The sequence below is a fragment of the Oreochromis aureus genome, linkage group 19, assembly GCF_013358895.1.
Source record: "Oreochromis aureus strain Israel breed Guangdong linkage group 19, ZZ_aureus, whole genome shotgun sequence".
NCBI lineage: Eukaryota > Metazoa > Chordata > Actinopteri > Cichliformes > Cichlidae > Oreochromis > Oreochromis aureus.
This window is the reverse complement of record NC_052960.1, coordinates 21,108,702-21,178,881: the sequence shown is the minus strand read 5'-3', so window position 1 is coordinate 21,178,881 and position 70,180 is coordinate 21,108,702. Positions and strand designations below refer to the sequence as shown.

At 40.0% G+C, this 70,180-nt stretch overlaps 4 protein-coding genes and 1 long non-coding RNA gene across 11 annotated transcripts in view; 2 read left to right on the top strand and 3 right to left on the bottom strand.

The window, feature by feature from the left end:
- The window catches only part of arel1 (apoptosis resistant E3 ubiquitin protein ligase 1), a 12,472-nt gene extending 798 nt beyond the window's left edge, over window positions 1-11,674 (bottom strand). The window contains exons 1-22 of one of the 2 annotated variants that reach the window (XM_031742409.2): window positions 11,616-11,674; window positions 10,687-10,915; window positions 10,093-10,261; window positions 8,283-8,503; window positions 7,608-7,679; window positions 7,105-7,331; window positions 6,744-6,981; window positions 6,483-6,652; window positions 6,135-6,315; window positions 5,806-6,050; window positions 5,451-5,528; window positions 5,196-5,337; window positions 4,974-5,095; window positions 4,200-4,275; window positions 3,981-4,090; window positions 3,716-3,895; window positions 3,257-3,382; window positions 2,605-2,734; window positions 2,424-2,482; window positions 2,256-2,345; window positions 1,987-2,162; window positions 1-1,435 (exon numbers count right to left, since the gene is read on the bottom strand). The exon at window positions 1-1,435 is cut by the window's left edge and continues 798 nt beyond it. In XM_031742409.2, the coding sequence (XP_031598269.1) occupies window positions 1,333-1,435; window positions 1,987-2,162; window positions 2,256-2,345; window positions 2,424-2,482; window positions 2,605-2,734; window positions 3,257-3,382; window positions 3,716-3,895; window positions 3,981-4,090; window positions 4,200-4,275; window positions 4,974-5,095; window positions 5,196-5,337; window positions 5,451-5,528; window positions 5,806-6,050; window positions 6,135-6,315; window positions 6,483-6,652; window positions 6,744-6,981; window positions 7,105-7,331; window positions 7,608-7,679; window positions 8,283-8,503; window positions 10,093-10,261; window positions 10,687-10,834 (3,063 nt within the window). In that variant the 5' untranslated portion in view covers window positions 10,835-10,915; window positions 11,616-11,674 and the 3' untranslated portion in view covers window positions 1-1,332. Of the gene's footprint in view, window positions 1,436-1,986; window positions 2,163-2,255; window positions 2,346-2,423; window positions 2,483-2,604; window positions 2,735-3,256; window positions 3,383-3,715; window positions 3,896-3,980; window positions 4,091-4,199; window positions 4,276-4,973; window positions 5,096-5,195; window positions 5,338-5,450; window positions 5,529-5,805; window positions 6,051-6,134; window positions 6,316-6,482; window positions 6,653-6,743; window positions 6,982-7,104; window positions 7,332-7,607; window positions 7,680-8,282; window positions 8,504-10,092; window positions 10,262-10,686; window positions 10,916-11,387; window positions 11,591-11,615 lie in introns of those variants that run through there. The other variant, XM_039603243.1, reaches the window with a different exon arrangement.
- Window positions 11,644-15,081, top strand: fcf1 (FCF1 rRNA-processing protein). Of its 2 annotated transcripts, none has more exons than XM_031742407.2 (8): window positions 11,644-11,758; window positions 12,097-12,161; window positions 12,273-12,344; window positions 12,437-12,585; window positions 12,715-12,787; window positions 12,884-12,971; window positions 14,349-14,443; window positions 14,584-15,081. In XM_031742407.2, exons 1-8 carry the CDS (start codon window positions 11,756-11,758, stop codon window positions 14,630-14,632), a joined length of 594 nt encoding a protein of 197 aa, XP_031598267.1. In that variant the 5' UTR covers window positions 11,644-11,755; the 3' UTR covers window positions 14,633-15,081. The 2 variants fall into 2 exon arrangements, with proteins under 2 accessions (XP_031598267.1, XP_031598268.1); XM_031742408.2 differs by lacking the exon at window positions 11,644-11,758 and adding an exon at window positions 11,809-11,933.
- A 313-nt stretch (window positions 15,082-15,394) lies between these two features.
- Window positions 15,395-19,854, top strand: vash1 (vasohibin 1). Its single transcript, XM_031742343.2, has 7 exons — window positions 15,395-16,252; window positions 16,483-16,571; window positions 16,946-17,002; window positions 17,367-17,441; window positions 18,082-18,463; window positions 19,004-19,113; window positions 19,276-19,854. Exons 1-7 carry the CDS (start codon window positions 16,031-16,033, stop codon window positions 19,346-19,348), a joined length of 1,008 nt encoding a protein of 335 aa, XP_031598203.1. The 5' UTR covers window positions 15,395-16,030; the 3' UTR covers window positions 19,349-19,854.
- An 8,698-nt stretch (window positions 19,855-28,552) lies between these two features.
- Window positions 28,553-36,048, bottom strand: angel1 (angel homolog 1 (Drosophila)). Of its 4 annotated transcripts, XR_005609360.1 has the most exons (11): window positions 35,942-36,048; window positions 34,559-35,434; window positions 34,220-34,449; window positions 34,072-34,141; window positions 33,540-33,979; window positions 33,311-33,446; window positions 33,076-33,186; window positions 32,931-32,964; window positions 32,361-32,408; window positions 32,154-32,259; window positions 29,288-29,422 (listed from the first exon to the last, which is right to left on the bottom strand). XR_005609360.1 is itself a non-coding variant. In XM_031742363.2 (10 exons), exons 1-10 carry the CDS (start codon window positions 36,006-36,008, stop codon window positions 28,998-29,000), a joined length of 2,286 nt encoding a protein of 761 aa, XP_031598223.2. In that variant the 5' UTR covers window positions 36,009-36,048; the 3' UTR covers window positions 28,553-28,997. The 4 variants fall into 4 exon arrangements, 3 of the variants coding, with proteins under 3 accessions (XP_031598223.2, XP_039459116.1, XP_031598224.1); XM_031742363.2 differs by lacking the exons at window positions 32,154-32,259; window positions 32,361-32,408 and adding an exon at window positions 28,553-29,158 and having other exon boundaries at window positions 29,262-29,422; XM_039603182.1 differs by lacking the exons at window positions 32,154-32,259; window positions 32,361-32,408 and adding an exon at window positions 28,553-29,158 and having other exon boundaries at window positions 29,262-29,422; window positions 35,859-35,989.
- An 8,506-nt stretch (window positions 36,049-44,554) lies between these two features.
- Window positions 44,555-47,187, bottom strand: LOC120434801. 2 transcript variants are annotated; one of them, XR_005609363.1, is made up of 4 exons: window positions 46,937-47,187; window positions 45,382-45,982; window positions 45,134-45,239; window positions 44,555-44,596 (listed from the first exon to the last, which is right to left on the bottom strand). It is a non-coding gene; the product is annotated as an uncharacterized LOC120434801 (long non-coding RNA). The 2 variants fall into 2 exon arrangements; XR_005609362.1 differs by lacking the exon at window positions 44,555-44,596 and having other exon boundaries at window positions 44,727-45,239; window positions 46,937-47,186.
- Between the last annotated feature and the right edge of the window lie 22,993 nt (window positions 47,188-70,180).

Here is a 70,180-nt window from a genome sequence, read left to right as displayed (position 1 = left end):
AAACAAACAAATAAACAAGGAAACACTTCTGTTGGCTCAGGATATCGACAAAACTAACAGCAATAAAAATAAATAGTTTTACAACAATATAACAAAGAAACAGGGTTTATTGTTCAAAGATGCTTTGCTTAGCTTACAGGATGATGGAGCATATGGCTAAAGGTTGTACAGTCAGGGCTGGAAGGAGGCAACTATGAACAAACCGTATGCACATGTTTGCCATGCATGTGCATGAAAACATACACACCTGTGTCAGAGGATGCATAGGTGGCAAAGGAGATTCTGAGGTAAACCCATGAAAGGCTGTGAATGAGTCAGTCAAAAACATTATATAACAAAATGTTTGTTATACAAGAGCTCACCCCTCCAACACCCAAACAGCTTTCACATCCACAGTAACCTCTGCATGTAATAAGAGAAAAATCATAACATGACTATTACCTACTATTGTTGAGCATGTTTCTCTCACCTACGCACCTCTCGGGATACAATCAGAGGCAAAGGGCATGAATAAGGCAGGTTTATAAAACATAAAAAACCAAAGATTAAGGGACAACAGAAACTTTACTTTCAAGACACAATAAGTTAAAATGTATATAGAAACAATATCACTTGGCTCCTTTTAAAACCCACTTCTGCTCAGACAAAAAAAAAAAAAAAAAAAACTTGTAGAAATTATATTAAATCTCAACCCATCAAACGTGCAACAGTAAAGAAAATCCCTTCTCCTTAAATATTAAATCAAAAAGTAACAAGATGAAAACATTTGTATACGCGCTAGTATGTACAAATTAAAGAGTGATATTATAATATTTACATACACACATCAGTCCCTGATCGATTAAGGCCAAAGTGCTGTAGATGCACGTGTCACCCACGTCACATGTAGGCTGCTGTTGCACTTAAGTGTTCCTCAGTTTGCAAAATGCCAAAGAAGCAGTTATACAGTTATACTCAAGGCCTTTGCTCTAGTATTATTCGTCTCTCAAGCATATAAAACTAAGCAAACTTTAGCATCAGGAAATAAAAATTGTCCAAACACCCTTTTTCAGCAGTTGGAATTTTGTCATTTTTGTCTGTTTGTTTTTCCTTTTTTCTTTATACAAAAGTGGAATATTTTATATACAGTAGCACTAGAGTTCATACGAGATTCACCACAGACTCCTGGGACTTCCTGAAACGCTCGCTCATCTTGAGAGAGGGTATTTATTAGAGGGGGTGAGAGTGCCAACAAGTCCACCTGTTAAATGTGAACAAATGCAGGAAACCAGGGCAGTGGAGCAGTGCTGGTCTCTTGTATGTGTGAAACCACAGTGCCAGTTGATGGAAGAGTCAGAGCATGCCAAAACCCTCACTGCCCTCGCTGATGGCCAGCTTCAGCATCTTGTGCAGCTCCTCGTAGGAGTCGTAGGTAGGGAGGCACAGCTGGTTAAAACTAGACAGACACAGAGAGTCAGCATGTGGTTGAACGATTTGTTGATTTGAAAAGGAGAACAGGCTGATATTACATTATTTCTTATGTATGAAGAAAAAAAATCCAATTAAAAGACCAAAAACGGAAATGATTTTAAGCATTTCCAGACATGATATAGCAAAACACACCATCACAGAGCTCTATTGTTTCCAACAACTATTAAAAACATATCAGTGAGCCATGGTGTTGCAGTGGGGGATTTTTTTTTTCACTCTCACACAGTTTATTTTGACTCAGTCCCATGTATGCCATCCTGTTGCTGCCATAAAAAACTCATTAGTATGTATAAATAAGCCACTGAAACTATTCCACAGAAATGTGCTATTTTCTCCCGTTTGAATAACATTTTTTTGTACAATTAAAACTACTGTACGTGTGATCTGGTCTTAAAGATTTATATCATCAGGGAAAAGACTGTTGGTTTTAGACATGATGCAGGATTTGTCAGGAGTCAGAAAACACAGCAGCACTGTTGAGGCATGTTTTTTCTCAGTATGTGTGCTTCTACTCACCAGGTGTGTGCAGTGGGCAAAGTGCTATGTGTGGGGGCAGCGATGATCTGGAACGAGGGGCAAAGAGTGTTGAACCCGCCGTGGGGAAGCTGAGAGGAGCCGGTGGTGAACTGCAGAAGACGTGCCAGTTCTTCCTGCGTGAAGCTAGACACCACCGCCCAGAACCACTTCATCACCTGAGGGAAGGAAAAAAGAAAAGCAAACAAGATCAGACATCTCCATCAGCTGCTAGGGAAGAAGGCAAGATGAGAAAAGCGTCCGTGACGTACCTTCTCTCGGAAGTGCCACGATCCGCCAACAATCACAGCGTGGGCCTTGAAGTCCTGTACGTTTATGTCACCAGTGCCACACATCAGCAGCTAGAAGCACAAAACCCCGTAAGTATCCGGTGTTGATTAAAATGTCAGCAGGACTTAATTACAAAACATCGCACATACCTCCAATTCGTTCTCATCAAATATGGCTAGCAGGTTTTCTGGAACCAGTTCATTCAAACCTGCAATTGATCAGGAAAAATGCACCATTTATGTGCACATTACCAGAGATCTCAAATGAGAGGAACTGGCAAGAAAAATACAAATGCAAAAATGCAGCTGTGTGCTAGCTTCATTTCCTTACCTTTGAGGAAATGTTCCACCTCATCTCTTACCTGACTGGCCAGTCTGTACTGGGCCAGCAGGTTAAGATAATGCATCTTGTTTTCATTGGTCACAGCAATTTGAGCTCCACCAGATATAAGCTCCACCACCTGGAAGAGAGGACGGAGTGAAAATGATAGAAAATGACATTTAAGGTATGTTGAAAACTGGCAAGTAACAGCAGGAACCAGAGGAAAGAATTAGTACATATAAGACCAGAAACCCTCTTGAAAATGTCACATTACTTCTCAGCTAATTTATAAATATTTGGGCAATTCATTTTAATGTTAAAGAAACAATTTGATGAAGTAACGTCGTTATTTAATTAAAAATCTGCGAGTCTGAGCTCTGTTTCATCACAGATTTACGCAGCCAGCTATTTGGGTGATATTTTACAAGTGAACAACAAAGTTTATAAAGGATGCCAAACTCTACTCGTCCATCCTTTTATATAAACTCACCACTCTTCCTCTTTTAAGAAAAATTGAGGCTCTCGCCAAACAAGCAATATGGTTTCTTTTGTTTGGTTTACTGCTTCGATCTCCTGGGATCTCCTACATGAGTACTAAAAAAAAAAAGAAAAAAGAAAGAAAGAAAATAAGGGGAGGTTCCTTTCCAAAGCGTTGCCTCACCTTCTCCAGCTGTCCCGACTTGCTATACTTCTCCTCGGCAAACACCAGGTCCATTTCACTCACGTCATTGTTTAGGATGAAGCACACTTTAGTTTTGTAGAACTCCTGGTCATCCGTCTCAAAGTACTGCATGTGGAAAATCAAACGAAAACACGGGAAAAAATTACGTTTTTAAATAAACACGGTACTTCATCTTCTAGCAGGGAACGATAAAAAGATGACTGGGTGGACTGGAGTTCTCAACTTTGAAAGCTAAGTAATTTGGATAAACAGCCAAACACATTGGGTAGTTTTCTGTTAAATAAATAATGCCAAGAAAGAAATGAGGTTTCTTGGCTTCGTCAGGAATGTTTAAGTGATGAGATAGAACAGCTGACGCTAGAGGATAAACAATAGAGACGTGACCTTCCAACTTCCGAGCAAAGTGTCTCTTTAATTGGAATGCACTGCGTTCCATACCTTGTAGTTCATTCTCAGGCCAATGATTTGGGCCAAGAAGGAACGTGTAAAGCGAGCTCGAACCAGCTGTTTGTAGGCTCCACCCAGAGCAGACTCATACAGACATTTCCCTACAACGCGACCCGCAAACTCGTACATCTTTAGGCGCAAGTGGGGTGGCCTCTCGGGATTTGGGTGTACCTGGAAAATGAAGACGAATACTCTCTCTGAGTTTCAAAACTAAGGTGTATATAGAATATACAAAGGGTTGAAAACAGTAACTCACAAGGCCCTGGTTGTTGTCACTGAAGCGGGTGAACAATTGATTCGATGTGTCAAAGAGGGTCTTGCAAATCAGTTCAAACCACTCCCTGCGCGGACCGCCCCAGTCCAGAGCTGCAGAGGAAAGATTTTAATGCACCTTAAATCCTTTTCTGATTTTAAGTGAAGCGCTTGAGGCAAAATGTCAGTACTCCATTAGGCCTCATGTTGATTGCGTGTTTACCTTCCTCGTCCTGAAACACGACCTCAAAGTTTTTACTCCAGTCAGACACTGAGAAGTTCCTTGTGGCCTTCAATGACTGAACAAAGAACAAAAATGACAAATGAAACAGTCTATATGATCATAATGGTCACGTCACTGTTATGATTACACCTGTGGTCATAAAACATAGCTTATTAAAAAAAATAAAAATAAAATCTGATCAGAGTAAATATAACATCCAAAATGTAAAGCAAAAACATTTGGAATACCGAAATCTCAGAGGACTGATGTGTGTGTGTGTGTGTGTGTGTGTGTGTGTGTGTGTGTGTGTGTGTGTGTGTGTGTGTGTGTGTGTGTGTGTGTGTGTCTAGCGCATACTCAGATGGTGAAATCATGCCTCAGTTTAACACGCGCCATTTGGTTAATGCAAAATCCTCCTGCCAAGTTCAACTCTTATACAGGAATATATCAGACATGCATACTACACACACAGAGACAAAAGGGAGCACTGTTTCACCGTGTTTGGTATTGTAGAAAAAACATTTTGGAAAAAGGTCAGAGTGACATGTGAGACGATAATTTAAAAAGGCTTTCATTGATTTTTTTTTTTTTGTTAAATCAGAAAACATTGGTAATAAATGTTTTTGGTAATAAACCTCAGATTTTAATGCTAAAAGTCATTCTGGTGCACTGTTTTGGAGAAATAATTACATACCACATGTTACACACTGGATTACACAAATTAGATCTATTCTTCTGCTTTTCCACTAGAAAGAATAACATACGCCGACTTACTGAATCCAGAATGGCGTGTCGGCTGACTTTTAGGCAGGTCTTGGTGCGAGGTCTCTTGGAATGGATGTGCCTGAGTTCACGCTGAAAGAAATTCACCTTGTCTTGGAACGTTTCAGAGCCGCCTAAAAACAACATTATTAAATTACTACTACAGTTTTCCAAAGAGACGGTATTTGCTAAGTGCAGATTGTGCAAAAGTAACTGCGTTCCACTCAAACAAACCAATATTCTTGTGCAGGAAGCGAATGAAGGTGGCAGCCATGATGTTCCTATCTTTGCAGCTTAGCTCCACAGGAGGCTGTATCCCATCATCCACTACTAGAGTTAGGTACTTGTGAACTGGGTCAGGACCATAATAGGTAAACTAAAGAAAATAATTCAATTAAACATTAATCACGTATAAAACAAAGTAATCTTAAAAAAAAAAAAAAAAAAAATACTGATTCTCCAGGATTTTCTAACATTAGTTCTGCTTACCTTTGTTCCTGGACATACTCGAAAGGTGAAAAGGCGCCATGGAATAATTTTCAGGTAGAATTCCTTCACGGATAATTGCTGTTTGAAAAAACTCAGGTTCAATGCCCTCATATTTTCATACCGACAGTTTTAAAATCTCTGAATTTAAAACAAATAAATAAATTGGAAGAGACAATAAGTATACAAGAACAACTGAAGTGTTTCAATTATTACTTCATCAGATATAATCCAGGTATTAAAGCTGTTGTGTAAATGGGTCTGTATGTGTGAATATGGGCACTGATCGAGAGGATGAGGACAATAAAGGTGATTCTGGTTCCAGTACCTAACCATTATATTGCCACCGGTCACTTACCTTTGGCGATATGTAACAGTAGACCTTTTTTGGTTTCTTGACCTTCTCAGGTTGTCCCTCCACAGGAGAGTCATGTTCATCCTCCTCTTCTCCCATGGAGGGCCTCCTCTGGGGAGCCAACAAAGAGGAGGCTGGTAACTGCCACGATGAACTGCTGTAGTTCCCACTACTGTAAAGGTATGCCTCAAAGTAGATGCTTATGCCAGGAGTGGATACATTCTTCTCCACGCAGGCCTTTTCATTCTCTGCAACGTGCAATGCAAAGAGGAGCATTAGGCTATGAAAACAGTAGCTAATACATTTCTCTTCAGCATGTACAAGCTGCTCACCACTGAGAACAATTATGTCAAATTCCCCATTGCTGAGCGGCTGATCCTTGTAGGAGATGCGAGCCCTGAAACAGCCAGTCTTCTTCAGGGTCAGTCTCAACAGAACCTGGCACTGCTGCTTGTTGACTGAAACAGATTTGCTGTAGAGGCCCTCCAGACTGTCATCATCTGCTGTGCCTAGCTGAAAGAGCAGAAAGACTAAAAATGAATCCAAGCTTAGTTCTAAAGCTAATGGTTGTGCAATTGTGCAACTTAAGAATAAAAACTAATGCTAGGTTTTATACTCGTCATCATCAAGAAAATAATCTCAGTTTAATGGGTAAAAGAAAAGGGGTTTCACTCGCTTACAGAGTGCACATGGACACTGTAGTTTGCTTCATCTGTCAGAGATGTGGAGTTATTAGTAGGGTTTCCATACTCGTCTCTGGGCTCAATTTGTAAAGTGTGCCGCTGTCCATTTGTTAGCACCAGGGTGGAGAAATGGTAGGCTATCTTGGTTTTGGATGGAACAACTGTACCTGAAGTGAAAAAGAGAACAGAAATATAGTCATCCAAAATAAAGATTTTGTTTTGACATGTAAACTGCATGAAAACATTTTACGCATCTACCTGGCTGGAATATCTTGTAATAAGGGCTATAGGCGACATTCAGTCCACCCAGCTTGACCGCAACCTCATAACGTCCAGCCTTGCGCACTGTAAAAGCCACTTTGACTACGTTCGACTCTGGTTCTTGCAGGACTTCCTGTGTGGCAGGGATGTCCAGGGCCAGTTCAATGTGGGTAATGTTGACCCTCAGCCCCACAGGCCGATGTGCTGGGAAAGGCTGACCATTCTTGTAGAACAGCTGAAAAGACGAAAATACAAATAGAAAGTGTCATTTAATACTGAATAGATTTTTATTATCATCTCTTTTTCCTTTCTCAACATTTATATTCACTGATCACAGACATTTGGAATCTAGTGTCACCTGGACTCTGAAACTCATAGTCTGTCCCACTTCCTGTGGTTCCTTCCAGTCCCATGACACTTTGCAGGAGCGTGGGTCCAGGTAGTTTCCCCGGACATAGTCGTAGATGCTACGATCACCGCGTCGCCCTGGATCCTCATTCTGTAGGAAGCTGACCACCCTTGCCGCAAGCTCACAGAGGAACTTGATGGTAAAGACAAACGCTATGATGGAAACAGTAATTCCACCTGCCACAAGAAGGAAAGAAGCACAAGAGTTGGAACTTATGTTTGCAATCAAAATGTTCTTTTGCCCTTAAAAAAACATTTCAGTATTAAAATAACTAAAGTTTAACCAACGTTTCATCACCAACTATTTAAAAAAAATAAACAAAAAAAACAAACAAAAAAAAACAGCAGCACCAACTAAAGCCAAAGTGTGAGCAGGAGTAAAAATCAGTCACATAAGTAAACACCAACCGTATCAGCCCAGCCTTTTATACTACTAGATAATGTTGTACTCACCAATCACGTAAAACATGAGGTCCCTTATCAAGAAGCACAGTGCCACACTACAGCCAAATATGAGAGCTCCCGCTGAGAAGACAGTAGCACAATGCACTATTGATTACTTCAATTGTAGAAACTGCTCACTTCCTCTTCCTTGTCTGCAGAGTCAGTGTCAATAATTGCACTTTCCTTTGTCTGAAGCACATAGTTTTCTTATTATGCAAATTCGGGTAGGTCTTCCATACCACTAAATTTATTTTTAAATCAAATGCAAAGAAAGGGTGTGACAAAAATGGCCAGCTTTGTCCTTTAGTATGAGAAACCACACCCTGTTAAACAATAGGAAAGCCAGTAAGGTAGAGACAACATTCATGTGTTTTATTTGACAGAGATTTTTCCACAGTAGGTGTAAAGAGACTGTTTTCACACCAGGGAACAGAGAAAAACAAAGAGTTGTTTTGTTGTCAAACAGATGAAGTAACACATAACTTCGCCATTAGAGAATTTGAGCTACATTCAAATGACTTATGCTTCTTTGAGTAACATTTGTGAAAACCCTTGAAAACACTTAGCAAACAGTACTTCGGTTTATATCTTGTATCTGAATGCCTGTTGATACTTTGCAGCTGGTAACGCAACCACAACTAACATTCTTTAAAGACAACAATAAAAACGTGATCAGGGTCTCACCAAATGACCACTTCTCATTCAGACGTCTCTCAGCGAGGCTGTGCACCAGCCGGATCTCGTAGTCCTGGTCACGACTCCCCCTGGAGGTCTGGAGGATCTTGATGCCTGTAGACAACTTTATGTAATCTTCGTAGTAGTAGCCCCAGGCAGCTAAAGAAAGCTGCAGCTGACTGTCAAACTGAGAGAGATCATCCAAATTCATACAACCCAAGGTCTTCAGTCTGCAGCGTAAAACAAAAAGTGAAAGTATGTCAAGCAGGAATCCTAGCATTAAGCAACCACCTTTCTTTTAGACTTCGGGACTGAAACCTAATATTAACTCAAGGTCTGTTAAACAAGAATGCAGCTCCAACCACACACAACAACCTGTCCGGCATGCTTAACAAAATCTGGTTTAAGTACAATTCAGGCCAGGAGCCTCAATCTTATCTCCTAAACGACTCCAGTATTACAAAAGTTAGATGGCATGACATGTTCCAACAAGCCTTTTCCAAATAAATAAAATAAAATGAAGGGGAAAAAATCTAATTCCTGTGGTGTACAAGAAGGAGGAAAATACTGGATGAGCCCAGGCAGACACAGCAAAAGATTATTAGAATTATAATAACTCTACTGTCCAGATTAATGGAAAATCATCTTTGGTTCACCAAGTCACAAATCAATAATAAATAAATAAATATACTGATAATTATCAGCGCACATGAATAAATATACAAACAGAAAACTTCAGAAAAAAAAAAAAAAAAAAAAATCACAGCATCACTAATTGCATTTGGCACAAATGATCCCTCATACACCTTTTTACTAGCTAGAGGCATCCTATAAAATCTTCCTGACGACATTAGCTCAAAATCAGATCAGCAACAATGGACTGGATAAATACAGTCTATTAATAAATACAAAGAAGACCTTTAATTCTCTAAAATAAATGTTCATACTGTCTCTGTATCAGCTGACACTGAGATCATGCAGCAATTATGCTTTCACAGCATGATCTTTATGGGCAAAAACAGAGATTAGTATAAAATATTATCCAAATAACTGAAATCAATTCAACTGTAAGACTGCCTTTCCTATCCTTTGTTAATGAGCATGCACGATGCTGTCCCAGTTTAATATGTACATACTGACAATAATGGTACAACTAAAACTAAAAGCAACTTTAAATCCCCACTTACACTATATTTTGGTCAAATAAATATGTAATAATTAACTTTGGCTTTTCCAGTTCTTCACTGAATCAAAAGCACAGAAAACAATGATGTGAGCAATGAAGGCTTACATAAAAGCCAACAGCAGTGCAGCTATAGAGTTGCAGCCATGACCTTCAGAAATATGACACTGTATCCCACTAAAGATGTCAGGAATCTTCCTAACAAACATGATTTTCCATGTTTCTGAAACAAAGCTGACCTTTAGAAACATAACAGTTTACTCAAAAAAGAAGCACAGCACACATGTCATTGTTTTGATAGCGCAATAACTAATACTAATCATAGCTGGTTCTGTTTGGATCAGAATAAAGCACCCAACACATATACAGAAACATCTGCATTACTGCAGGGTCTCACAAATGCAGTCTCTAAAGAATGCTTTTTACTGCAGTGACCCTCCGAAACACTGCAGCCTACACAGCTCAGTGTCAGCAGACTCAGCTAACCGTGAATGGAGAGGGTGCCCTCAAGTGGACATACATAAACCTGTAATAATCTAAATTTATGACAAGCCAAAAAGTAATTAATTACATCAAAGGGTTGCTGCTCATACCAGATTAGTAGAAATGTTCAAGTTAAGACTTTTCATTGCTTACGTATGGTAATAGTGCTCCAGGTTCTGGGAGCAAAGCCACTCCTGGAAGGCAAAGTCTCGGAGCAGCTGGATGTGAGCCTCTGCAATCTCCCTCCAGCGCTGCTGTTCCTTCACCACCTCTTCCAAACGACTAAGAACACTCAGACTCAATTCCTCGAGTGTGTGTACATCTGGATGGCACATGAACAGCATACAAAATCTCCAATACTCATACTTGCCAATAAATCCACAACAGTATAATGACCCGAAAGGTCTAGATCCTCATTAAAACCTACTATAATGAAAGCTTAAGCCTGTGCTGATTGTATGTGCATGCCACTGGAATCAATTTAATCTGAATGTTCACTGTTTAAAACAAAAGTATCACCAGAGTCAAACCTAGAGGTAATGCAATCTCTCTGAAATAAACCCATAGTAAATCCAGTTGAAAGTGATACTTTTGCCTGTGTTATTTCTACAAAAACTCAGAAAGTCTTCTCACGCATATCACTAACATCAGCTTGCTTTAAAAAAAAAAGAAAAAAGAAAAGAAAAAGTAAAGGAAATCAGCTAAATGTCTGTATTGTTTTGGTATAGCCAACGGTGATCCACTGACCTTCAAATAAGTTTCTGTATTGAGAGAGGTTATGTCCTTTGAGCCATTCCTCGATCTGACTCTCTTTTCCTTTCTTCCAGCGCACTTCCCAGAAGAAGATCCACGACAGTGAGCAGAAGAGGAAGGTCAGGAAGAAACGGCGGTCCATCAGACCATCTTTCAGCCTTCACTCAGACTTCTCCGTGCTATAACGTACAGTTGCCAAACACCACCGAGTTATTCCAATCTCCTACAACAGAAGAAAAACAAGTTTAGCCAGACGGGATTTTTAAGAAAAAGTTGCTCAAGTAAGCAGTAGATGGAAACACCGAGGAGCCCGGGGCTGTAGACTACTCTGTCAACAAAGCATGAATATTTAAATGTCCAGAATAAAACCAATCCGTGGCATTGAAATATGTATGAAACGAGGCTCTGACAAACCTCCTTTTAGTAAGGACAAACAGGGTCAAAGATATGCAAGTCAAATCCAGTGAGCGACCCACAGTGCAGCTACTGGTTATGACAGATATTGATAACCATTCTGGTCTCGCTAGCTCAGCTGTCAGCACGTTTTCACACCATCTGCTAGCTAAAGAAATAACATATTCAAACAGAAAGCTTAACTTAAAACTATTGGAAAGGTCAAAAGCCTCAGAAATTAAACAGGTTAACTACAACATCACCAATTCTCTCTGGTCTGTTGACACAGTGGGAAGGCTAACCTTAAACACTGCTACAGTAGCACTCCGACAAGACAAGACAACGCTAACAGCTAGCAGAGTTAGCCCAGAATGTTAGCGTCCTTTCAGAAATCTCGTCGCCTGCCCCAAAATGGTTATTGAGGTGCATGTCGTCACAGGTGCCTTTTGCAAAACCCCGACTACACAAAGCAAAACTCAGCAAATGCAATATTGTAATATAGCCAAACTATTATTAAACACTGCAGCTACCTTCGTCTGCGAGGCGCTAGCGTAGCCACCGGAAAATGCGCAGACGGGCGTCGATTTTTGATTACGTCAGCGCATTGCTAACACGAGGGTAGCAAGTCGTATTTGTAGCCGGTCTGAGGGTTCAGTCACTGAAATTTGAAATGGTACGTAGTTTCTCACTGTATCAGAGTAACATCACCGACTTAACAATTTTTATCGGATAAAGTTTTGTTTTTTTAACTTGAAGGTTAGAGAGTTTTGGCAGAGTTACCGTTAAGCTAACATGCTAATGCTAATGCAACGTTTCCACATCAGATCTTTAGTCGCAACGTTTTAAAGGTTAGACAGTGAACAATATTTTTAAAACGAGCGTTAACGTTTCAAAAGGTTTTGAGTCGATTTTGTCATGCTATTTAGAAACATTAGAAATTAACACGGTTGCAGTTTCTGCTGTTATGTGTTGGTTGTGATCTATTTTGGGGTTTTAACTTCATCAATGCAGGGGAAGCAGAAAACGAAGAGGTATGCAGCGATGAAAAGAATGATCAGTCTCAAGGACCAAAGAATGTGAGTTTCGGCAGTGCTTTCTGCGTCTCTGCTTTATTTAGAGCCATGTGATTCATTGCTTCACCCAATTCCCACGTAAAAAGTTGCCGTAACTCATTGTTTGTTTTGTAGAAAAGAGACAGACAGAGCCAAAGCAAAAGAGAAAAAGAAGAAAGACCCTTCGCAGCTGAAGGAGAGAGAAGTGTAAGTTCGCCACACAACACAAATACACATTGGCTCTTTAAAGAGTGGTTGATGTTCCTTAATTTGCTTTAATTTCTTTGATTTTTGTGCAGGACTAAGTACCCATCGTGCCTCTTTTTTCAATACAACACTCAGCTTGGCCCACCATACCACATTCTGGTTGACACAAATTTTATAAACTTCTCCATCAAGGCCAAACTGGACATTGTTCAGTCTATGATGGACTGCCTTTATGCCAAATGTAAGTATTAGTGCTCAGTGGGAATTTTTAACGAAAATAATAAAGTTGCTTTATGTCACTTGTTACATATCAGCATCCAATAAACACAAAGTTTATATTAATTTTTAAAATAAATTCTATCCCATCCAGGTATACCATATATTACAGACTGTGTAATGGCTGAGATTGAAAAGCTTGGAATGAAATACAGAGTCGCGCTCAGGTAAAGGCTGCTTCATGTGAATAAGCATTTCAGACTTGGATGCATTTAAAGTTATTTTTTTATTGAAACAGTCTTCACCTGGTTTGTTTTTTGTAGGATAGCAAAAGATCCAAGATTTGAGCGTCTGCCTTGCACACACAAGGGAACTTACGCTGATGACTGCTTAGTCCAACGAGTGACACAGGTAATATATGCAATTAAATCTCAGTGTTAATTTATTTTGCACCCACTGTTTGCTTGTCAGCAGGCACAACAGCTGAACAGTAAGCTAACACAATCAGGTAGCCTTAAAAATTGACCACAGAAAATAAAGGAACTACATAACCAACTCCAAAACTCTTTAGAGTGGAGTCTTTGGAGCTATTCCCTAAACAAAGGAATTAGGTAAAGAATGTAAACAAAAGGTCTGCTGCCTGCTGCAGTCTGCTGTTTACCTCAGCTGGTGTCCATGTGCATTTACTGTGGAGAATGCTATAAAATATTGTGAAAGGAATCTGATCTGAGTATGTGAGCTCACTTCTGTCTGATGACAGCGACACTGAGGTTTTAATTGCTGCTGTTTTTGCTGCTGTTACTGGCTTTAGTGAGTGAATAACTGAATAACTTTTCATAAAATGTGAGAATGTAATGAAACTGTTAAACAGAGGGAAAATTTGAATTTTGGGGACACTTGAGCCTAACAGTAGCTGGAATAATGTTAGCTTATAATCAGCTGCTGTTATAGTTTTGCCAGCTCATTGTCAGCTGTCAGGAAATGGCAATGTCAGATATCTAATCTTTATCTTTCTGATCTGCTGATAGTAAGAAACTGTGACAATATTGGGAATAAATGAGTATGATTATGCTTGATTTGATGTGGAAGAGGATGAGGTTTTATTCAATTGACAGATGTCCAGGTCGTGTTGTCTCTTTTTTTCACGTTTTCATTTCGTTGGGGAAGACGACCCCTGCTCAGATGATAAAACATAGGTATGATCCTGCATCTCTTAAGTCTGACTTTGCAGACACCGATTGCAGATTTGATGAGGCGAGTGGTTACCCTGTACCCGGGCTGAAATTAAACAGAGTACTTCCAATAGTGAGAACCCAGCTGAAGCAATTTGTGTCCTGCTGTGTGCTACATGTGAGAAAGGACACTTTCAGACAAAGTTAAAACCTGATTTTTCTCAAGATCGTCCAGGTCTCATGTGCAAAAATGACCTCAGAGCTGATTGTAGTTAGATCAGTTAATTCTGTGTTATCACTCTGAGTTCAGGTTGTGATATGTTGCAAGTATATTATATTAGTGATATGTGGTATTTAAACAATTTTTTGAATTTTCCTTTATGGATACATTGATATCGAAGCACATATATTCAGAATCTTTGTCATTATACAAAAGTAAAAGTGCAACTAAATTATATGCGCAGAAGGCAATCTTATTAAACATTTTCTGAGGTACAAAACATAAAAACTACAATTTTTGGTAAATAAACATGATAAAATATATATGTATGTGCGTGTGTCTAACGCTGGCTATGTTGTAAGGGGAGATGTAAATTATGTAAAAATATTTCTGCAGCACAAGTGTTACATCCTGGCCACTGTTGACCGAGATCTGAAGAGAAGAGTCAGGAAGATCCCTGGAGTGCCCATCATGTACATCTCAAACCACAGGTAGCAGGGTTCTGCATTTTAATTAAAATATATGTCAGCTTTGATTGTAGGTAATTAATTTTTAAGTGTTTTTGAAATATAAAATTAAAATAATGTTATTGCTAACCTTGAAATCAATTTGTTCTTATTCTAAAAAACAGGTATAACATTGAACGGATGCCTGATGACTACGGTGCTCCAAGATTTTAATGTATCTACAGCTGACCAAGAACTGTAAATAGACTGAAGTTTCCTGTTGATTATTCCTTTCATTTGTATTAAAAATATTGAGGATTGAAGCTAATTTTGTTTTCTCTGGATACTCCTGCTTTCTTGTACAGTCCAGAGACACATACATGTTAGGTTAATATAACAAACACATTAACTGGGGATTCTGGTTTGACAGTACGGGTGAGTTTGAGTGTGAATGATTGTGATGATGACCCCTGTGATAAGCTGGTGACCTGTCTGGCGTGTATCCTTCCTCTCGCCCAGTGTCAGCAGGATTGGATAAACCTTGAATGGATGGAAGTTTAATTTTGTGAGGATGGGGTGTATTTGGTCACATTTCAAACTGCAAAATAATTTAATTGAATTATTTGTTCTTGAAACATATTGTTACAATTTTTTTGATTGAATAAAGGTGTTATTGAAATATCTTCTGTCTTCCATTTTTCCATGTTAAATGTGTAAAGTGATGTTTACTCCGAGCTAATTTAACATTTAACAGTAATGTGACATTTTATAATCAAGGAGTACATTTCCTTCTTTTCTACTTGTATACTGTTAAATTGGAAAATTGAAATATAAGCTAAAGCAGACCTCAGGTTGACAGCTTACGAGGAGCACCTAAATGCATCATCGTACCCCTGCTGAGATCATCCGCTAAGTGGGGAGCATGCGCAGGAGAAGAGATTTGGGGAGTGTCTGAGCAGCTCGTTGGATGTGAATAACCGCAGACGCTGAAGCCAAGAAGAGCATCTGCATGAACAATGAACCGGCGGACTTGGACGGAAATCGTTTGGTGAAACGGACATAAAGTGGACGTGTGAGCAGCGCTGGGGAGATGGAAATGCAGGAAAGCGGCGATTTGCTGGATGTCTGTGGCGTGAATGACCTCTAACGAAACAGGGAATTAGGAATTTATACTTTGTTGTCTGCAAAGTCAATCCTCGCATCGAGTGTTAATGTTGGCTGGCCTGTGTTTGGTTGTTGATGAACATTATAACCAAGGCCAAGCATTTTATACCTTAAGTAGCCTTATTGTCTCGATTTATTTATTTCAATTTCTGGTCATTGAATGGCCTTTAGTCTACTATTGTTTATTTCAAAGTGTCGAATAGTTATTGCAGTACGATTTTAATACACGTTATTAAACCACTGCCTCATATTTACGTGCTCTGACCACAGGCGAATATTAATTATAGCAGATCAGCCTTTCTTTTATGAAATACTGATGCCATAATCCACTCGGTGTCATGAGTTGGCCATCTGTCGCGGACACCTACTTAAACCTGCAAGCAGATTAATCAAGGTGTAAGGATTTAAAGGCATCAGTCAGGACGTTTCTGTGGCAGAACTCTGCTGGGCTTCCTGGTAAAGGAGGGGATGCTCTTGGCCACAGTTGGCTCATTGGAGGAGAGAGACGAGGAGCAGGAGGATGAAGGCGACGAAGAGTTGAGGGATGGAGGGGTGCCTTTCTATGTGAACAGAAGTGGCTTCCCGGTGGATGAGGAGACTTGGGAGAGGATGTGGCGCCATGTGGCTCGAATCCATCCCAGCGGTGAAGCATTGGCGAAGGAGATAAGAGGTGCTACTGACCTGCCCAAGGTAAAGCCCAAAGGGAGGAGGAAGGAAATGCAGCTGCTCACACAGCACTGAATATATAATGCGTGTTTTGTGCAAACTTCCCAGCACAGGAAAATTCTATTTTGCTACTTTTGCCATTAGTTATACAAAACAGAAGAGCACAGAGGTCAAACAATGCTACATTCACCAGCTGCAATGAATATCGGGATTGTGTTATGGTAATGCAGATGTTTGGATGCTCTGTCCCACAGATTCCAATACCAAGTGTGCCTACATACCAGCCTACCACCACTATCCCACAGCGCCTGGAAGCCATACAGAAGTACATCAGGGAATTGCAGTATCCTTTGAGCAAGCCGGTTAGAACTAAATCAGTGATAACAGGGTGCATTTAAAATGATTTTGAGACTATATAGATTGTTTATAGATTTTACACACCGATCATAGTCAATGTGGATGTTAAAGTGCAGAATCCCACTGACCCACTGTTTTTTTCACAGTTTAAAATATGGGCCAGACAGCTGAAATATAATGTAGGCCACCATAGATGCTATATTAGGTGAAAGCTTGATTTCCAGCCAGAGAAGGATTTCATCCATTATTAACCAACAGCCTATGACTCCCACAGAGCACTTTAAGGAGCTGCCTTTTCCTTTCTCTTAAAACATTTGTCATGTTGCCTTCTCGCACTATGACCTTAACTGTGCTTTACAGGTACAATCACACAGGAACGCAGTTTTTTGAAATAAAGAAAAGCCGCCCTCTTACTGCGTAAGGAATTCTTCAGTCACAGACTTTACAGCAGCAATCACAGGATGTCTGGGATGAGGGTCTTTGATTTCTTAATATTTACCCAGTGTTGCTGAGGGTGCATGCATATGGATCTCTCTGGTTTACTCCAGGCCTTTGTGTTTAGGAGTATCTGTCAATCAGCACAGGGCTGGAATACACTTTCCCTGACCTCACTTTATTAGATTTAGTAGTGCCAATATTATTTCCCTGGCTCAATGACAGTGCTTTTGTTTTCATGAAATCAATAACAATGTGTTCCTGTAACTGGTAGTGCAGTAGGCTGCTGTCTCCTAACTCAGAATGACATTAAATGGCACTCTCGTTTTTCTTTTGTTTTGCGCAGGTTAATGGACATTGCTAAGGAGATGACGCGGGAGGCTCTGCCAATCAAATGTCTGGAGGCAGTGATCTTGGGAATGTATCTTTATGACCACAGAGGACGTGGTGCAGGTCTTAATTTATTGTTTTGTTGGCAGCACTTTACAATACAGCCTGAGACTAAGGGTGTAATTACCCTGTAATTAAATTAAATTTCAATTAATTTTATTTAAAATTACAATGTAATTATATTTCTACACAAATACTTAAGGGTAGGTACACAAGAAATAATTATACTGTATGTAAATTTAAGTACTGCATATTTCCTGGTAGTTTAGTGAAAAAAACAGTCATTTTAAAACATTAATGGATACATGAATACATATGCATAAAATTCAATGAAATTCCATTTAATTGCTATGGAATTGCAGCCTTAGTCACAGCCGTATTATAAAGTGTTACTGTTTTGTTTTCTGCTTCACTCCAGTGGAGCCTGACAGAATGGGTTGACAAATGGATTCATAAATTTGTTTTTTGGCAGACCTACCGTATGTTTTCTCATCAAATTTTGGCTTCAGATATGATCTAATATAGCGGAACAAAACAGATGGATTTTCTACATAATAAGAAGCAGCAGGCTTCACCAGATATGCCCGGTCTTAGATCAATTTGTACAGATGTTTTTTTAGACTTAGGATTTGAAGGTCAGTTGTACGTTTCCTTGACTCAGCTTGATGCAGTTACCTCACCAACAATATGCCTGCCGTGGAGCGCTTCCCCCTCAGCTTTAAATCTCAGTTCTCAGGGAACCACTTCCACCACATTGTGCTGGGAGTCCACAGCGGGGGACGCTTCGGAGCGCTGGGCATGAGCCGAAGAGAGGACCTCATGTTTAAGCCCCTGGAATTTCGAACACTACTGGACTTGGTCCAGGAGTTTGAAGGAGCATACAGGGGCTACTGGCACACCTTACGAAAAGTCAAGATTGGCCAGTACGTTTCCCACGATCCTCACAGCGTGGAGCAGATAGAGTGGAAACATTCGATACTTGATGTGGACAAGCTCACCAAGGAGGAGCTACGGAAGGAGCTGGAGAGACATACTCGAGACATGAGGCTAAAGGTAGAGTGGCGTGGCAGCTGGGACAAGTATAGAGTGCTGCATATTGGTAGCTTTGCTCTTAAATGTCTTACTTGTTGTTAATAGTTGCTTTTCTCCTGTTGGAGCTCTTAGAGGACTTAAGTCAATGATGAGAAATGTCATTTGTCATCAGCAGATGGACTGCCCTTTCTGCTTATCAAATTCCCTTTGACGTGCTCTCTCTTCATGCGTGGTGACACTGATTTGAACCGCTGTTTGAAGAGCAATCTCTCTCAAACGCCCTTCTCTCATCACCTCTCATGCTCATATAATGAAGGCAGCCTGGATGCTGAGCTCTGTGTATAATAAAACTAATGACTTGACGCTGCTCTGCAGTGCTTTACTCAAGGGTGGCTCAGTCCATCAGTAGCTGATCTTGTGCACTCAGTGCATTGCACAATCACATTAAAGACAGAGACATACTTCAGCCACTGACACTCAGAGTAATGGTGAAAGCACTGGTAGCTCACTCATGATGTTTTCAAGTGAATGAAGCTCTTATGTTCTTTTGTGGTTTTGCAGATAGGAAAGCCTGCACCTCCATCTCCCACCAAAGATAGGAGGAACAGCATGGGTTCACCCCTCAGAGGACCAGGCAGCCCCATACGGAGGATCAGCCGTGTTGAGAGGCGGTATGATTAATCACATGCTCTACATAGTTCTCAGTATTTGCGCTGGAGATGTCTTATGATCGAAGGCAAAAAGAAGGAGCTTCTAAATTAGTCACAGTTTGCTTCTTATATGAATAAACCTCGTTGTTGTTTTTAACATTTATTTTTTTATTTTTCTTGCAGCCCCTCTGGAGACAAGAAGGTTTTGGAACAAAAATCCTCCACAGATATGAACGGATACCAGATTCGAGTCTGAGGAAGATTTCTTTTTTTAGATAACTAGCAGATTTCAAAGCACCACACAGGGTGTTAGATTTTGCCATAGAATACGAGCGTAACAGAACACGTTCATTAGAAAATTATATTATTTCCACACGTGCACATATTAACTGCCACCCACTCACAAGTCCTCATGCACAAATTCAATGACCAGGATGCAGCTGCAAGCTGGACACAAAAAACACAGGGAGAGGCAAAGAATGGGACATGTGTCTGAGAGAGTTTCTGCTTGGTGCTGGAGGACACATGCGCTCTCACAGGTTAATGCTATGGCACAGCTAAAGCTGTGAAATGACATCATCTTTCAAATGTGTTTTGTTTAAAAGAAAAAGCACTAAAATGCAGCACACAAACAGTCAGTATTCAAAGGAGTTTGCAAAGAAAAAGCGTCTGGACTTCTTTAAGTTGCTTGAAGACGTTTCACCTCTCATCCGAGAAGCTTCTTCAGTTCTAAGGTCAAATGGCCGAGAGTCCCAGATTTGAACCCAGTGGGAGTATCCCCCCAAGGAGGGACAAAGGACCCCCTGGTGATCCTCTAATCACATGCGCCAAGGTGTGAAAGCGGGTGTGGGACCTAATCAGCCAGGGTTTCGGGTGAGCTCATTGTAAAACCTGGCCCCACCTTGTCATGTGAATTCCTGAGGTCAGATGGCCCAGGATGTGAGTGGGCATTAAGGCGTCTGGGGAGGGAACTCAAAACTGGATTATAGATGGCAGACAGTTGGTGTCGTAACCACCGCCTCTGTTCAAAGATGGTCGCTTACAGTGGACATAGATGGCCTCTTTCACTCCTCTTTCAAACCATCTGTCCTCTCTGTCCAATATGTGAACATTGGTATCCTCGAAAGAGTGTCCTTTATCCTTAAGATGCAGATGGACTGCTGAGTCTTGTCCTGTGGAGGTGGCTCTTCTATGTTGTGCCATGCGCTTGTGAAGTGGCTGTTTGGTCTCTCCAATGTAGAGGTCTGGGCATTCCTCGCTGCACTGTACAGCATACACCATGTTGTTTAGTCTGTGTTTTGGAGTTTTGTCTTTCGGGTGAACCAGTTTGTGTCTGAGTGTGTTGCTGGGTCTGAAGTACACTGGGATGTCGTGCTTGGAGAAAACTCTCCTGAGTTTCTCTGATACACCGGCTACATAGGGGATGACAACGTTGTTGCGTCTGTCTTTCTTATCCTCCCTCGCTGGTGTCTGATCTCCTTTTCTGTGCCTCTTTGCTGACTTTATGAATGCCCAGTTAGGATAACCACATGTTTTCAGTGCTTCCTTTACATGTGTGTGTTCCTTCTTTTTTCCCTCAGGCTTAGAGGGAACATGTTCTGCCCGGTGGTGTAGGGTCCTAATTACTCCAAGTTTGTGTTCCAGAGGGTGATGGGAGTCAAAGAGGAGGTACTGGTCCGTGTGTGTGGGCTTCTGGTAAACTTCAATGTTGAGGTTGCCATTCTCTTCAATGTGCACAGCGCAGTCCAGGAAAGGCAAACAGTTATCCTTTGTGTCTTCCCTGGTGAACTTGATGTTTTTATCCACAGCGTTAATGTGCGCAGTGAAGGATTCCACTTCTTGTGTCTTGATTTTGACCCAGGTGTCATCTACATATCTGTACCAGTGGCTGGGTACTCTCCCTTTAAAAGAGCCAAGAGCCTTCCTTTCCACTTCCTCCATGTAAAGATTGGCTACAATAGGTGACACAGGGGAGCCCATGGCACAGCCGTGTTTTTGTCTGTAGAAGCCTTCGTTGTATTTGAAGTATGTTGTGGAAGACAGGACCAACTTCACACCCGATCAGATCTGCACACTGTTAGACCTCTGCCTTACCACAACATACTTCAAATACAACGAAGGCTTCTACAGACAAAAACACGGCTGTGCCATGGGCTCCCCTGTGTCACCTATTGTAGCCAATCTTTACATGGAGGAAGTGGAAAGAAAGGCTCTTGGCTCTTTTAAAGGGAGAGTACCCAGCCACTGGTACAGATATGTAGATGACCTGGATGACTGAGAATCTTCACAGACAAACAGTCAGTATGCTGCATAATGGTACAACAACATAAAAAATGCAATATCAATTTTTTTTTTTTTTTAAAAAGTCTGATTACAGCAGTGAAATATGGATGCTCTATGGGTGCAACCACAGCTCAGTGTAAAAAGAGGAATGCCTGCTCTAATGCCTGCTCGTCTACTAAATTAGAAATTCAGTGATCCAATCAGGAACGAAGGGCAGACCGTGTGAGTTTAGCGCTTTGCTGCAAAACAGTTATACCCACTGTGTAGCCTTACCTATTCAGGCTTAAAAACAGGTAAGGAATGCTATTTATTTGGATAGGCTAAAGAAAATCTTACAAATGCACTTTTTCCCCTGCCATTTTTACAATGTTTATTTTACAATAAATATGACCTAGACTTAAGGTCAAACATTTTAGCATCTTGTTTAAGAAAAGTCTTTAATGTTACTTGACAAAAATGTTTTTACTTGAATTTGTTATGTGGACCCTTAATTTGGAGTCTCCATTAACTCCACCGCCTCTGGACTTCCTGTAACATTAACTGTCAGTCACAGTACAAGAATCTCCATGTGGGTGTGACTGTGTTTAAAGTCACCAATCACAGTAGGGCTGAGAGATTTCTAATCCTCGAATCAGGTCCTCAGAGAAGCAGAAGCAGAATTTATTCTTTTTTTAAGCAGAGTTGACTTGTGAGTGTGTAAATTTCCCTCATGCTTGGGGCTGATCTGAGCTTTGTACACACAGGTACCCTTCTATGCCTCCCTACCCTTTTGTTTTGTTGCCAATGCTGCTCATTGAATTTGTGCCCACAGATTTAGATTTAGATCATGGAAGTGGTGGTTAATGTGTTACATGTCATATGACATGAATCTGATATTTTCCAGGGGCCAGTGATTTAACCTAAGGTTTATTTTTTTGTACACACTGGCCCATTCACAGGATTCAGTGTTGAATAGATTACCAGCAACTCCTCGCAAACAAACGCCTCACTCAGCTTCCCTGTGTTGTTACAGTATTTTTCTGTAGCAGTTACTGTGCATAGAAATTGGTGCTGGCAGTGCTCCCAACATAAAACAGAGCCGGGGCACAAGTGCAGTAATATGTAAACATTTTAAATGACTGAAAAAGTTTTGTTAAAACAAAGCGATGAAGCTGAAGCTGGACAAAAAGTACCGGCTCAGCTGCTGGACATATCACAGGTCCCTGTGCTGTCTACAGAAGCTCTCGAGGCTCGTCTGCAATCTGTCTAGTTGTACTGTAAGTGTGAAAATACATGTCATGTAGTATATATCCACTTAGACTCTGCTGGGCAACGATTACTTGTGTAGTGACTAGTTTGCAAACCACTTCCCTCGTGCCTTGTGTGATAATTCAGAGAGGAGGATAAACACTTTTTTTTAAAACATCTAACCCATTTTTCTTATTGCCCGACTAAACACAAAGCAGCTCTGTTCGTCTGAATCACTATGACATAAACACACGTGTCATCAGTTATTCTAACTGCTAAATATAACATCTTTCACATGAGTTAAGGCCGATGAGTAATGCAGCTGCATTTATTGTAAAGTAACAACAAGGCGAGTTTGTGTGAACTGTACTTTTATTTGTAGCAACTTTATCAAATGTTTCACTTGCCTTAAGTGGTAACCTAAGTAACTGACTTCCATCTAAACAAAAGTGTATAGCAGTTTGTTTACAGCACTTTTACCTGCATTTTGTATTTTTTTATTGGAAATGCCGTCATTTTATACCCTCGTTGTTGGCGATCATCCGTAAATACTTATTGTTTATCACACTGTTTCGAATGTTGCTGCAGCCAACGTTTTTATCTCTACGGTAGGTGTTGTCCATTCTCATGTCTTATAACATGGTTGTTTTGTATCAAAAACTGTTGATTTGCAGAATCACAATAAAGAGTCACGTTGATTATGGCAACACATCTTTATGGGTTTTTTTTATTACCTCCTACAAGAAAGTTAAGGCAGTGGTTTAGTGCGTTTGTATATCTGTTTTTTAGTGATAACTGCAAGTTATGGACAGTTTTATGACACCAGATGTGTCTCTTGGGCCCTGTGTAAGGTCTTTGTTGAATTTGTCCAATTTTTTAAAGGAATTTTAGATGGTGCTCATCTGCTGTAGATACGGTTTTAGGCCTGACACGTCTTTGGTCTTCTACTTGTCCAGGTTCCTCAGATTTTTTAAGAACACACTGTACGCTATACTGAGATATCCCAAGTTTTTGTTGTTCTCCTTGATTTAACCGAAGAAGTGGAAACAAATTTGCTTTTGTGACAGGCTTCTAGTAACAAGGTTTCTAAATATAGAATTTAAAATTGGTTCTTTGCTCAGCTTTCTATAATGTGTAAACACAAGACAGGTTCATTGCTTGAATTACGTGCCTTTTTTATGCTTTGAATGAGTCATAGGTCAGTGTTATGTGGTTTAGGAAACAGGTCAGGTACAAGGACTGGACTGAAAATTTGTGAAAAGCAGCAAATGACCAAAGAAAAAACTTTGAATGCCTGGAGATTACTCAACACCTTGCTTAAAAAATGTTAAAAAGTCTGCTAATCCTTAACAAGATCATAAACTCTATACTTAACTAGAAAAATTTGCATTTCCTGCGAAAATGCTGTGTGGATGCCTTAACGCTGAAGCTGTCTGCTGAAAAGCTGAAAAAGCTGAAAAGTTGCAAAAAGTTCTATGGTGGTGAAAAAAAAAATGTTGCCTTGAGCAGGATTCGAACCTGGCCCTCTTAGTCTCAAGGTGGCTACTCATCTCACTAAGCCAAAGCCACTCTCAAATACTCAAACTCATTCTCACAAAGAAGAGATGGAGAGACTGACAATTTTGCTGAAATGAGCAGAAGCTGCTGAGAATTGTGCTGGTAAGAGGAGAAAAGGCTGAAAATTTTGCAGAAAAGAGGTGAATCAGCAGAATTTCTGCTGAAAAGAGGTAAAGAAGCAAAAACTTGCGCTGAAAAGAGATGAATCAGCAGAATTTCTGCTCAAAAGAGTTTAAGAAGCAGAAAGTTGCGCTGAAAAGAGATGAATCAGCAGAATTTCTGCTTAAAAGAGTTTTTCCTGAAAACAGCTGAGATTTGTGCTAATAAGAGGTGAAAAGGCTGAAAATTTTGCAGAAGAGGTGAACAAGCAGAATTTGGGCTGAAAAGAGGTGAAAATTCTGCTGAAAACAGTTCAATCAGCAGAATTTCTGCTGAAAAGTGTTCTGCAGAACTCTTTTCAGAATTCTGCTGAAAAGATGTTTTTGCTGAAAATAGCTGAAAAAGCTGGGAAACTGAAAATTTTGCTGAAAAGGGGTGAAAAAGCTGAAATTGAGTTAAAAAGTTTCTCTCGTAAAACAGGTTTCTGCTTAAAACAGCTAAAAGTTGAGATTTGTGCTGAAAACAGGTGTTCAAATCCCATGACCAGGATTTGAACCTGGCCCTTCTGGTCTCAAGGAAGCTACTCATCTCACTGAACTAAACTTGTTCCGACAAACACAAGAGATGGAGAAACTGACAATTTTGGTAAATGAGCAGAAGCTGCTGAGTTTTGTGCTGAGAAGATGTGAAAAGCTGAAAAATTTGCAGAAAAGAGGTGAATCAGCAGAATTTCTGCAGAAAAGATGGAAAGAAGAACATTGCGCTGAAAAGAGGTAAATCAGCAGAATTTCTGCTGAAAAGACGGAAAGAAGCAATCACAGTAGCTGCTCTTCTCACTGAGCCAAAGCAGTTCTTGTCCCACCAAGAGATATGATGAGAGAAAAAATATGCAGGGGGGGCCGAAGAAGCTGAATTGTTGTGAAAAGAGGTGAAAAAGCTGAAATTCTTCTGAAAGAGCAGAACAGGCTGAAAATTTTCAGCTACTCATTGAGCCAAACTGGTTCTCACATAACTGAAAAAAGGTGAAAAAGCTGAAAATTCTGATAAAAACATCAGAAGTGGCTGACATTTGTGCTGATAAGAGGTGAAAACGCAAACTTTCTGCTGAAAAGAAGCAGAACAACCTGGTTCTGCTCAATTTCACCAATCAGAGGTACTGCTTCTGTCTGCTTCATCAGGCTGTGTACTTGTATGTATTTCTGCCATGCAGCGTTAACAAGAATCTGAGGTCCACATTAGAAAAGCTGCTAAAATCATAAAACTTTGCAGAATTGTAATAAATTAGCAATATAAATTACAGGTCTGTGATAGTGTATAAATTTGAAGTGAAAAAAAAAAAAATATTGACCAAGGTGGATTTGAACCCACGACCTTTGGGCTGCAGACCCGTGTCATTACCAATTGCGCCACCTGGAAAGGGGGTGGGTGCCTGAAAACCAGATTGATAACCAGTCAGAAATAGATCACGGTGAGAGGTGAAGAACGCCGTTTTTTGGAGTTACAAAACGTCGTGTAACTCAAAACAGACAGATTTCCACCCCTCAAACAAACGTATTTCATTGCTCAACGGTAAGATAATTGTAAAAACTGCTTCCACTGTGAGTGTCAGCAGTGTCTGAAGATATATTGGCACAAGCCTCATGTCCTAACTTTGCTTTGTTAAAGAGATATGACGATTTGAAAATGCTTCTCATTAGAGAGTCCCAGCGCTGATTTTGAACAGACTCTCCATTGACTTTCTATGGAGAGTTTTCAGACTTTGTGTTGCTCTGAGGCGATTTGATAAAAATCTGTAACTTCCACAACAGTGATAGTGACATTTTCTGAAAGCCAGCAAAAATACCTACGTTTTGATGTATAATTTGTGGGGGTTGAGTGGAAATTGAGCGAGTAGCAAGAAGTTGTTCAGACATGAAGAGAAAATTCAGAACAGACCTGCGCTCACTCTGAGTTAATTGCATAGCAACCATAGCAACGCATGTATTTTCTGAAAAATCACAATTTTGCAACTGAAAACTTAAAGAGAGATAAGATTAAAACGGTAGAAGATCTGAAAAAGCTGAATCAGGCAGGAATAGCCCAATAATTTGAGAACATTTTAAAGTTTGAATGGAGTTTCTAGGTGAAAGTATGAGGAAGTAGTCAAGTTTCAAAAACAAGCAAGTTTTAGCAGAATTGTGGAAGTTTTCCATTAATTTCAATGGGACAAATTAAAGGAAAAAAGTGTAATATTTTAAAAAGTATAATAGTAATAAACACCAAAAGTCATAGCAGTCATTAGCAGAAAGAGCCGAACAGTTTAGAGTTTGAACGGTGAAAATCGGCTGAAAACTGAAGCAGTAGTTAAACGGCGAAATACGGAGCAACTAGAAGAATAAAGATAAAGAATAAAGAGAAACAGGAACTCAATAGTGTGGAAGCCCTTTGAGGGCATCCACACAACAAGGAGCCACACTGTAATTTGGCGTCTTTGTGCCAGGCAGGGAATTTTTTGGTTTTCTATCTATCAGCAGTTCATAATGAGCACTGCAGATCCTTCCAGAACAAAGGCACATGATAACTAGAAAAAATTTGCATTTCCTGCGAAAATGCTGTGTGGATGCCTTAATGCTGAAGCTGTCTGCTGAAAAGCTGAAAAAAATGAAAAGTTGCAAAAAGTTGTATGGTGGTGAAAAAAAAAAATGTCTCCCTGAGCAGGATTCGAACCTGGCCCTTTTAGTCTCAAGGCAGCTACTCATCTTACTAAGCCAAAGTCACTCTCAATGAGTCAAACTCATTCTCACAAAAAAGATGGAGAGACGGACAATTCTGCTGAAATGAGCAGAAGCTGCTGAGAATTGTGCTGGTAAGAGGAGAAAAGGCTGAAAATTTTGCAGAAAAGAGGTGAATCAGCAGAATTTCTGCTGAAAAGAGGTAAAGAAGCAGAAAGTTGCGCTGAAAAGAGATGAATCAGCAGAATTTCTGCTCAAAAGAGTTTTTCCTGAAAACAGCTGAGATTTGTGCTAATAAGAGGTGAAAATTCTGCTGAAAAGAGTTCATTCAGCAGAAATTCTGCTGAAAAGAGTTTTGCAGAACTCTTTTCAGAATTCTGCTGAAAAGATGTTTTTGCTGAAAATAGCTGAAAAAGCTGGGATTTGTGCTGAAAAATGGTGAAAAAAAAATGTTGCCGTGAGAAAGGAGGGGTTTTTTTTCTGAAAACAGCAGAAAAAACTGAAAATTTTGCTGAAAGGGGGTGAAGATGCTCAAATTTGTGTTGAAAACAGTTAAAAAAAAGTGTAACTGAACTGAAAAAATTGTTGCCATAAGTGGGATTTGAACCCGGGCCTCCCAGTCTTAGAACGGCTGCTCATCTCACCGAACTAAAACACAGCTCAGCCCAGCGAGCAGAAATAAGTGACCACATTGATAATGTGTTCCAGTCATTTCAATGGGCAAAAATATTGCAAAAAATATTCAATATCTCAAAAAAGTATAGAAGTTATGAGCACCAAAAGTCATAGCAGTCGTTAGCAGAAAGAGCAGAATTTTCTAGAGTTTGAACGGAGAAAATCGGCTGAAAACTGAGGGAGTAGTTAAGTGCCAAAAAACGGAGCAACTAGAAGAATAAAGATAAAGAATAAAGAGAAACAGGAACTCAATAGTGTGGAAGCCCTTTAGGGCATCCACACAACAAGAGCACACTGAGCTCTCTAAACACTATCACTGTCAGGACTACTATACAAAGCAAACAGTTCTATACTGCGATGGCAGAGTTCAACATACTGGACTTTTAGATTTCAGAATACCTTCAAATTGGAAAAAATGCTGAAAAAGTAAGACCATGCCCAAACTGAATAATCTATTTATAGTTTTACTCCAAGTAGAAATAATAGTCATGGTGTGCTCACACAGGACAAGCAGCTAGCAGGGCAAGGGAATGTCCTAACTTAGGGAGAAACAAAGTATGTTATCTTAAAATGGCTCGTCTCAAACTGGGTTAATCGAGGGGGCTGCACTAGTATATGATGAACTGAACTTTAACTGCAATTCACACAAAGTAAACAAAATCATACCAGCAAAATATCCCATAGAACATCAGAGCCACCAGATTCCTTAGTGAGGAGGTAAGGGGTTCATGGTTTTCCTTCATCACAAACCTATATATCGAAACAGCATACTGACAGGGATGATGACACACTCTACAGCCTACATTTAACCCTTTCACACTAAGATTCATCATGCATTAACACTCAACACCACACAAATATTAATTCATGTCATCCAGACATCACCAGACAGTAAACACAGGGAGATGCACACATTTAAGGAATATATTTATTCAGCATTATTAACAATCTGAAAAAATATCCATAGTTTCAAAATTACTTTTAAAAGAAAAAACAAACAAACAAACAAAACAACATTCACCAACAGCAACATGAACAGGTCCATGTAGTTTCCACACCAGTAACAAAGCAATCAATGGCGGCATTTTTAAAAGAAACTGTTAAAGCATCATTAAAGAATTGTCACATTTCAGTATTTATCTACTGAAAAGCACAAAAAAGTAGACTGAATAATGGTGTCCATTATTTACGTTGCTATTTGGGAAAAAAAAAAAAAATTAAGGTCTATTCAGTTGCAAAACTATGCTTTTGTTGCCAGAAGTGAAGCAGAAAAAATGTATTTATAACAAAAACATGTATAAATGAACAGTTGGAAAGAAAATATGTTTCAACACTCAATCACAGTTCTCTCTGTCAAGCACTACTGAGATCCAGCTGAAATTTGGCAAGAAGACTGAGATGGTCCGAGGGGAATATGTGATTGGGAAGGCCATTCATTGACCACAAGACATCCTCAGACAGAAGAGAAAGAGACCCGATGAGTTTCAGGCCATCGTTCAGAAAGCTAGCACAAGCTAGGGAAAAGAAACAATAAACAACACAATATATTTAATGTCACAAATAATTCATTTAGAGCTTGAACATCTCAAATATTCTTTGTGTCAGACATCCTCATACCTTGTCGACCAGTAAGAACACGTTTTGGAGAATAGAAGATGTAGTCGACTGTATGTCCGACCTCCGAATGCAGGGTTGTCACTTCTGGATTTCCAGAACCTGGGAGAATGTGCTTATAAACAGACTCTAGGTTTAACCGATGGCAGACTGTGTGTCTGAACCTGCGAAACCATAGAATTAATGATTAATAGATCTTATTTATAGTTCCAGTGGACATATTTTGCTTTTAAGAAAGAAGAAAGAAAGAAAGTGTACTTTATTGATCCCCGTGGGGAAATTCCTCTCTGCATTTAACCCATTCACTCAGTGAAGCAGTGGTCAGCCTTTGGGCGCCCGGGGAGCAGTAGGGACGGTACCTTGCTCAGGGGTACCTCAGGGTAGCTGTTCAGGGGAATCGAACCCCCGACCTTCCGATCATGGGGCCACCACTCTACCTACTGAGCTATCCCTTTTACTTATCATCTTTCATGTGTCTATCCTGTTACAGTGGTGGATGCTCATTAGTTTTGGCCAAAGATGCAATTAGGTCAACATATGTACTGTTCTGTGCAAAAGTCTTGAACCACCCCCTCCTTTCTGGATATTTTGCTTCAAATGACACTTTCGTGTTTTTAAAGTGTTCTTGAGCAATAGTTCTCCAAGCTTTCTGAAGGTCTTTCAAAGTTATACTTGCACTCCCAACATGAAACCACCTGGTTAGATACCAAACAAGTACTTGGTAAAGGTATACATTTGTCAGACCTACCGCTTATCACCCAGCCTCTTAAAAAACATAAATGCTTCCAAAGTATAATAATAGCGTCAACTCTGACAGCCTGGTGGGATGCATATCATATCACACACTCTGGAGTTAGACCATCCATTCAGTCACTAATCTTCAATAACCCAGACTTTGTATTCAATTATAGCTTGTTCAATTCAACTATTTGGAAAGAAAAAAAAGAATTACTCATCTCACTCATGGCAACATCTTTGCCATTATTTAACCCAGAAGTTCAGTATCAGAAATTCACAATTTTTGGAGTACTTACAAATAAAATCAATTTTACGTTCTAAACTTAAAATGACTCCTATTAAATGTAATTGTTCGATTCCGAAAAAAACATCTCTTAAAACTCATCTCCAATATATAAAGAATCTTGAATGAAACGACAATATCACTCCCTATATTAAAATGGGAACAAGATCTCTCACTTAGTACTGATACTTGCTTCTGGATTCAAATCCGGATTCAAATCTGTAATAATATTTTCAGCATTCAGCATTAAAAAAAAATACCAATTTGAAACTTGTAGAATACAAAATTCAGCAAAAATGATATAAAATTGGATTTAGCGACACCGGTACTTGCATACAATGCTCTCAGAACACGCCGAGATGCAATCAGGCTCTGCACCTAAATGAAGCCCTTTTGGACCCAGATCACTGCACATCTGTCTTACTTGCTGGGCTGCCACATCCCACCATCTTTCACCTGATCACTGACAGATTCTGGTTAAAGACACTTCTCACATTGAGGTTCCTTGCACATTATACATTCTACACTCGCTCCTATATCCCCCGTGTTTCAATTATTGTATCATCCGTGTTTTTAAGCCATCTATGTCCTTGTCCTGGATCACTCTCTTCTAAGTTGCTGTCTCGTTTTGTTCAGAATAAAGTAATAACAAAAAACAAAAACAAAAAAGTTCTTAGTTGGATATTGGCTGCTTTTTACTCATTTTAGTCCAGTCCTTGAAACAGATCATTTTCAGAAGAATATTTTTTTGTCTTTATTAAGCCACTTCACACTGACCCATGGATCACTGAAGCATAAAAACTCAAGGGATGTTTCTTTAGGCACCTTGTTGCTTGCAGTCTGTCACAAAAAACATAATTAGGTGTATTTTCTTTAGCTGAATCTACAAAAAGTGCCAGTGATAACAAGTCTGACAGGCATAGTACTGTATTTTTGCAAAATTTCAAAAAGCTATTAGCCTAAAACTTGGCAGAGTGTGCAGTGTGTCGTTAAAAAGAAAATAGGATAACGGCACAAGTGCAGAAAAAAAGATGCAATAACAAGTCAAAAAGAAACTATCAACAGAAAATGGACAGTATCTGAAAATTATTTCGGTAAGAAATAGGAAAAAAAAAAAAATTCTAGATGGCCCTTCAGTTGATCCTTATTGCTAAAGCCTCATCAGAAACAATTAGTGGAAGGGTAGCTACCATACCAAAAGGATGCAGAATGACAAATTACACAAGAACTGGACTGAAAGTCAGTGGTAGCAAGTCTTGTGGGATGGGAATCCATCCATCCATTCTCTTCCGCTTATCTTTGTCTATCCCAGCTGTCTTAGGGTATACCCAGTGTGTCACAGGGCTAACAGATAGAGACAGACAACCATTCGCACTCACTATGGTAACTCTATAGTTAATTGCCCAATTAACCTAACCTAACTAACTACATTGTCTTTGAACTGTGGGAGGAAGCTGGAGTACACACAGAAAGACCCCGGCCTGATGGTGAAATTGAACTCAGGACCTTCTTGCTGTGAGGCAACAGTGCTAGCCACCATGCCGCTGTGGGATGAGAATCCAAATTTGAAATTTCTCATCCCAACCATTATTAATATGCATATTAATATGAGGAGGGGAGAGGTACAAACGGCCTCTAAAGCAGTCTGTAAAATACAGGAAGGCTCTGTCGTGGTATTTCAGCCAGTGGTGTTGGGGGATCTTGTCAAAACAATGGAATTATGCATGTATAAAAATACTGTGAAGTTTTCATCCACCATGCCTCACTTATCTGAAGGCAACTGATTGGCAAAAGCTAGAATTTTCTGCAAGACAGCAATGCCAAACCTAGTACCAATGGTATCTATGGTATCTAACCAGTACCAATAAGCATACCTGGATATGGAGAAAAACACTGAAGCACTGTGGGATCATCTTGACAGAGAATGAGATAAAAGGCAGCCAACATCCAAAGAAGAGCTTTCAATGTCCTTCAAAACACCTGAAGATCCATTTATAAAGACCAGTTACAATAAAGTTGCCTAATAGAGTGCTGAAGAATACCAACTATTCACTTTAAAAGCTCATTAGAATTGAACAAACCTTGTATCTTTGTATGCATTTCAATAAATCTCTGCATTTCCCAAGTTCCTGGTGAAATATAAAGAAATGTAAAGAGGCTTACACAGTACTGAATATGTGATCCGTGTGACCCAAAAGCTTAGGCTCAGTGTGGGCATCCTTAATATTGTCATACCAGGTAAACAGCAGCACCATACATCTGCTACATAATGTTTTGTTTACAAAGGGCAGCAAACAGAACAAATGGCAGCAAACAGAACAAATGGCAGCAAACAGAACAAATGGCTTAAAGGTAAGGTGGTCTTAAAGTGACAGGAGCTAAAACTACTTTTTTCAGACAGCGGATGATGCAGAGCTCTCCACTGAGGTTCACTTCAACATAAATAAGGGCTTTTTAAATCATGTAAAGCTACCATAGGAGAGTGTAAAACTAAAAACATGGAGCTAAAAATCAGCGTAAGCTTGATAATATTGTACATCACACATTAGCTCCATGTGTGATATGTAACTTTCTAAATGGTAGAAAGAATTCAGTTACAGTAACTTTAATATTATGTTGTTTATTGTCTGTTGCTTCTGTGGTAAACTGACCTTTTATCATCAAGATGATTTGCCCTTGAAGCATCTGTGCACAATAAGAAAAAAACATGAACAGAGAATCGACATATCATGTAAGGAAATCAGGAGCTTTAAATCAAAATGCGAGTGCAGTTTCTGTATTGTATTTTTGTACTACCTGGTGTGATGTCAGTCACCCCTGGAATCTCTTCCAGGCCCTGAGGACGGACACAAGCAGCTGGACAGTAGCGCAGCTGCAGCATGAAGTCGTGGCTGTACTGACATTTCCCTACGCAAGAAGAAGAAATCATCAAGCATCAATAGAAATTATGGAGAAAAGATACCACTGAAGAATGAGACATGCGCTATGGATCAATATTACTATAGTAACAGTGCACCTGACTTCACCTGACCTGATTTCTGTCTCTCAAATATCTCATTGGCAGTAGTGTACTGGCAGCTGCCAGTGATTCCCAGAGAGCTGGGCCAAAGTGGAGCCAACAGTCTGTGGCAATTGGCCTTATATGACAGATCTTCTTGACCTGATACCTGTCAGACACAGTAAATACAGAGACTCTTACTGAGGCATGAATAAATAAAAATCGAGACAGGGTGTTACTTAATTAGTTTATATTTTCTTACCATCCATGCTGGCAGGTTTTGGTAGTGGAGTTGGCTGGTAGTGATCAGCTGGTACAGAGGCATGTGTGGGACAGAGTTAAAGTCTCCACACATTATTACGTTACAGTGTTCACCTTTAGCCTTACAGGACTTGATCATGCTGTCAATTTCAGCCAGCAATATTGCTAACTGAGCCAACTTCACGTCCCCCCTCCTGGGGTTGAAAAGCAGGTGGGTGTTGGCTACACAGAGCGGCGGGCCCACCACCTTCACTTGTGAACCCCAGGTGACCAGTGGCCGAAGAAGCAAAACAATGCCCACATTGTGCCGGTCTAACAGCTCCGTCTCAGGCTTGAAGAACTCCAGGTGAGTGGCAGCCACTTGAGAGAAGCTGCTACGAAAGCAAGTAGCACATCCATCTGTCTTTGTTCCTGTACGCCTCTTGTACACACAAGTGTAGCCTGGATCAACAACATGAACAGAATATGTGTAACGTCTTTGTCAAAACATCCCCCAACATGACTCTTCCACTGTTTTGTCTCAGCTGACCTACCCATCTGAGACAGGGCAGGATGCAGCTGTTCATGGTAGTGGTTCTCCTGAACCTCTTGAAGACACAAAATCTACACACAGAGTATTAGCGGACACCTAACATTAGATATAAGGTTAAATTTCAGAAACATGAATTTGACATGACTCACATCTGGTAGCCATTGTTCTATTTCCTTTAAAAGCAGGTTACATCGGTAATGCCAATCCAGCACCTCCAGGGGGCAGTGTGTGTACAGTTGTTGGTTGGCTTCTAGTAAGTCCTGAGCAAGAATGTTGTAGGACATTACAGTGAAGTCCATAGTTGCATTTGTGAAGGGTATGAGTGCAGGCTCTGCTGAAGCAGCACTCTCATCCATCTCTACCCAGACTCTCCACATCACTGGAAGAAGGACAGATATACATGGAGCGGGTTACTGAACTGTAAATGAGTTTTTTTTAAAAAAAGTAAAAATATTAAATTAAAAACAAAATATAGCCTTCATCCTCACCTTCCAAGGGAAGTGCTGGCTCTACAGGAGGGTAATAGCTCATAGAAGGAAAAGTTATAAGTGGGCACTGCACCTCTTCTGTGAGACCAGGTCCTGCAGGGAAGTGCCAGCTGGTTTGTGCATGGTGCTGCTCGCTGAGCTTAAAGTGGGCCTGAGGATGAGAGAGAAGGGAAGGAAACACCGTCTCGGAAACACTGACTCCATCATGTGGCTCATCTGCAGCTGGGACTATGTATTCATCCCAGCACTCTTCAAAAGTAGTCTCTAACTTTTCCATGTATGGTATTTGGATTTGGTCTTCTGCTGAGCTGGTCATTTCCGGTGTGCTCTTCTTAGCTGGAGATCCAGACTCTCCAATGGCTTGTTTCTGTACTTGAGATGTAGTATCTTTTATGGTGTCCTCTGTCTGCAGACACTGTAACTGTTCCTCGAGTGCTTGGTCTGGCATCATCTCCTCTGCTGGTGAGATTCCCCCATTCTCTGCATCCATATGCAGCACCTTATGGGGGGTAATTATTTCTCCATCCTCCTGTTTTGAATCTTGAAGGTTCTCATGACTTGCTCCATGTCTCTTTCCAGTTTCTCTCTCGTTTACTTCAGATGGTACTTCTGAAGTAATGTTTGAGTTTCCGTCACTCATTGTATCTTTATCCGGGACAGCCGTCAGAGGTTCTTTGTCCATGTTGCTCCTTGTAGTTTTTTCCTCTTCCGGGCTTGGATCTTTTACCCTTTCTTTCGTTTCTCCCTTCGAACCACCGGTTGGGTGGAGCCGCTGCTCCAGCTGCTCTGTCTGCAAATCGGTGAACCTCCGGTTTTTGGCATCCCACGCAGCTTTGTCATTAACCACGGCAGGAGGGAGGCCCTTTTCTGAGGCCTCTGTAAGCCAAGAATACAGTAAGAAAGCAGGTATGCTAAAAGGTACTAAACCTTTTACTTTAACAGGTCAACGACAACCCATGAAAACACAGACGTGATTACGGAACATAAACAACACCATAAAAGTCATGTGATAGCGTCTTTGCGTCACAAGGGGGCGTCAAGACCTCAAGAACAGGTGCAAGCTAACTCATGTAGCACTTCATAAAGTTAGCTACACTGCAACAGCTAAATATGTTCTCCGTTACCGTTTTCACAAAGAGGAAACTTTTGGCAAATTGGGGACACCACAACGTGTGTCACACTGAGCTTATAACGGGAAACATTACCAAAAGCCTCGTGCCGGTGAAGCAGACAGCAAGAAAAGTGCTAACTAAACTTTAGCACTATTAGCTCCAGGCAGCGTGTCTGGGGAAATACATACGTAGTTTTTTTTTTTTCAGTCCGTATTTGCTCAGCCGACAATCATAAGTTCAGACACGTTTGCAAATCCACTTTTAGATTTACCTGAGGGTCGAACGGTGAGGTACCGTGATAAATAGTAGAGCACATAAAACATCAGACTGCCAATCATGTTGCGGTACAAAAATCAACGCATGCGCACTCCGAATTTGGTGATAGCTGTGGGAGGGTAGGGGCCTGAAGGCAAAAGTCACGTTTTTTGTGTTTTGCTTTTCCAGTGTGTTACTTTCAGTTGTTACTTTGCGATAATCTGGTATGGAAAAAAACGGGAAAATATATATGTATATTTTTAAAATGCTCCACTCATTGCAATGAGTGGGGCAAACAGACATTTTCTAAAGGCATTGATTCAAACACACACCTGACATGTCTACTTGATCTGAAACCTGCCTTTATCTCATTAAGTCTCGATATAAAGTCAAACTTGACTAATAAATGTAAACACTATTTTAATTTTAAAAGTATTTTTGCCTTCTCTGCCTGATTTCCAGTTGGCCAAGTCCTGTGTTGAAGTCCCTAAATCTGGGACATAGAAAATGAATTAATTCATTTTCTCTTTCTCTGGTGAATACTTGAGCGGGCATATTGTGAATTTTATCTTTTAATTACATTAAATTCAGAAGCTGTACATATTTTTAACCTCTTTATCCCAATTATGTAAGTCATCAATATGTTTGTTACCACAAAATCTAAATTTTATGATAAGGAAAGACCAGTGATGGGAATAACGGCATTACAAGTAACGGCGTTACTTTTTTCAGTAACGAGTAATCTAATTACTATTCTTATCGTTACAACGCCGTAACAGTTACAAGAAAATGCAGTCCGTTACTATTTTTCAACAAACAGACGGTTGAAGCTGTGTTCAGCTTACCGCATCATATATCAGTTGCACAGAAGTTGCTGATTTATCAAATAATTAACTGTTGAGTTCTAACAAAAAAAGAAAGAAAACCAAAGATACATTTTCAGAAATCTGCATGAACACCGCTCCACAGAAATACTAACAAACCTCTTCATCTTGGCTGTCTATGATTATAAGATCTCCTCCCTACAGCTGACAGAAATCTCTGGATTCCTTCCATGTTTTGAATTCATTTGATTTCAAGGGGAAGTAGTAACATACAGAGTTCATTAAAATCCATCCTGCAGGACAGTGTTTGCAGCCATCGCCTGTTTCCAAAAAATAATACCACCATTATAGAAAATTATGAAACAAATCATTGTGCTTTTACAATTTTATCATATACATAAATAATGAAACCGGTCTTACTAAACATTGATAAGCGTGTTCTCATGGTTTCAATTTCCTTTGTAACTTTTTCAATCTGACTTTTATAGTCATTGCTTCGTTTTGTCTGGTGTTCAAGCTCCCAGTTGGTTTGTGTCTGACGGCTCATCTCGCTGTCCAGCTCCTTCCTGGCATCCTTCATGGTTTCCACTGCAGTCTTGTAAGTATCCTGGAGGTCGACCAGCTCTTTGCTGATGCGTTCGGTATCATCGAGCGTGAGGTGAGAATCTGTGAGTTTGTTGTCTGCAAGTGTTGAAGACTGTTACTTTTCTTATTCTTTAGTAACACTATTATAAATCAGTTGATCTGACAACATTGTACATCATCAGTTTTATTTAGAAATGTTACTGTAAATTTCCAAGATTTGTACAAATCATTGTAGCATCAGTACAATGAATCAATAAGCAGGCTGACAGTAAATTACTCGCCTCAGTACATTTAATCATTATGTCCATGTTGTAGCACATAGAAATGTTTAGTCACAGACAGACACATTTTCCCTGTAACTGTGCCTTCGCTCTAACTTTTGTTGAAAATGTGATTTATGTAATGCTTTTGCTTAATAGTAAACAGAAATATTTGTCTTTTTCAACATCCTTAGAAATGCTGTTCAACAGCTGTCACCAAATGGAGCACTCCAAACTCTGCACTGGAAAAATATCCCTTACTTCACCTGTGATCACACACTTTGGTTTTCCAGTGCAAACGAAGCTGGCAGAGGAATGGCCAAGAAAGGAAAGACCTCACTGAGCGACAAAGATGAGGACAAAAGCTGGTGATGATTCAGTGCAGCTGGTCTCAGGGGATGAAGCAAAAGCCTGATCACCAAAAACAAGGTGAGTTTAATGTTATGATTTATTTTACTTTTTCAAGATATGTTCAAGGTATGTTACTTTAATTATATAATGCTCAAGTCATTTTCCAACTCAATTTTCTCAATATTAAACCTTGTAGCTTTATTCATTTTATTTTTGGCTTAAAAGTAAACAAGAGCTACAAAAAAACCCCTAACTTTTTAAAAATTCTTTCTGTTCCTCTTTTTTCCTCTGAACACATCCTGACCAGGCTGAATGAGACGGGGGAAGTAAACAGCGATACATTCACCCAGACTGCTGATGTTCCTGTATGAACTGAGAAACTTTGAACATCCAAGAAAAAGCTGAGGTTATTTTCTTTACAGCTCATATGGATCTTGAATGACTGAACATTCAGACTTTATTCAGGACTTTGCTACGGAGAGAGGTACCAACATGTGTGAGCACATGTGTACACACCTACACAGCATCTCACTTCATGCTTGCCCTTCCCCTAGACTCTTGTGTCACTCAGCAGTTTGTCGTATTATTGTCTTATTTGTTGAAATTTAGGGTCCATGAGCACAAGCAGGGATTTTTGCTTGATCTCATTCTCAGAGGCCTCGCTAATATTTAATGGTCGTGAAATATGTCAAACTTTTCTCCATCCCTAAAGTTAAACAGCTGAGAGCATCTTTAGCACAGCAGAGAAAAAGATGTGCACCATCAACCGGAGTTTAAGTGATCCATTTAAGTGATCCTTATGCCTTTGCTGCTGATGAAAAGTTTGCATCAGAACAAGCACTTCTAATTGTACACTGTAAAAAAATATTGTAGAATTTACGGTGAATTACTGGCAGCTGTGGTTGCCAGAATTTCACCGTGGAAAATATAGTGATAATGCAGAATACATAACGGTATACTTGTTGATAAATGTAAAATTCACAGTGAACTTTGGTTTTTGTACAATTATTACACTGAAATAAAAAACTATTATAAAGTAAACCAGTTAAAATACATTTTAATAAGCTTGTTTACCATCTCCTATTGACAAAGCACAGAAGAGCTGTATAATACAAGACATGCCTTTTTATTCAAAAGTTCATATTTACATGAAAATATTGGCAGCTGTTGCAGCCAGAATGTCGTCTAAAAAGATTAAGGTCCAACAAATGAGGTAATAAACATAATAGGGCTAATAGAAAAATTAGAATAGAATAAAATTGTTTTAAAATTTGTCATAATTTGCTAGAAACATTAATAAAAACCAGTAGAGACAATGATTAAATTAAACAGTTAATATCCATCCGCTTCCACTTATCCTTTTTCAGGGTCGCGCTGGAGCCTATCCCAGCTTTCATGGGGCGAGAGGCGGGGTACACCCTGGACAGGTCACCAGTCTGTCACAGGGCTAACACACAGGGACAGACAACCATTCGCACTCACATTTACACCTATGCAATTTGGATTAATCAATTAACCATGCAAACTCCACAAAGAAAGACCCCGGCCTGATGGTGGAATTGAACTCAGGACCTTCTTGCTGTGCAGCAACAGTGCTAACCACCGTGCCACCGTGCTGCCCTAAACAGTTAATATTTAATAATCAAATTAATGACTAAAAAGGCACTGATCTAATTATTATCAAACTTAATACAACCAACCAACAAAATTTAAAACACTTGATACTTGCAGTGGTTGGCAAAGTTTCTTTTTATCCAGATTGATAGTAGAGGGCTTTCAAAACAGTCTCTGATGGTGTCTGAGGAACTGGAACAGGTTTTGGATCCAATGTGTTTGAGCACTTGCATGTTGTTCTTCAGATGCTCGGTGTACATTAGCGTTCTTTCCTTGCAGTCTGAAAGCAAATACAAAGCACAATAAAGCAAACTGCCCATTTCAAAAGCAAATATACAATCTTACATCTAATAGAGCTGACACAATTAATCGTATAATGATTTACAATTGTGATGCATTGCAATGCGGACATAAAGCATTCTTAATCCATTCAGAAGAAACTAATCGATTATTAAATACGGTCCCGATCAAAAGTTTAAGACCACTTGAAAAATGGCAAAAATCATCTTTTGCATGGTTGGATCTTAACAAGGTTCCAACAACATGCAACAAGCAGAAATGGGAATGAGACAAAACATTTAACTTACATTTCACAAACTTAAACTGGGACAGGCTGTTTTACAGCTGATCAAATGTTTAGGACCACATGCCTTTAAAAGGCCAAATCTGTGCAAAACTGTGGATTCATTGTCATTTTCTGTCAGGTAGTCAGACTGTCAGGATGTTCTGATGGCAAAAGCAAAAAAAAATTTCCTTTTTGAACATGGTCGGCTTGTTGAACTGCATAAGTAGGGTCGCTCACAGCGCGCCATCCCTGCTGAGGTGGGATGCAGTTAAGACGGTCATTTCCTAAATAATCCTGGGGGTTATGGAACAAAAACATGAAGTGGAAGACCTAAAAAATCCTCAACCCAAATTAAGGCCATTAGTGGTGAAGAGCTTCAAAAAAAAAAATCTCTGATGAGAAAAAAATATAACCTTTTTTTTTCTCCTGTAAAAAATGCAACCTTGATGGTCCTGATGGCTTCCAACCTTACTGGCATGACAAGCAGATCCCACCTGAGATGTTTTCTACGCCCTACAGACGAGGGGGCGCCACAATGGTTGGGGAGATGCTTTTTCCTTCAGTGGAACAATGGAGCTTCAGGAGGTGCAGGAGTGTCAAAAGGCTGCTGGCTATGTCCAGATGATGCAGAGAGCATTCCTCATGACTGAGGGCCCTCATCTGTGTGGTAACGACTGGGTTTTTCAACAGGACAACGCTACAGTACACAATGCCCGTAGGACAAGGGACTTCTTCCAGGAGAATAACATCACTCTTTTGGACCATCCTGCGTCTTTCCCTGATCTAAATCCAACTGAGAATGGACAACAGTTCCAGACAGTAGACACCCTTCGTGTGGCCCTCTTCACCACTTGGAGAAATGTTCCCACTCACCTCATGGAAACGCTTGCATGAAGTGATCAACAAGAACAGCGGACCAATTAATTATTGAGTTCAAGTTTGGAACTTTCTGTTTTGGGGGTTTACCCATGTTTCTGGAGGTGTGGTCCTAAACTTTTGATCAGCTGTAAAACAGCCTGTTTCAGTTTAAGCGTTGTCTTTAATAAATTGCATGCTCAAAAAATGTTTTGCTTCACTCCTATTTCTTCTTGTTGCATGTTGAAGCTCTACTTGGAACCTTGTTAAGATCCAACCATGCAAAATATGATTTTTTGCCATTTTTCAAATGGTCTAAAACTTTTGATCAGGACTGCTGTTATTTTTAGGTTGTACAATTTGTTTTCGTCAGCCACATACATCACAGTGGACCAACATGTGCAGCCTGTGTTCAGAGAAGTTTTGAGCAATAAAAAAATGTAGCTTATATGTGACCTCCTTTATTTGTTGATGAAAAGAAAAAAAACTGAAATGAAGTTATCAAGATGCATTGGGAAAAAAATAATATTTTTTGGTGCAAAATGTCTGTAGTTTTCTAATAAAATCTCTGTTACTGAGCCTCACAGGTTCTTTTCTTCTGCGGTTCTGCATCACATGCCAGCAGTGCCTTTGCACATGCGCGATTTATTTGCAGTCTGGATGCAGTGGGGTAAAAGTCATCTGTTCCATCTTCCACTCTGTCACCAATTATGAGAGGCAACAGCTTTAAAAAGTTCCAGTTTTGTTTGTGCTGAGAATTTGTTGAGGACTGACCTCACACGGCTTTGAAGAGGTATCAGAGTCAGAGTATTTAAACTGTTTAATGCTCCAATTCAGAATGGAGTGGGCGAACCATTCTTTTTTTTCACAAAAAAATTTAAGAAACAGCGCAACATCATATGACAAAATGCCATAAAAATCTTGTGTCCGGAGGGTGTGACCGGAGGGTGTGTTCCAACTACAGGGGAATCACACTCCTCAGCCTCCCTGGGAAAGTCTATGCCAGGGTGCTGGAAAGGAGAGTTCGTCCGCTAGTCGAACCTCGGATACAGGAGGAACAATGCGGTTTTCATCCTGGTCGCGGAACACTGGACCAGCTCTTTATCCTCTCAAGGATACTTGAGGGTGCATGGGAGTTTGCCCAACCAGTCTACATGTGTTTTGTGGACTTGGAGAAGGCATTCGACCGTGTCCCTCGGGGTGTCCTGTGGGAGGTGTTGCGGGAGTATGGGGTGTCTGGCCCATTGCTACGGGCCATTCGATCCCTATACAACCGTTGCAAGAGCTTGGTTCGCATTGCCGGCAATAAGTCGGACTCGTTCCCGGTGGGTGATGGGCTCCGCCAGGGCTGCCCTTTGTCACCGGTTCTGTTCATAATTTTTATGGACAGGATTTCTAGGTGCAGCCAAGTGGCGGAGGGCTTTCGCTTTGGTGGCCTCAAAATCTCATCTCTGCTTTTTGCGGATGATGTGGTTCTGTTGGCTTCATCAGGTGAAGGCCTCCAGCTCGCACTGGAACGGTTCGCAGCCGAGTGTGAAGCAGCGGGAATGAGGATCAGCACCTCCAAATCTGAGGCCATGGTTCTCAGCCGGAAAAGGGTGGAGTGCCCACTCCGGTCGGGATGAGTTCCTGCCCCAAGTGGAGGAGTTCAAGTATCTCGGGGTCTTGTTCGCGAGTGATGGGAGAAGGGAGCCGGAGATCGACAGACGGATTGGTGCTGCGGCTGCAGTGATGCGGACGCTGCACCGGTCCGTCGTGGTGAAGAGGGAGCTGAGTGTAAAAGCGAAGCTCTCAATTTACCGGTCGATCTACGTCCCTACCCTCACCTATGGCCACGAGCTGTGGGTAGTGACCGAAAGAACGAGATCGCGGATACAAGCGGCAGAAATGAGCTTCCTCCGAAGGGTGGCTGGCCTCTCCCTTAGAGATAGGGTGAGAAGTTCGCCATCCGGGAGGGGCTCAGAGAGAGCCGCTGCTCCTCCGCATCGAAAGGAGCCAGTTGAGGTGGTTCGGGCATCTGACAAGGATGCCTCCTGGGCGCCTCCTGGGTGAGGTGTTCGGGCATGTCCCACCGGGAGGAGGCCCAGGGCAGACCCAGGACACGCTGGAGAGATTATATCTCTCGGCTGGCCTGGGAACGCCTTGGTGTTCCCCCGGATAAGCTGGAGGAGGTGGCTGGGGAGAGGGAGGTCTGGGCTTCTCTGCTTAGGCTGCTGCCCCCGCGACCCGGCCTCGGATAAAGCGGATGAAGATGGATGGATGGATCTTGTGTCCTAATCAAAATGGCAAACCTGGCTGACAGATGTGAAAAGACTTTAAACAGTTGAAAACTGACTCAAACTTTACTCCTTCTATATCTGGTGTACCTTCAGTCTTGAGGTGTTCAACAGGAGAGTTGTACATCTCTATGGTGTATTGTGCTCCACACTGATTTGGATCCCCACCCTGAAAAACAGATTGTGTCATTAAACAGTATCTACAGAAATGATGTGTACGACGAAAGCAGAAGCCACCAGTGCAATGTGAGCCCAAATTATCTACAGCATGCAAAACATGGTTCCTTTAACTACAGTTTTATATGCCCACCTCTCAATTTTAAATACACGTAGACATTGAGGGCTATCAGGAGAGGCTATGTGCTTACCTGCTGCTCTCTGGCAGGTAGCTCCACGCCCTCCTGGGTTTTAAATGCACCTTAGAACACACGTGCATCAACACTACATATGAGCGGGCGGAGGGAGGTTTGGAGTCTTCACACACCCCCGTTCTCTGCAGCCTGTTGGAGCGGGAGGGCTAGGAGGAGGAGTTGGCCGCCCGATTGGGGTCTGGAATGTGGGGCCTCCCTGCTGCTGCCGAGCCGGGGCAGTCTGCTTCTCTCCACCCCAGGGAAAAGGGTAACACTACCTGGGTCTGGGTGCAGTTTCCCCCTCCGGGGGCAAGGGTACCTAGACCTGGGGCTTAGAGTACGCTTGGGGAGTGTGACTGTGTGTACAGCGTCTCTTTATGTCTGTCTCCATGTTGGGTGAGTGTTGAGTAATTGCATATGAGAGCATGAGGGTGGGAATGGATGTTTGTATCTGTGTGTGCCTGTATGTCTGTGTCTATATGTCAGGTCGGGTATCAGATGCCACCTCTCTGGGGACATCTCAGGTCCTCCAAGGTATGGAGGCCTATCTCCCCCCACCACTTCCCCTGCCAGTGGCAGATGCCCTCAGACATTGGTGCATTGGTGGTTCTTTGTGTCCCGGGATTGGCGTCCAGGTACACACTGGCTCACTCCTTGGTGGCTGCTTGTCGGGGCCTGGAGCCTGGGGCTCGCTCGGGCCACTTCGGGGATGGGGTGCCCTCGGCCTCTCGGCCTGGGGCTCAGTCACTCTGGCACAGCTGGCTGCCGGCGGAGCTCACGGGCACGTCACTACAACCCCCCCTGGCTTCTGCTCCGCGGCTGCTGAGTGACCCCTCATCTAGGGCTCTCCTCAGCTCTTTCTGGGATAGTGGCGCCTCTGTTGGTCTTCCTTGGTCTCTTGTGTTCTGAGGGCCTCTGGATGTCTGGAGTCTTGATCTCCTCCATACCTGCTTCATGCCCTGGAGGACGGGGCTGTGGCCCCCCACACCCTCTAGCAGATCATTACATGAAGGAACCTTTTAAATACAAGTGTGCTCATAGAATAGAATAGAATGCCTTTATTGTCACTATACAGTTGTACAATGAGATACAGAGATACATGAGATACATGCTCACAGGTGTACACACGGGTGCTCACACACACAAACTACATCCTTTTTGGCTCCTACCTCAAAGCACACTGGGCACTGTCGATCTTACGTGCTGTACAATAATGTTTAATATTTAGTTTTTACTGTTACATTTAGCTAATTTCATGGATAATTTCAGTGACTGAATTATTGCCGGTCATTCGTACATTTACTTTATTATATAAAATATATAAATTAAATCTCTTTGAAACTTCTCATCTCCACCCAACGTGAGCTCAATAATGGCCACAGTGAGCGTGTGAGCAACTATTTGCCTGCGCTACTGTGCATGTATGAAGTGGACCGACTTGTGATCAGGCACACATGAGGCCGACCGGCTGAGAATACTGAAATCAAAGGAAATCAAACTCTTCTGTCTGGTGAAATGTTATACTTACCAAATCATGCTCCCTGGCCTCATATCCTATGCAGGTGGAACTGGACCCAGTTGTAAAAACCAATGATTTCCGTTTCTGATTTTGTCTGGCCAACAAAGAGTCCAGGCTGGTGATGATCAATTTAAGAACAGAAACACACACTTCTTACCAAAGAAATGAATATTATTTTACAGTGTTGCTGAATCACATGGATGAATTTAACACCTGAACACAGTTACAGCGTGATGACTGGCAGGAGGAGATCTCACCCTGTGTTTCTCTGCCTGTGGTAGAGGTGGAACCAGATCAAGTGGCGCTCATTCTTGAACAGCCCCAAGTCAGAGCTGCCTCCTCTCATCAGGTGAAACGGACTTCAGTGAGAACACCTGAGCAGCAGGAGCCCCACTTCACAGACTGCAGACTGTACCTGCGAGACACGATTTTTCAGGTCAACATCAGCTGCAGCACACTCACTGTGACGCTTACCCTTCCGCAGCTCTGATTTGGGACACGATCCCGGATTGAAGAACAGGCTGTGTGGTTTGGATGCTTCACCTCAGCACACTGAGCACAACTGGCACACACACAGGCACATGTTACACCTCAGTGCAGTCAGTCCATGTTTTTATCTAAACATCTGATTGATTATCTGAGAAAACAGTTCCCGGTGAAGTGTGTGACTTTACAAAACCGTCCCTTTCACTCACTCACAAATTCACCCCCCCTTACCCTCGTCTCCACCCAACACATCTCTGTCCTTGTCCTGCTCACTCGCTGTAGCGCGACAGCTCGAGTCGAGGGATGATGTTCACGGACTGCAGCTCCTGGTAGAGCAGCTTTCTGGCGTACGGGACACGGCGTACAGGTTCTCTGAGGGAAAAGCAGGGCTCAGGCAGTGTGTGCACATCAGGCTAACACATACACAATTATAAAATTACATACGCATATAAAAGCTATCATTTTCTGTAATAAGATAGGGGATAAATAAAGGATGGGATGATTACAACAAAAATCTGCCTTCTTTTTGGGCTGGTAGTCCACAAATCAAAATCAAGAAATATTAAAGATGAATCTGTACACATGATGTTTGCTGACAGCCGTCTGTGCCACAGTGAAACTCATGCCAAGCTAATTTAGTAACTCTCAAATATTTTGGACAATTTATATTCTTCTTTATATTTTTGTAGTAGGGAGCACTACAAAAACTATAAATAAACCAAAGATATCGGCACAGACCAAAATTACTTTGCTGATTGAGAAAATAATACATTTTGACACACTACTGTGTGGATCATCCCATTTTCTCTTTTCACACTGATTAAACCAACTTGGCACTTGTTCCATAAACACAGTGCACATCCATATGTTCACAACCTTCAGCTTTTGATCAGTTTCACTTATGGAAGAGTTTTCATTTTTTTTAAATAATAAATGCTTACAATGCTAAACAATTCTTTAAGCTCCAGATCCCAAACTAAACTTTTTTTTATCATTACAATTTTTTCATATATGTTAGCGTATTTGCGGCTTACCAGGGCTAAGCAACTTTGAACGACTTTAGAAGCTGTCTTACTTTACTGTTTGTCTTACAGGTTTAGGAGCTGTGTCTCTATTTCACTAAGGCCTACAATGCTCTAAATAAAGTACATTAATTAACTACAACTACATTTTTTTAAACCACTGAAGAATGCAGAGAACTGACTAAAGCTCAATAATATTGAGCTCTTAGTGTTTTGTCTACTCAGTTTGGTGTCTGCTTCTTTACTTGGTCCACGATTATCTCTGCACCATCTTTCTCCCGTTGTATCTCTCCTCATGCCGCACCTTGATGTGTCCTGTCCTCGGATGTATTCTTCCGGCTGCCTCCTGGTTTCCACCTCGAGTTTTATTATCCAAATTTAATGGTCTTGATGGTCACTGTAGCGGCTATATTCATTTCTTGAAAGTTCTCTCTTTCGCTTATATTTAATATAACCACACGACCTGACAAGCACCTATTTTTATGCGTTGTCAACAACGATGTAAAACCATCGCGTGTCCGCTTGTTTATTTTCCACATAAGCCTTTCAGAATAAAGCTCAAGATCCTGTTGAGACTTTTCAAAATAAACCGAATCACGTGAAAGATTATGCAGCGTGTTTAGGGATGAGAAACAAAAAAGAGCAGTCAGGTGCTAAAAAAAATAAACCTTAGACTCAAACGTTAGAACAGGCTTTCTTTGCTAATTAACAACGTCACAAAAACCTGTTTTATTGTGAATACATATGTGTGATGGCTCTTAGACATCTATATCCACTTCCAGGTTTTGGTGGTTACTTGTATTAGCGAGTGGATTATTTAGAGCAAATTTAGAGCAATATTTGTCACCGTGCTCAGTTACTCACTGAGACTATATATGGACCTCAGCAACCTCAGGTTCTATCGTTCATTCTTCCAGGTCATTTGGGATTATTTGAATTTTATTTGCTTTACACACACATCCACACACTACACACATTACAGACAAACTGATGATATTTTTGACTTTGTTTTTGAAATACAATTATTTTTCTTCAGTGAGGTGTCCATATTTTGTCTTTGCCTTTCAGCCAGGGGTGTGAAATTAATGTTGGATGATGCATGTGATGACAGTCACACATAATTAAGGGCAAACACTGAACTTGAACGCGTGAAATCATCATGAAATTTAAATTTTGTGGCAATAAAGACATTTATTATTTGTATAGTAGTTTAAAATATGAACAGCTCCCTCATTTAATGTGATTAAAGGATGAAAATAAACAATGCGCTTCTTAAGACATTTACCAGTAAAGAAAGAGAGGGATTGGTTAATTCATAAAGTTACAGATTCAGGGGCCTTCACACAGGACTTGGCCAACAATTGAATGACTCTATAAAAATATATTGAGTCTTTGGATGCGCTAGTGAAGCTCTGAGGTGTGCTGGATTTGTCAATAGAAACAAGTTATTCCAAGATATTGGAAGAATTGCTCGTTTTCTAAATTTCTTCCGGTAATTCTTCTAGTAATAGTAATAATGTTTTCCAGCCACGGTCCGTCAATCTGTCATAATATACTGTGCTCTCATTTAGGTTCAATTTGATTTTGCCCTCACCTCCCAACCAGTCATGACAGAAGACTGCTCCTCCCTGAGCCTGGTTCTGTCACAGGTTTCTTCCTGTTAAAAGGGAGTTTTTCCTGTCCACTGTTGCTCACAGGGGATCACTTGATTGTTGGGTTGGATTTTTGGATTGAATTTAATTGGCTTAAACTGAAAAACAAAAATTCAAGTGTGGGGTTGAACAGGGCTCGCAAAATCGCTAGCCCGACGTCCCGGGGCTAGCGATTTCTCCAGTTGGGCTACCAAAATCTATCTCAGCCCTGCCCGATTCGGGCTAGCGATTTTGCGAGCCCTAGGTTCTGATAGTAGAGAGCACAAAATTTGTTAGCTGGATTGTTTTTTTTATTTGTAGTTTTTTTGGTGCTCCATACTTCAAAAACTACAAATATAAACAATGTGGTTGATGGCTAATCAAAATAAAGAAAAATTATATTTAAAAAAACATCCACTACTGCTCTGTGTGTTTACTTCAATGAAGACTTGTATTTATTGTGACAGAAAAATCTAAATTGTCCAAAATATTTGAGTTTTTAAATTAGCACTGCATGAGTTTAACTGTGGCACAGACGGCTGTCAATCCTGGTGAGTGAGAGTTCAACCTCCAAACTGAACCCAGTGTGTTACTCACAGAATCACAGATTTACTCACATTTACTGATTGTTCTGTAGGGTCTTTACAATTTTCAGCCCCTTCAGGTGACTGTTGTCTTCTGACTCCATCTTTAGGGTTTAGTTAGATTAAATATTTAACCAGTTAATTTAAGAATGAAAGACACATTTATCACAAAGGGACTCTTATAATGTAGATTAAATGTGTGTTGACATAACATCTAGATGTATGATTAGAAAGAGAGAAATGTTGTAATGACATGAACAATGACATGAACAAAGTGCATAATTATGTTAACACAAATTATACATCAAAACGTAGGTATTTTTCTTGCCTTTCACAAAATGCCACCGTCATTATCGTAGGAGTTGCCGTTTTCTCGCAAATGGCCTCGAAGCAACACAAAGTCAGAAAAGTCCACATTCAAAGTCTATGGAGACTTGAGTGAAAAATGACAGCTGAAATTCTGTAATGGGAGGACTTTTCAACTCGTCATATCTCCTAGACCTATTTTTCTTTACAGACCTGAAAATCGCCTTGATTGTTTTTTTTTGTTTTTTGTTTTTTTTTATTAAAGCCTGCTGATTGTTACAGTGAAAGAATGATGTCGACAGCCCGTCTACTTTTGGAGTTACAGAACATTTTGTAACACGAAGAAACGGCAGTTTTCACCTCTCAGCCATTTAGTTGTGGTAAACTCTTGAAATATATTATAGGGCAGGCCGCGGCGTAGACAACGCGCTTTGGGAGCGGGAGACCCGGGTTGAAATCTAGCCAGTGGCTGTTCCCACAAACCCCGCTAATTCTAGAAACTTATTCATCATGAATGTAAACAAGACAGTCAGCGATCGATCGATTACTTGCGCAAGGGAGGCCTCATCTGTGTCCAGCACGAAAATGACCCCAAATCCGGCCTCCTCTCGCTGCCTTTTATTGAGAGACAGTTCACACAAAACACAGCAAAGCAACGCCCACATGGTTCTAAGGCATTTGTATGTATATGTGTGAACCTTTATATGTAAGTAGGAATGTGTGTGTGTGTGTGTGTGTGTGAGAGACCTCCTGCTGACCAAAGGGTCGTAAAAGCAGGAAGCTTACAACACAAGAAACAGATCTTTCAGATAGGATGTATCTACAATAAAACCTCCCCCAACACAGAGTGGTTAGAGGTGCTCAGGATCAAAGGAATGGCTTTGATAATACTGCTTGAACTAAGACTGTACAAATTTAAGAAACACAATGGCAACATTCAACAATTAGACCTAACAGTTAGGATCAACCTCAGGGTCAGGATGCTACATCAGTAAATGCACAATCAGTGACAGTGATATTGATGATAACAACAGCAACAATAGAAACAGTAATAAGAGACTATTATATACATATAGGGACTTTAGGTCCCTTTTCATTTAACCCTTTGGGGTGTACTGTGTCTAATTTGGCAATCCAGACTCTCTCAGCCTTTCTCCTCTGCTGAGCTGTCCATCTGGGATTTGCCTGTATCATTGTGGCCCTGACAGATTCCCAGCCATGTGATAGGAAGTGTTTCACCAGATAGGTGTGTGTGTTCTTTTTCCTTTACACATTTTACATACACATTATATCTGTGCTGGGTGAATTTGGTCAGAAGTGTGTTACTTGTCTCATGTCTAAGGAGCTTGGAAAGAAAAGCGTCTGGACTTCTTTAAGACTTCTTTAACTTAAAGAAGTCCAGACGCTTTTCTTTCCAAGCTCCTTAGACTACGATGACCTGGATAACTGAGAACCTTCACAGACTTACTTGTCTCACCAACATACTGGATACCACATTTACTGGAGGTAATCAAATAAACACAATTATTAGAGTGTAGAGTAACTTTACACTGTGAGAGGAACACACTGGCATTTGAAAAGCTGCGCAACCATTTTTGGTGCTGAAAAAAATTGCACCTGGTCTCTCAGTTCGGGCTCAGAGAGAGGTGAAACTTTCGCCTTGATGAAGAAATCCCTCAGGTTTCTGTAATAGTGTAATGGATTTTTGACACATTTTGAATGGGCCGCAGTTTCCCATTCAGCCATGAGTATGTTGGCATATGCAGGGGCAAATTTCTTTTTACAAATAAAAGGGACGGCCATGGGCAAGAAGTCCATTAATCTTCATTTAGTTTTTCCCTGGAAGTGAATTCATACTGTTAGATGTTACTGTTAGAAGTTAGATGTGGATTTATTCTACCTAGCTCTTCTTGATTCTTCATTATCACCGTGGCATTGTTGGCCTATAGAGTCTATAAGAGTTGCAGAGATTATTAAGGCACTTGGAAATGGTGGGATGGAACATTTGTCACTGAAGGGTAAAAGTTTAATATGTTACACATGTGAAACTTTTATAAGTCAACGGTGAGGTGTATTGGTAGGAAATGGTCGTTTACTAACATTGCATTCTCCTCCAGAATAAGAAATGAAAATAGTAATAAAAGGAGAATAATGTGGACTAACTCAAAGCAAATGAGTGAAAGGAGTCGAATAATATCAGCAATGAGGGCTGTGCAGCAGTGGATCCCAGAGCAAACTTCTTCAAGACCTGGAACAATGTGAGATGTGATGGCCAAATAAAACAGATTTATTAAAAAGGACCAAAAATCTAGGAGGTAATGTATGGTAATGAGGCATTCTTAAACAGATAGTAGTATTTACAACAGTAAAGTGAAAGCAAATGAGTGATAGATAGTAGTATTTACAGTAAACAGTAAATACTACTATCACAGAAATCTCTTTAAGCATTTAAAGTATTAACACTTTCAATAATATAACTGTTTTCTGAATTGGCAGTATATATTTTGAATTATATACATACAAAAGAAACTTGAATGTAACTCCTTGTCAAACCTAAAGTCATTTCTCTTAATTTGCACAATCAGAACAACAAAACATAACAAAATCAACCAGAAGCTCAAGTGGCTGTTTAGAAGGATCAGCTTCTTCCTGAGGTCCTCCTCACCTCCAAAAAACCCACCAGAGGAGCCTCTGCTTCACAACCAGCAGCTGTTATTTTTCATTTTCAATGTAATCATTTTATCCTGTTTAAAATTACACATTTTTAAAGAAGATCAGTGTTTCACTGTATGGTTGATTCTTTATTCATGTAAGTCCTTAAATGCATTCATGTATATGAATATGTCTAGTAGGCATATTGGCTTACTGACAGCCTCATATGGAGTTATTACACTGACTTCTCTTCATCCTATACTTTATTCTGCTCAATACAATGTTAATATTGTTTTAAACAGTGATAATTTTATTGTTTTATACTGTAAAATAAAGCTATTGTCACTATATGAATATATATTAGCATCATGAAGTCAGCTGTGCTTTGCAACCAGATGTAAGCTGAAAATGTAATGCTAGGTTATTGTCAGAGTGCCCTCACTCCATGATCTTGTTCCCTATTTAATGGTGCAAAATAGTCAGAGTTTATGTGCCTCTTTCCTCTGTTCCCTTGACTATGATGCTTTAATGTATTTCTACATTAATCTACAGAAACATTTATCAGTGCAAAACTGTTTGGAAGCTACTTACAATAAGCTGTCTGTTCCAAAGAGCTTGGAAAGAAAGCGAGTGGCCTTTTTTCATGAGAACATTTCACCTCTCATCCGAGAAACTTCTTCAGTTCTAAAACGAGCTGAATAAGATTAAATTTTGAGGATGAACTGTCCTCCTGAGGTCTCGACATTCTCTCTGCCAGTCAGATGACTTGTTTCTATTGACAAATCCAGCACACCTCAGAGCTTCACTAGCGCATCCAAAGACTCAATATATTTTATAGAGTCATTCAATTGTTGGCCAAGTCCTGTGTGAAGGCCCCTGAATCTGTAACTTTATGAATTAACCAATCCCTCTCTTTCTTTACTGGTAAATGTCTTAAGAAGCGCATTGTTTATTTTCATCCTTTAATCACATTAAATGAGGGAGCTGTTCATATTTTAAACTACTATACAAATAATAAATGTCTTTATTGCCACAAAATTTAAATTTCATGATGATTTCACGCGTTCAAGTTCAGTGTTTGCCCTTAATTATGTGTGACTGTCATTACATGCATCATCCAACATTAATTTCACACCCCTGGCTGAAAGGCAAAGACAAAATATGGACACCTCACTGAAGAAAATAATTGTATTTCAAAAACAAAGTCAAAAATATCATCAGTTTGTCTGTATTGTGTGTAGTGTGTGGATGTGTGTGTAAAGCAAATAAAATTCAAATAATCCCAAATGACCTGGAAGAATGAACGATAGAACCTGAGGTTGCTGAGGTCCATATATAGTCTCAGTGAGTAACTGAGCACGGTGACAAATATTGCTCTAAATTTGCTCTAAATAATCCACTCGCTAATACAAGTAACCACCAAAACCTGGAAGTGGATATAGATGTCTAAGAGCCATCGCACATATGTATTCACAATAAAACAGGTTTTTGTGACGTTGTTAATTAGCAAAGAAAGCCTGTTCTAACGTTTGAGTCTAAGGTTTATTTTTTTTAGCACCTGACTGCTCTTTTTTGTTTCTCATCCCTAAACACGCTGCATAATCTTTCACGTGATTCGGTTTATTTTTGAAAAGTCTCAACAGGATCTTGAGCTTATTCTGAAAGGCTTATGTGGAAAATAAACAAGCGGACACGCGATGGTTTTACATCGTTGTTGACAACGCATAAAAATAGGCGCTTGTCAGGTCGTGTGGTTATATTAAATATAAGCGAAAGAGAGAACTTTCAAGAAATGAATATAGCCACTACAGTGACCATCAAGACCATTAAATTTGGATAATAAAACTCGAGGTGGAAACCAGGAGGCAGCCGGAAGAATACATCCGAGGACAGGACACATCAAGGTGCGGCATGAGGAGAGATACAACGGGAGAAAGATGGTGCAGAGATAATCGTGGACCAAGTAAAGAAGCAGACACCAAACTGAGTAGACAAAACACACTAAGAGCTCAATATTATTGAGCTTTAGTCAGTTCTCTGCATTCTTCAGTGGTTTAAAAAATGTAGTTGTAGTTAATTAATGTACTTTATTTGAAGCATTGCAGGCCTTAGTGAAATAGAGACACAGCTCCTAAACCTTTAAGACAAACAGTAAAGTAAGACAGCTTCTAAAGTCGTTCAAAGTTGCTTAGCCCCTTGTGTATGTGTTAGCCTGATGTGCACACACTGCCTGAGCCCTGCTTTTCCCTCAGAGAACCTGTACGCCGTGTCCCGTACGCCAGAAAGCTGCTCTACCAGGAGCTGCAGTCCGTGAACATCATCCCTCGACTCGAGCTGTCGCGCTACAGCGAGTGAGCAGGACAAGGACAGAGATGTGTTGGGTGGAGACGAGGGTAAGGGGGGGTGAATTTGTGAGTGAGTGAAAGGGACGGTTTTGTAAAGTCACACACTTCACCGGGAACTGTTTTCTCAGATAATCAATCAGATGTTTAGATAAAAACATGGACTGACTGCACTGAGGTGTAACATGTGCCTGTGTGTGTGCCAGTTGTGCTCAGTGTGCTGAGGTGAAGCATCCAAACCACACAGCCTGTTCTTCAATCCGGGATCGTGTCCCAAATCAGAGCTGCGGAAGGGTAAGCGTCACAGTGAGTGTGCTGCAGCTGATGTTGACCTGAAAAATCGTGTCTCGCAGGTACAGTCTGCAGTCTGTGAAGTGGGGCTCCTGCTGCTCAGGTGTTCTCACTGAAGTCCGTTTCACCTGATGAGAGGAGGCAGCTCTGACTTGAGGCTGTTCAAGAATGAGCGCCACTTGATCTGGTTCCACCTGTACCACAGGCAGAGAAACACAGGGTGAGATCTCCTCCTGCCAGTCATCACGCTGTAACTGTGTTCAGGTGTTAAATTCATCCATGTGATTCAGCAACACTGTAAAATAATATTCATTTCTTTGGTAAGAAGTGTGTGTTTCTGTTCTTAAATTGATCATCACCAGCCTGGACTCTTTGTTGGCCAGACAAAATCAGAAACGGAAATCATTGGTTTTTACAACTGGGTCCAGTTCCACCTGCAAAGGATATGAGGCCAGGGAGCATGATTTGGTAAGTATAACATTTCACCAGACAGAAGAGTTTGATTTCCTTTGATTTCAGTATTCTCAGCCGGTCGGCCTCATGTGTGCCTGATCACAAGTCGGTCCACTTCATACATGCACAGTAGCGCAGGCAAATAGTTGCTCACACGCTCACTGTGGCCATTATTGAGCTCACGTTGGGTGGAGATGAGAAGTTTCAAAGAGATTTAATTTATATATTTTATATAATAAAGTAAATGTACGAATGACCGGCAATAATTCAGTCACTGAAATTATCCATGAAATTAGCTAAGTAATTCCTAAAAGTCTGTAGATTGACTTTTACAACAAGGAAGCAGGTTTTCTCATTAGCAGAAATGCTCAATAGACAGAAAAACAGAAACCCTAAAAGAAAGTTACCGCGAGATTAAGAGAAACGGCCTTGTTTTACGGACACCACGGGTCAAGAAGGAGTCAGAATAATTTGTGTGTATTTATCCCACTTTTCGAGTTTCATCGCTAAATTGGTGTAGTTAGGTGCACAAGATTGAAAACAATTTGTTCTGAAAAAATGCAGATGAAGAGTTGTTTGTTGACAGTATAGATGGTTTGTTTTTAAACCTCTTACCACTCACAGAGTCCCCGGTGACGGTCTAGCTATGTCAGATGCCAGTCATTTAGGAGACTAATACTTTTTTGGGATTTAAATTGTGCTAACTCACTTTGTTCAACACAGCCCAGAGTAACATTAAAAATAAAACATATTAGAACTAATTTTGTTGGACACAAGAAAAACTGAAGCATCTTTGTAGGGAGCCGAACTAGGGCTTACAAGTTTTGCAGTGCCTTTGCAGGGACTTTGCTATCTGCACAGAGCGTTTCTGGTGTGGCTTATGCAAAAGAGAATTGCAACAATACAGCGTGTTTCTCTGCTCCCTTTCACACAGTAAGTATGTCTGTTGTAGACTGTAGTAGTAATATAGCATCCACCATCTCCTGCTTGCATATTTCTGAAAACATCTTATTGGTGTGGCAGCCATGGGTTGAGCCAGCCCTGCAAACCCTGTTGATGGACGATGCAGTGGACAGTGGGAGGAAGCATCCTAAAGCTCTCTTTGCAGACCAGCCTGTGTGATTCTCCACTCGCCGACCAGAAAAGACAAACGGCATGTCTCAGTTGCAGCACCTCATCCATCCATGTCTGATCTTGCATCGGCAGATTCAGCAACACAGCCAGAGACTTCCTGTAATCTATTACAGTTGTTAAAAAAAATGGTACAGGAACAGGTCGCTCAGGTTAATCCTGTATAAACAACTGTAAATATTGTTTTTCCTTCTTTAAATATTGTTGGCTTATTAGAAATATTCTTGTTTAATTGTTGTTCTCCAAAAAGTGGAGAAACATCACTGATGATGTTCATGAATCCCCAGCTGACTCTGGTAATCATTTTATGTTGTGATTATTATGATAATAACAGAAACAGATGCATCTATGTCATGCAGTACTAATTTAAAAACTCAAATATTTTGGACAATTTATATTTTTCTATCACAATAAATACAAGTCTTCAAGTAAACACACAGAGCAGTAGTGGATGTTTTTTTTAAAATATTATTTTTCTTTATTTTGATTAACCACCAACCACATTGTTTATATTTGTAGTTTTTGAAGTATGGAGCACCACAAAAACTACAAATAAAAAAAAACAAACAATCCAGCTAACCAATTTTGTGCTCTCTACTACCAGAACCCACCAAATTGTATCTCAGCCCAGCCCGACGGGCCGATGGGCTGGGCTGAGATGGATTTTGGTAGCCCGACTGGAGAAATCGCTAGCCCCGGGACGTCGGGCTAGCGATTTTGCGAGCCCTCACTTGAATTTTTGAATTTCAGTTTAAGGCAATTAAATTCAATCCAAAAATTCAATCCCAACAATCAAGTGATCCCCTGTGAGCAACAGTGGACAGGAAAAACTCCCTTTTAACAGGAAGAAACCTGTGACAGAACCAGGCTCAGGGAGGGGCAGTCTTCTGCCATGACTGGTTGGGAGGTGAGGGCAAAATAAAACTGAACATAAAGGAGAGCACAGTATAGTTATGAGAGATTGTGGACCGTGGCTGGAAAACATTACTGTTTTCAAAAGGCACCCGGTCCACAACCACAACTACAGTAGAGCTGGAATGGATAATAAGGATACTCCCACAGAGGACGGACATTCACTTCAAAATATTTGCAACGGCCCAGCAAGCTACGGGAACAACAACGGCTGCTGTGACAAGACCTAGACCTACTTTAAGTGCGAGTTTGGCACCAGCACACCACCAACCACTAGTCTGAGACTCGTCAGTAGGTGGTTCTGTGACACGAGTCTTTCGTTCATTCAACTCCCTTTCAAGGTTGGCCATCCTAGTATTATTCATTCTATTTTGCTGCCGGAGAAATGCTACACGCTGAACTAATCTCTCATTCTCTCTTTGCAACTGCTGCTGAGACTCCAAGCCACTAGTCTCAAGATCATGTATAGTTTCCCTGAGAGTCCTTTGCTCTTTCTGTAATTCACGCGACTTACTTGTAGCCTTGGCCAGCTCCTCAGTGAGAAACGCTATCTGTCGCGTAAAATGTAATTCCTCTGTATTATCTCTGTCCTTAGGTGAATTATTTAATGTTTCCTCCGACATTTCTTTAATAGTATAAAAGCACAGTGTCAAAAGAAAAAAACTTTGTATGAATTGTATGAAAGTATTATCTTTGTCAAAGACAACTCGCTGTTTCTGAAGACGCACCAAACTGTGTTATAGCACCTCTATTTATGGACTCGTGTGGCAGAGATGGTGACGTCACTGCCACGTCGAAACTGTGACGGTGCCTTCTTTGATCTTCTCCTTTGAGAAGATCGAAGAAGCGCTCCGTATCATTCGCGCATGCTCAGATCATGCGTATTGAAATGAACGGGATATTTATTTATTCATTTTATTTTTATTCATTCATATTACGGCAAAATTTTTTCATGGTTTTTATGGTCACTGTAGTATTAATTTCTTAAAGTTCTCTCTTTCGCTTATATTTAATATAACCACACTACGGATGGACAAGCGACTGCTTTTATGCGTTGTCGTTAGCAACAGCGACGGTAAAACCATACGCTGGGGCAAGAGGGGGAGATTACCCACAAACTGAACAGGACAAGATTTACTACAGTAGCTGAAGAATCCGCTGGAAAAGGCACAAGATAAATGACAGGTTTCACGTCTCACCCCCTCTTTGCCTCCGTGTATGGGCTCAAAACGTCCTGTGCAGAGCTGAATATTAAACATATGCAAACAACAGCATGCTTTCAGTCTCTTGCCACATCTGTAAAGACAGTAACATTTTTTTAAAAGCTTGTACTTCAGTAACTCCTCATTAATCAGGAACTATGGATTAAAGTACTGTAGTGTACTGTAATACTGAAAAAATGTAAGAGAAGAACTTCAGATCCTGAGTGTGTGAGGACAGAAGAATCAGCTTTATTTCAATTTTGAGGGATAAAATTTATATTTGAGTTTGATGGTTCTGTTCTCTTTGTGATTACAGGAGCTGCCCTCAGATTCAGACCTCAGCACCACCCAGTGACAGCAGACAGATCATCCAACATGTTCACATGTTAACTGCAAAATGAACTGATGAAAACAGTACAAAGGTTAAAGTACCACATGTGCTGTAGTGAAAGCTGCAGCTTTATTGATAAAGTTAAAGACAAAAAAACAAAAGGATTAATCACTCATGTAACTGTGTCACTATATATCAGCATTAACAGGACCTCAGTTTGGTGTTTCACAAAGCTGCTGATCTCAGACCTGCACAGCTTCCGATTTAAACACTTGATGTACTCAGCTGCATGAAGAGCATATGAGATTTTCTCTAACACAATTAAATAAAACCTGATGAAGGTCAAAGGTCGTCACTTGTATGTTTAACTACAAACTTGTGATCTGGAGTTCTTTCACAGTTTTTTGCAGATAGTGTGTTATTTACCATAAAGTGATTAAGAGTTATTCATACCAGAGTAAACAGAGAGGATCATATATTTTTAAATATATAACTTTCTACAGGACTGAATATAATATCTTTATGTAAAAGCCTGGATCCTCTGGGGGGTATCTGAGTATTTATAACCGGAAGATGGCGGACTGAGCAGTCGCATCCGTCTGAACTCCTCACTAAAGTCCCGATGTTTTCATCTTGAAGTTATTTAATCCACTCCTTTGAGTTATATTGACGACGTTTCAGCCCGAACATGAAGAAAAGCAACAACACTAAACCTCCGGCAGTGAAAAACCTCCCTTTCACAACTCAGAGAAACAGCGAGCATGACTACTCAGCCCGGATGGAAACGGCTAATTCCAGCAGCAACAAGAGGGACAGACTGTTAACAACCCCTGATAATACTCCCGAGAAACCACATATGGAGAAAAAAGCAAAAGGTACGGCTAATGATAACGACTCCAACACATCCACTGACACTATACTGAAAGCTATTGAAAGTCTTGGAAAACGTGTTGATGACCGCATGGATGAAGTTAGCAAACAAATTCAACAACATAGCGCCATGCTGGCTTCCATTGCTAAATCGGTGCAGTTTAATTCAGAGGAGCTGCAAGAATGCAAAAGAAAATAAAACACCTGGAAAAGAGATTGAATCACTCAAAAAGATAATGACGACACTAAAGAGCGCGTATTGAGCCAGGAAAGATACAAAAGAAGATGGTGTCTCCGTATCAAAGGGAAAAAGGAGAAAATAAATGAAAATATCAGAGGAAATAAATGAAAATATCAGAGGAGAAGTGGTGGAACTTCTAGGAAGGATTGCTCCGGACCTACAGATGAAGATGGAAGAAGCGGTTGATGTTGTCCACAGAGTGGGAAGAGCGGCGGAGAATAAGCATCGACAAATCATTATTCTGTTGGTGAGACGTGCCGTGAGAGATGACATCTGGAGGCGAACAAAGGCTTCTCCCGTGTGCAAAGAAGAAGGCATCCGCTTTGCTGAAGACCTGACCCCGGAGGACTGGAGATCCAGACAGGCATTGTGGCCAAAAATCGACCAGGCTCGGAAGGAAGGCAAGGCTGCGGGCTTCAGAGGCCCTTTTGGTTTCATAGAAGGCAAACGCATCAGGGAAGAGACTCCAGGTATGGGCTGACATCTGACTGCAAAAGGAATATACAGTGGAACATTTCAGATGATGGGACTTTTACCTCAAGACTTTCCTACTCCACCTCCTAAACTTCCTCTTTAAAGCTGTTCATGTGTTCCATGTTCCAAGTGAAAACTAACATTTCTTTTTTTTCCTTTAACACAAGGGGACTTAAAGACTCAATTAAGCGCAAAGCTGTTTTTCTGTTCTGCAAGGGGCAACAGGCAAATTGTATTTTTCTCCAGGAAACTCATTCTGAGGAATCTGATGTGAAATTTTGGTCACAACAAAAGGTATTATAAAGGTATTATAAAGGAACTTAATATAAAGGAACTTAATACCAAATTCCCCACTGATTATATAATTGTTGGAGGTGATTTCAATGTGACTCCCGATGAATGGTTGGATAGATGGCCTTCAAAATTTTCAAGTGAACATAGAAACCCAATATTTGAAAATTTTGCTAATGATACTAAATTAATAGATGTATGGAGATTGTTAAACAAAGATGTAAAACAATTCACCTGGCACAAACCCAATGGTCAAAGCAGGTCACGTATTGATTATTGGTTGGTATCCAACTCAATTTTACAATATGTTAAGGAAACGGTCATCTCTAATGGTCCCTTAAGTGACCATTGCGCCATTATTCTAAGACTACAAAGCAAAGACCAAAACAACACATTTAAGGATTATTGGAAATTTAACTCTCAGATGCTGAGAAATGAGGAGTATTGTAATTCTATTAAAAAATTAATCTTAGATATCCAGAATGATGAAGCCATCAATACACCGATACTCAAATGGGAATATCTTAAATTTAGAATCAGAAAAACCTCAATCGCATTCGGTAGAACGTTAAACAGACAAAGGAAAGAAGAGGAATCAAATGTGGTTAAAGAACTTATGAATCTTTATGGCAAATTGAATTGGACTGAGGAAGAAAAAGGAAAAATTAACAGCTTACAATCTAAATTGGATGAAATGTACCTTTATAGAGCCAAGGGCGCTTATTTGCGATCCAAAGCCAAGTGGATAGAAGAGGGTGAAAAGAACACTGCCTATTTTTGCAATCTAGAAAAACGTAGACAAGAATATAATTCAATATGTAACCTAATAATCAACGGAGAGGAATGTACAGACCCTAAACGCATTTCAAGTGAAGTATTTACTTTTTACAGTAACCTTTATAAGTCTTCATACTCAGAACAAAACGTCACCTCCTTCTTTGACAAAATCAGTAATTGGATTCCAGTAATTGATGATAATTTTAGAGAAATTTGTGATGAAGACCTAACAATAGAAGAATTTGATTTTGCTATTAACAGCATGGCATCTGATCGCTCACGGGACCAGATGGAATAACGACTAATTTCTATAAACACTTTTGGGAAGATCTAAAATTACTATTATTCAGTGCGTTAAATGAATGTATAAATCAAAAGGAGCTTATGGCAACAATGAAATAAGGAGTTATAAAATTAATTCCAAAACCGGGGAAGGATAAGAAAAAACTAAGTAATCTAAGACCTATAACACTCTTAAATACAGACTACAAAATTTTTACAAAAGTTTTAGCAACAAGACTAAAAATAGGCATTTCTGAAATAATTAGCCCAACACAATCAGGATTTCTCAAAGGACGGTTGATCCAAAATAATATCCGCTTGGTTTTGGACCTTATCGATTACAATTACCTAATTAAGGATGATGGTTTTATGTTGTTCTTGGACTTCCATAAAGCATTTGATTCTATCGAACACACTTTTATTATTAAGACATTTAAACATTTTGGGTTTGGAGATGCATTTCTGGATATGATCACTATGTTATACACTGATATTAATAGTTGTGTTTCTCTTTCAGAAGGCACCTGTCCCAGGTTCAGGGTGGAGAGAGGTATCAGGCAGGGCTGTAGCATCTCACCTCTTTTATTCATTGTAGCCACTGAACTACTTGCTATTATTGTCATAAATTCAAACATCAAAGGATTAGACATAAATAACCACAAATTAATAATAAGTCAACTTGCCGATGATGCAACAATCTTTCTAAAAAATAAAGAACAAATTCCATTGGCCTTAGATACAATAAAGATCTTTTCTGATGCTTCTGGACTACGCCTGAACCTGGACAAATGTGAACTCATGAGTATCCACAATTGTTCTCACTCTGCTTTGTACAATATACCTGTCAAAAATGAAGTCAAATATCTTGGAATTTGGCTAACTAAATGCATGGCTGATAGCGAAGAAAAGAATATTCAGAATACAATTGACAAATGCAAAAAAACTCTAAACCATTGGCTACAGAGAGACTTAACTTTGTTCGGCAGGATAATGTTGACCAAGGTTGAATCTTTGTCCAGATTAATCTATCCAGCTTATTCCCTAGCCATCCCACCAAGAATTATAAAAGACATCAATAAGCTGAATTTTAATTTCATATGGAAAAATAAACATCATTATATCAGTAACAGGGACTTGATAAAAGACTATGAAGAGGGGGGTTTGAAAGCAATCGATTTTGAAATAATGAATGGCATCTTAAAGATTAATTGGCTCCGATCCTTCTTAAAAAATGATAATGACATCTGGTTCTTGATACCATCTCTTATTTTCAACAAAGTTGGGGGGATCCAATTCCTTTTAGTATGTGATTTTGAAATTTCTAAACTGCCCATAAAACTCTCCAAATTTCATCAACAAGTTTTGTTAAATTGGAAATTAATGTTTAAACATAACTTTAGTCCCCACAACGTTCCATTGTGGAATAATAGGGTGATATTGAATCGGGGGAAATCTATGTTTGTGGAAGAATGGATGACAAAACAAATTTGGTCTGTGACACATATAATGGATGAAAATGGAGATATACTTGAATTAAACAGGTTTAATGAGAAATATGACACGAGTTGCTCGTTCGAGCTCTACAAAAAGGTTTCACAGAATATCCCAATAGTCCTTGTCAATACGATAAAGAATAATTTTTCAAATATACCGACTCCAAATTTACATAAAATTAAATTAGATGGTCTTGACTTGGTTAATGAAAAATGCAATAATCAGTTTTTGAGGAGGTATTTGGTTAACATCTTATATCCAGGTAGGACAAAACATTCACTCATCTTTAAAGATTATAACAAATCTGAGATCTCGTTGATCAGAACCAAATATTTAAAATTTCCAATTCCCCCCAAATTTAAAGAAGTCCATTTTAGAACTACAAAAAATATTTACCCCTCCAATGAATTTATGAGAGACAGATTTAAATTTGTGTTAGACAACTGTTATATTTGTAAAACAACTTCGGAAACAACAGAGCACATGTTTTATGGGTGTGTGACAATCCAGAACTTATGGAAATCCCTCCATGTCCTAATATTGTCCCAGTATGGAAATATTGATTTTTGGTCTTTTCAAAATATTCAAATTGGAGTAATCCTTAAGGACAAAAATAGTGAGTTTTTAGTTAACAATCTCATTATTATAACAAAGTATTACACTCATAAATGCCGATATGCTAAATCCCCCCCTTCATGGTCTGCTCTTAAAAACGAACTCTCCCTGTTCCGTAAATCTCTTAAGCCAATAAATAAGCCCCAAGCAATCAAATTGCATAGATTTTTAGAAGAGTTTGATTTTTCTTAGCCCCTTATTTAAGTTTTGTGTCTTGTTTATGGAACCTCACTTTTAGAGATTTTATGATCCCCCTTGTCTCCTTTATTTTTGTTCCTTGTTTTTCTTTTTTTTCCTTTTTTTATTGTTATTTATTTAATTTTTGTATTGGTTATTAATTTTTTTTAAATATTATTATTATGTAGACGTGTGTGTATAATTGTGTGTTTGCATATGTATATATGTATGTATGTTTACTTTCAGTCATTGTCGATTTCATTGTGGTGTACCAACTGCACGGTGGCAATGTGTATTCCTCTGATTGGGAGAAAAGCAAAAGGAGGTGCGATTCTGTTCTGGGTGATTCAATATGTCACCTGTCTCTTTGAGATTGCCATTGTTATTGTTCTAAATAAAGTTCATTTGAAAAAAACAAACAAAAATAAAACTGGCTCCAAATTGTCGCTACCCAATCCGTACCGCGCATGTGCAGGAGTTTTCTTCTTCTTCTCTTCGTTTAATGGCAGTTTACTCCCCAGTGTACGAGGATACTGCCACCTGCTGACCGAGCGAATGAACCCTGTTGTAAATGAATTAGCGTCATTACAAACGTGTGTTAAATTTGATTTAGTGATAGTCGAGTGTGTTTATGCTTGTCTGTGTGGAGAGGATTGATTGGAATAGTGATGATGATGTCCGCTATCACTGCAAATTGTCAGTAAACACTTCATCTGTCTGATGAATCTTCACGTGACATGATACAAAAGCTGTGTCCCAAAACGTCGGCTGCATCCTCCGGAGGCCGCATTTGAAGGCCGATTACGTCACAGCCCGGCGACGAAGGCTGTCCCAATTCATCGGGCGTTTATCAATATGCGTACTTGTGCGTACTTGCGTTCTCGTGTACTCGTGATACGTCATCAGTCGGAGACCAAGTACTGTTCCAATTCGAAGTACGCATCACGCCGAGAACGCGAAAAAGTCCCGGATGTGTTCTCGATCCGCCCATTTTATCGAGCATGCATCGGTGTAGACTTGGGACAGCTATATATCCCAGAATGCATTTCGTCCAAAACTCAACAGCGGACTCCCGGCACATCGCCCCCCCCCCGCTCGCGGTCTTCTCACTACTGAGGTTAAAGAAACCCCAGCAGCTGTCTATAGTATTGAGTGTCCACTAGAATAGAAATAAAAGCGTTCTAACATCTCACCTGCTTGTTTTTATTAAGGTATGTACACGTATGTACATGTACACTATTTTTATTAATAGAGGTTTCACTACTGAGGTTAAAAATGATATATAAGTCACGTAGATCACTTCTAAATGTTAATGTTTGGTTTATTTCAGTGTGTTATTTGTTCCTGAGTAAACCGGTTTGGCTGTGATTAAAGGTAAGCTTCATAACATGTTACTTACAGTTACATTAAGAGGGGACGGCAGTAAAAACTCCGGACCTGTGACATCATCACGCACGCTGGTGTTCGACTGTACAAATCACGAGTCCGTGTTTCGCGTGCCGAGAATTGAGAAACGGCCAGCGAGTCCGTGCTCGCGTTCTCGGCGCGGTGCGTACTCCCGTGCGTTCTCGGCGGTACGTACTCACCGAAGCACGCGAGTACGCATCGCATTTGGGCATTGATAAGCGGCCATCGACTCCTTCAAATGCAGCCGACAAATCGTCCTTCATTTCCCGAATTTGAAGGATGGGTTGAGTGTGTCCTTCGTGGCCCACCATATCCCAGAATTCATAGCTTGCCCAGCCAAATTTCAGCTGCCAACAATGGCGGCCGCTACTAAGTTTTAAAATTAGTCTTATTAATCTTTCTGGGTCACAAAATAAACTTTTAACATATTTTCAGGCGAGAAAGTAGCTGTGTAAATTTCAAATATCTGCTTGGTTTATCAAAACATCGCATATTTGCAAAAGTGCGCCGACGTTTTCGGAGACGTGTTACCCACCCGCTCGATAGCAAACCGGGGGATTCAATGGTCGCTCGTGCCGGCGAGAGCAGCGGACTCCCGGCTTCATCATTTTCAGACCCCCGCTCTTTCGCTACTCAGGTTAAACATGATATATAAGTCACTTGGATAACTTAAAAATGTAATTGTTTGCCTTATTTCGGCGTTTTATTTGTTCGTGAGTAAATCGGGTTGGCTGAGATCAAAGTTATTAGATTATTAGATTAAATAAAACTTTATTAATCCATCGGGTGGGTTCCTCCGGGATTTTCACACAGCTGAATAAACTCAAAAAGAAAACTGATTACACAAAAGTGTGAGACGGTCGAGAATTTACGCCAGTGCCCTGTTATATTTTAGATAGCAAGGAGCAGACGGCCAAGTTTATTAAACTCCACCGACACAGCGGTGACGCAAATCTGAAGGCTAGACTGTCCCATTTCACAGCCTCGCACTTCCGGCCTTCTCGGTCTTCGAAGGACCCGGCCCACGCAGACCGCGAAGGCCGGGTCCTCCGAAGGATGCAGCCGACGTTTTGGGACACAGCTATATTGAATGTCGCAATGTTGGTAAAGAGAGGAAGTGACGTAAGATTTGCGCATGCGGGGTACCGATCGGGTTTTTGCTAGGAGGCGGTGTCGCGTCGTCCATTTTTTTTTTTTTTTTTTTTTAAATTTAATAAACTTTATTTATCACATTTTACACATACAGTCAAGTAAAACAGGAATTACATAAAGTATAACAATGTGGTATTATAATGAGGAACAAAGAGAGTGACAGGAACAGTGAAATAAAAGTGAGTACAAAAAATAAAATAAAGGGGAACACAAAAGTTTGCAAGAGCCAAAATCAAGTTAGCAGTTTCAAACGGTTACAGATGTTAACAGTCTTGAGAGCCTTAGTGTTTTTTGATGAGGAGATTGTCCTTATATATTGTGCAAGCTCCATTTTTAATACAAGTTCAGGCTTTCTGCCGAGGACTTTGCTTTTGTCTATGTGAAATTTTGCCAAAAATAAAACCAAATTTATAAAGAAGAAAGCATCATTGTCCTTGTCTTTAAAATTATAATAGCCAAAGATAACATCCTTATAGTATAGTTGAAAATTAGGGAGAACAGAGTCAGTAATAAACTTGTGGAAGTCCTTCCAGAATTTACATGTAAATTTACATGACCAAAACAAATGAGAAACTGTTTCAGGTTGCTCTTGACAGAAGGTACAATTTACATTTATTTCAGCCACAAATTTGGACAAATATTGTTTGGTGGGGTAAAACTTATGAATCAACTTAAAGGAAATCTCTTTAATTTTGTTCGTTAAGAAAAACCTTTGTGGTAACGTCCAAACTTTTTTCCATTCAATATCTGTTACAAAATTGGCCCAATAAAATATGGCTGATGGAACAGAGACCATTGCATCCTGAAAGAGAGATCTTATTCTGGTATTTATAGACTTATGAGAGGAAAAGCAAACATTGCCAAGACAGGAATGTAGTACATCCGGGGGAGTGACCTGTAGTGGAGGACTGAGGGAGCATCTGAGTAACATGGACAGACCAGATGGGATGGCATCGAACACTATTGAGAATTCTTTAGGTGTTATCGGTACATTGTATCTCCTGAGGAATTCAGAGTAATTATATAGGAGTCCATCTTCTCTATATAACTGACTAACCAAGATTATTCCATTATTAAACCAGTTATTTAAAAAAGCATTTTATTTTTATAAATAATATTGCAGTTATTCCAAATAAAACAGTTTTGTGGAGAGAAATTGTGTTTGTAAATCAGTGCCCATGCCAAAAGAATTTGTTGATGAAAGTGAGAAAGTTTCAGTGGTATTTTTGGAATACTATAATTGCAGAGCAGTAGGAAGTTAAGGCCGCCTAAATTAGAGAAGACATGATGTGAGATAAAGTTCCAGATAGAGGTGGGATTTTTTAAATACTTTTTAATCCAGTTTATTTTAAAGGTGTTGTTAAGAGCACGAAATCAATAAAATTTATACCTCCTTTATCATATGAATTTAAAGCTACTGATTTACACGCAAGTAGTGAGTTTTATTTTTCCATAAAAATTGTATAATAATTTGTTAATTGACTTACAGGTTGTATTATCAACATGTAGTGACTGGGCAGCATAGGTTAGACGGGAGATACCTTCAGCCTTCGATAGCAGAACTCTACCCTTCAACGACAGGTCTCGCTGTAGCCAATGATTAAAGATTTTTTGGGATTTATCTATAATAGGAGCGAAGTTTGTGGAACATCTGGATTGCTCATTTTTATAATTTGAATTCCAAGGTATCTTACAGAGTTTCTTACAGGTATTCCATGAATTGAAGTTGCTAAACAACTTTTAACTGGTAGAGAAGTTCACATTTATGCAGGTTGAGTGAAAGTCCGGAGGCTTTAGAGAATGGCTGTATATTGTTAATGGCCACTGACACTTGCGAGGCATCTCTGAGGAAGAGAGCTGTATCATCTGCCAGCTGACTTATGAGTATTTCTCTGTCAGCAATGACCAGCCTTTTAAAGAACTGAGTTTAATGTGTGAATTAAGAAGTTGCACAGAAAGAAGGAATAAATATACGGATAGGGGGCAACCCTGCCTCACTCCACGCTTTAGAGAGAATCTTGGGAAGTACCAGTGGCAAGCTTTATGGAGCTGTTACTATTGGAATACAGTGTCCGAACGGCATTACAGAAGGACTGACCAAACCCAAATTTATTTAAAGCAGTAAAAATAAACTCATGCTCTAAGGAGTCAAACGCCTTATAAAAGTCTAAAAAAAGAATAAGACTATCATCCTGTACAAGTTCTGGGTAATCTATTATATCTAAAATTAATCTTATGTTGTTTGAGATATGACGATTCTGCATGAAACCAGACTGACTCTCATCAATAACTTTATCTAATACAGGTTTCATTCTATTAGCCAGAATTTGTGCCAATATCTTATAATCATTATTCAGTAAAGAGATTGGTCGCCAGTTGTCTAAGAGCAAAGGATCCTTTCCTGGTTTTGGAATGAGGGTGATCAAACCTTGACATAAAGTGGGAGGGAGTGCACCTCTATCCATACTTTCCTTAAAAACTTCTAAAAGAAATGGGGCTAAACTGTCAGCGAACTGTTTGTAAAACTCGGCAGGAAGGCCGTCAGTTCCAGGTGATTTGTTAATCTTTAGATGTTTTATAGCATCTGCAACCTCGATCAAAGAAATTGATCTGTCGCAGAGCTGACTATCCTCCTCATTCAGCTGAGTAATTTTGTCTAAAGAATTAAAAAAAGTTAGACAAGCTTGTTGCTACAAAATGTATTATCTGTGAGAGCTTTATTCCAATAAAGTTTAATGAATCTCTGAACTTCACAAATCACTTCTTTATGCTCAAGAATGGTACTATTTAGCTTCCAGTAAGAGGTTTTAGTGATTAGGGAGGATGACAACAGGATTGATAAACTAACCATTTTGTGGTCTGAGAGTGGTGTAGGATAAATATCTGTTTTAACTTTTTCTAAATCTTTTGAGATAAGCCAAAACTCGATACGTGAGTGTCTGGTTTGAGTCTTATTACACCATGTATAAGCTATCTGAGATGAATGAGAATCCCTCCAAGAATCGATTAAGTTGAATCTTTGTGCAAAGAGTCTTATGAATGAGTTAGAGTCTGAACTTCTAGAAGACAATCTGTCCAAATAGCTGTTAAACACTGTATTAAAGTCTCCACCAAAATAATGAAAGAATTGGGATATTTAGATAACCAGCGCAGTAGGCGCTCCTCCAACCTATCAAAATATAGTTTATTCTCCCTCTGACAGTTAAAACCATACACATTGACTAAAATATAGATAGACTGAGCAGCCTCAACTATTAGAAAAATGTAATGACCATCTTTATCTATGTCAGAATTCAAGATTTTACCATTAAATCTTCCTTTAAGTATGCAAACACCAGCAGCACGCTCTGTACCATGGGACATCCACAGATCATCTCCCCATTGCGATCTCCAAAATGTTTTTTCTTGTTCTGTTGAATGAGACTCTTGTATAAAACAGAAATCTGAGTTGAACTGCTTGCAAAACAAAAAAATAGCCTTGCGTTTAACATTGTTTCTTAAACCTCTTGCATTTAAAGAAATAACAGACAGAGACATAAGGATAGTAACAAAAATTAAAAGTGACAAATAAGAAAAAGCTTAGACCAAGTAAATGAAGAACAGTTGAATTGGGAACCTGGTCACTTAAGAGAGTCCTATATAAGATGAGAACTGCAACCCCTGAGTAAGGAAATTGTGAACTTGAATAATAAGAAGAATACAATAGTCTAAAACAATAAAACCAATGTGGTAAAAAAAAAAAAAAAAGATAAAAAAAATAAACGCTTCACATATGAGCATTGAAAGGGAGCTTATTAGAAATTTACTTGCTCCATTTAAATAACTAATTATTCAAAAAAGAATAAACTAAAAAGAAGCTTATTCAGCTTGCTCATAATATTTTCAACAAAAATATTGCAGCCAAACTCAAGACCAATAAACTTATAACAAATA

Bases quoted from the DNA above. Each gene is read 5' to 3' on its own strand.
- angel1 (XM_031742363.2), bottom strand. From the start codon at position 36,008: ATGATTGGCAGTCTGATGTTTTATGTGCTCTACTATTTATCACGGTAC. The intron at 34,450-34,558 runs GTGAGGATGAAG...TCCTTCTTCCAG, and splicing joins GCCAGCACTTCCCTTGGAAG to TGATGTGGAGAGTCTGGGTA. The intron at 29,159-29,261 runs GTATGAGGATGT...TCTTTTCCCTAG, and splicing joins TGTTCTTACTGGTCGACAAG to CTTGTGCTAGCTTTCTGAAC.
- vash1 (XM_031742343.2), top strand. From the start codon at position 16,031: ATGCTCTTGGCCACAGTTGGCTCATTGGAGGAGAGAGACGAGGAGCAG. The intron at 16,253-16,482 runs GTAAAGCCCAAA...TCTGTCCCACAG, and splicing joins GTGCTACTGACCTGCCCAAG to ATTCCAATACCAAGTGTGCC. The intron at 17,442-18,081 runs GTATCTTTATGA...AGCTTGATGCAG, and splicing joins GAGGCAGTGATCTTGGGAAT to TTACCTCACCAACAATATGC.
- fcf1 (XM_031742407.2), top strand. The intron at 12,162-12,272 runs GTGAGTTTCGGC...TTTGTTTTGTAG, and splicing joins AGTCTCAAGGACCAAAGAAT to AAAAGAGACAGACAGAGCCA. The intron at 12,788-12,883 runs GTAAAGGCTGCT...TGTTTTTTGTAG, and splicing joins AAATACAGAGTCGCGCTCAG to GATAGCAAAAGATCCAAGAT.